This window comes from Tinamus guttatus, unplaced genomic scaffold, assembly GCF_059628265.1.
Source record: "Tinamus guttatus ecotype Peru unplaced genomic scaffold, ASM5962826v1 Tinamus_guttatus_pri_ptg000348l, whole genome shotgun sequence".
In the NCBI taxonomy this organism is placed as follows: Eukaryota; Metazoa; Chordata; class Aves; order Tinamiformes; family Tinamidae; genus Tinamus; species Tinamus guttatus.
This window is the reverse complement of record NW_028288882.1, coordinates 49,780-102,057: the sequence shown is the minus strand read 5'-3', so window position 1 is coordinate 102,057 and position 52,278 is coordinate 49,780. Positions and strand designations below refer to the sequence as shown.

At 44.6% G+C, this 52,278-nt stretch overlaps 2 protein-coding genes across 2 annotated transcripts in view; both read right to left on the bottom strand.

Annotated features, from left to right (window-relative positions):
• Positions 1–19,289: 19,289 nt before the first annotated feature.
• On the bottom strand, positions 19,290–35,773 carry LOC148593708 (uncharacterized). Its single transcript, XM_088529807.1, has 14 exons — positions 35,404–35,773; positions 34,369–34,626; positions 33,364–33,538; positions 32,524–32,733; positions 31,447–31,661; positions 30,119–30,432; positions 28,979–29,258; positions 27,943–28,031; positions 25,777–25,923; positions 24,879–25,054; positions 22,777–24,028; positions 21,175–21,272; positions 20,179–20,691; positions 19,290–19,605 (listed from the first exon to the last, which is right to left on the bottom strand). The coding sequence occupies exons 1-14, from the start codon at positions 35,771–35,773 to the stop codon at positions 19,290–19,292; spliced, it is 4,413 nt and encodes a 1,470-aa protein (XP_088385933.1).
• A 10,311-nt stretch (positions 35,774–46,084) lies between these two features.
• The window catches only part of LOC148593707 (uncharacterized), a 16,628-nt gene continuing 10,434 nt past the window's right edge, over positions 46,085–52,278 (bottom strand). Inside the window, 6 exon segments of the mRNA XM_088529811.1 lie at positions 46,085–46,400; positions 46,974–47,352; positions 47,355–47,485; positions 47,969–48,066; positions 49,569–50,820; positions 51,676–51,851. Of these exon segments, the coding sequence (XP_088385937.1) occupies positions 46,085–46,400; positions 46,974–47,352; positions 47,355–47,485; positions 47,969–48,066; positions 49,569–50,820; positions 51,676–51,851 (2,352 nt within the window).

Below are 52,278 nucleotides of genomic sequence, written 5' to 3'. Positions count from 1 at the left end.
CAACCTAGTCCAACACACATCTCTGGCTTTGTTTCCCTCCTTCTCCTCTCTTCAAAGCTTAGCAGCTGTGAAGAGGCAGTCACATGCTGTCTTCCACTCTACTTGTGGAACAGCCTTTTGCATTACAGCACATCATCATCCTCGGATCTTTACCACATCATTTCCTGATGTGGCAGAGCCACTGCCTGCAGTTGGCCTCTTGCTCTGCTGTCTTCCACCATGTTTTTGAAAGCTGTAATTCCCACCTTGATGGAACTGAACTCAGTTCATAACAATTGCATAGAGCAAGAGGAATGAGGATGACCCAGGGGCAAGGTAATGAGCCTTTCTTCTCTTGTTCACTGTTTTGGTCTAGCAATGACACCTGGGAAGAAACCCTCTGCAACAAGGGGGCAACACAGAATAAAAGAAATGCAGGTATCTAGTCCAAAGGAACTTGTGCACTTGTTACTGAAATCTCCTTTGAAAATTCCTTTATTTATTTACTTTTAAGTATTTACTCTTATAATTTTAGACTCCTTTACTGAAAGTTTGGGGAAGGCTGGTTGCCCAAGCTATCTGTGACTAGTTTAATGTCTGGCACTACCCCTACTACAAACCCATACAAGGCAATCTTCTAAAGACTCAGACTCCCTAGGTAGCAGTGTTGCTTCTGGAGGTGGCCAGTGCTTCAGAGAAGCGTGAAATACCTGCAGCCCATGGTTGAGGGAGGCTGCCTGACTGTAAGTAGAAAGCAGCTTTACCTGAGACACTAATTGTTGACCTTGTACTTTCTGAACCTAGCGCAGACTGGAAGAAAGGCAAGTTTTATCCAACTCCATGAGATGTAGTTCCACCAGAAACAGCAGAGCTCTTTATTTTATTAGCAGGTTTCTAGGTTGGTTCAGTGGGAACTCAGCCTCTCTACTTGCTTCAGTGTGTTTGCAAGGAGCCAATACCAGTTAGCATGGAAACGGCAGCACACGCTGGGCCATTTCTTCCAGGCTTCACAGGTGGGCTAGAGGAGACTCTGCACGTCATGGACTGCTCTCCAAGGGCAAGACAGGAAGCTCAGTCTGGAAACCTGTTAGGTGTTTCTTGCTCTCTTTTTCTTGGCAGGTAGGACACCTGCAAGACGGTACCCCGAGAAGGCAGGCACTGCTTTCCAGGCAGGAAGCCCAGAACAGCCTTCCTGCTGACACTAAAATTATGACTCGAAAATGGGGAAATTAAGTAAGAACAGAAATATTCTGGCTGCACCATTCTCTGTGCAAAAGAAAGACTGGAAAGGAAGATAAGAGGAGAGGCATTGACAAAGTTCTGGTCAGAACCATGCAAAATGGGTGCGTACATGAGCCTGGATGAAACCCCAGACAGTTCTGTCTCTCCTGGTCTCCAGGAAGTGTGGCCTGTGTCATCTAGGCTGGGCATCAAAGCAGAGTACTACCTAAGTGCTGAGCAGATACATCCCTAGTAACTACCCCCAAATACTCTATGCACTACAGCCTCAATATTTAACCTGGTTCTCTGTGTAAATTATGCACAAATTTGCTTTATGTTACCTGTTATTTTAAATTAAGTAGGACAAACACTCTGAAACACCCACAAGCCTGCCTGTGGGCATCAATGAAACATCACGTATTTGGACTTCAGCTTTGCCTAGGATGATTCCTGTGAGTGACTGTAATGCTTAAACATCTCTGTTTCTGTGAAAATGAATGGGAAATACTCCATACTTCTGGAAATTAATCAAATAGGAGAGGCTTTTTTTTAACAAATAAACAATACAAAAATACAGTGCAAATAAACAATACAAAAATACAGTGCAAATAAACAATACAAAAAAGGGGAAAAATAACATTTGTCCTTACATTTATATCGTTGCTTCTCGGAAATCTCTTCTCTATGGGTAGAAGGGCAAAGCCACTTAGTGAAGAATCACTGGAAGTCAATTCTTTTCCTCAAAGAAGAAAAGGCACATCTCAAGTCATGTACAACCTTCTTGTAAGACAGAATGAAGTGGCAACTCTTAACTGCCATTTCTTCCTTGCCATGACAACTCCCCAAGAGACTCCTGTCCCAGGCTGACATTTCTGAGCTGAATGGTTCAGCCTCCCCCTCTTGGCTTTATCAGATGCATTTGGTTTTCTTGGCATATGACCAGCAGCCATTTGCTGCAGCTTAATAGGAGAACTGAGGGAATTTTACCCAAGTCAAGTACAAAGCAGAGAGACATTAGATTTAGTTACTGATGAGTGAACAGGAGACACACAGTGCATATATTATGCTAAATGGTTGGACAATTTTAAGGCTACCATTGGTCTTGGAATGTGCCGTTGTGCAATGCACACCACTGTAACCAGGGAAGTTAGAGCTGCTCTTGAAGGAATTCTAGGTGGTGGACTTTTTTCAGCCTGTACAGATCAACTTCAGGGACTGTGTATCCATGTACCAACACAACATCATCTCTTAACGCTCTTCTTTCACCAGGTCTTCTCCTGGTGAAACCTCGTAAGACAGTGCTGTCGGCAAAAGCCACTAGGCAGAAAAGAGCATATATTTTGGGGATATATTTTTGCCTCACGATTGGCCGTGTCTGGGCCCCCAGCTGGCAGAAATGCATCTGACACCTTTAAAGGATTTTTAAAATAAAATTTAGAAGCTGCTGTCTAAGAGGAGCTCTTCTTAAATATTGGGATCTGTGAATCATTTCAGAAATGTCAACTTGATTGTACCTAAAGCCTACTACAGAACAATGCCCCCAAATATCACCCCCTGGATCAACAATATCATCTTGAGGCTGCTGCCACTGCTCTCCAAGTTCAGTATGGCTAAACGTGGCTCCTCATAGCTGATGACACCAGAGAGGAGGCTCATGAGGCTGCCAGAACTTACTTGGCTGCTCTACTTCCTGAGCGTCGTTAAGCTCAAGCCTCCACTGAGTTTGTGCTTCCATGGCCAACTCAATCAGTTGCTGCAGAGTCTGAACGTGAACCTTCTCGCCCTGAAACGAAATCTGTCCAGCCTGTTCAGAGCCTGAGTCGGCTTCATCAGCAGCTTTTTCTCCAGTCTCTGGAGAAGCAGGATAATGAGGACTGAGATCAGGCTGAAGTTGCTGAGATACTTCTGGTTGATCAGATCCCACTGATGGCAGAGAAGTCTCTGACTTACAAATCTGATCAAAGGAGAGAAAAAAAAAGACATCAATAAATTAATTTTGTATGTATTTGCAGAGCTCAGAGTACAGTCTCTGAATTGATCTCTAGTTCATACTTTCAAAATATCTTAATAAATATTAATAAAATACTTTGAGCGATCCCCAGATACATACTTGCTCTCCAAGAAGATAGTGCTATAAGGCGACAGACTAAAAGGTCCTGTCTGTTTCTGTAGGCAGCATTTATAAAACTACAGAAAAACGAGAGGCAAGACATCTGGATAATAACAGAGTGAGACCGCCCGGTTTAAAACTGGATCACAGTCCTGCATGCACCTTCAGGCAGTGGGATACATGGGGAAAGCCTGAAATGCAAACGCTTCACTTTACAACCCTAGGAGTGCCCACCCCCTCCTCAGTGTAACACACAAGCATCCATCTTCAGTGTGAACTTTCCACACTGTTCCTTGCTGCCTTGATACAAAACATGAGTAAAGAAAGAGAAAGGCTCTGATTATAATCAGTCAGAGAAAAGTATCAAGAAGGAACACAAGAGTCAGGCTACTGTAAAAATAGCTAAGCTAGTGGCAAAATGAAGAGGCTCAAGCCCTCTCACTCAGTGCTCTGCTCCCATTTGTTTTGTCTTCCAAAAGCCCAAAGAACAGCACGGTAACACAAGCCTCAGCCTCCTGTCCAAAAGGGAGAAGTGAAAGTTCAAGATCACAAAACCTACTTGTGTGAGACCAGGGGACAGTTGTGCAGGAGCAGAGAGCATGCAGAGCATGGGGTGACTCACTTAAATGGCAGAAAAGAGAAGGGCTACAGAGCAAGTAAACTGTGGCACACAAATACCAGAGGAAGGAGAAAAGAGCATCCCACCTGCACAGTTATGCAAGGTACGATTGGAGGGGTCAGTTCAGCAGTGTAGAATGATTCAGGGTCGCAGGGCCCTGTTAGAGCACTGCTGTTCCATAAAGGGCAGTCCTTGTTTCTGGGCGATGGCATGAGCCAGTCTGTTTTCTCAGATCCATCCTCCAAAATCCTACTGGTGGGAAGCCGAGGAGTGGGAGGGAATTCCATCTCTTGTGTAAGCACCATGGCGGCTCGCTCTTCAGTCCTTTTGCGGGCTGTCTCTGGATCCCGCAGCAGTAACGGTGGAGGAGTAGTTGGGCCTCTTTTACGTGTTCTTTTCTCTTTAAAAAGAAAAGCAAAAGAAACCCAAATAAATGAACAGCTGAACACATAAGCAGAGGAACTGAACCTGCCAGCTTTTTCAAGTGTTGCAGTTGGCAATGATCAAAATGCAACTACAGCAGAACACAAGATTTCTGCAATAAGTCCCAAGCCTCCCGTTACTTCTGCCAGAGAAACAAACCTTCAGGGAAGACTTATTCGTGCACACATGGTCCTGCTGGGCTGAGCTGTCAAATCAGATCACTATGAAAGCAACTGATACCTATGTGCAGGCTACCTTCCAGACCCTTTGAACAGTGAGCGTACAGTGCTTTTGGCGAGTTAGCAGCGCTTCACTCAAAAAAGAGAGAGAGAGAGAGAGAAGAAAAAAGACTCCAAAGCCATGAAGGACTGCTTTTGGTGCATCTTGATCACTGGTGATGGTCACTCATGTCAAACCACAGCACATATGAATCCTGCACAGCTATCATTTATCAGGTCTGTTTCTCAGGTCTGTTTCTTTACTGCCTTTGACTTACTAATTCCCAATATAATTGGCAGTGGTTATCAGCAGGAAGAGATTGAGGAGAGCCATGAAGAGCAAAGTGTCTCCTATGTGCAGAACTCAACCTTCCCCCAGGGCAACTGGCTTCTTTTCTGACCATTTTTGTGCATTTAAATAGCAAACCACAGGTTCAACGTGTGTAGTTGTATGCACATATACTTCAGAAAGAAAGCAGAGCAAGGAGAGAAGGATGAAAAAGTTGCATAATCAAGGGTACGGGACAGTGAATAAGAAAAATGCATTGCAAAAAAAATAACAATGGTCTTTTCATGTTTTCCCTTTGGGATTTATTAAAAAAAACAACTCATCTTAAAAACATTCTATAGTTTTGAAACAATCAACCAGTGAAATAAATATAAGACTCAGAATGGATTTCAGTGAAACATCCTGCAGCCTCCCTTGGCTATCTGTATGTGGATACTTTGCATTACTCCATCTCGGACAACTTAAATGAAACAGAAGTGTGCTTGTCATCCCCTATGCCCAACAGAAAAGTTGGTAGTGAAGAGCAGGCTGTTACATCACTCCTCCAATAGTATAGCCTGAGACACTCACGGTGACACATACCTGATCCAGGCTTCCATTTGATTGGCAAGGCAGCCACGGGTTTCATATTTGCAGCTACTGCTGCTTGTTCACGCTTTTCTTGCTCCAAGAGAGAGCGTGACATTGCCATAGCAACCTGCAGATCTTCATCCTGAGGTTCCATTTTGATCCTCTTTTTCATTTCCTTTGAGTCATCTCCGGAGAACTCTTTGCGCTTTGATATGTTTGGTTGATTGCTGAAACGTAAGAATGCAGCAGAAAGCCCAAGTTAACCTAACATAACTGGATCAGAGACAAGAAACCCTGAGCACTTCAGACCAGCTGCCCCACTTCCTCAGAGAGATTCCCATATCCAGAATAATAAGAAAGCATCAACAGTACTTTTTTCTGTGGAGGAAAGAAAAGGATTTCTTATCATGCGTGGAATTCACAGCAATTTGGAGAAAATCTTATTTTGGAAAGGTAAACATAAGACTGCAGCACTGACAAACTGCCTTTTTTTTTTTTTTTTTTTTTTTTTTTTGCAAGGGCAGGAATGGCCTTAACCATCTGCTATCTCAAACCTAAACTTTGTATCAAAGGGCAAAAATCAGGTTGAAGTCAAGAAGACCGTCACCAAAACCGTTCTGCCAATCTTACACTTCCACAGTAAACAAGCAATGGCCCTTCCTCAGCACAATAAGACTTAAAAGTCCTTTGGATACATTTCAGGCAGGCACCACTCGCTATACTCTGAACATGTTGCTCAAATCCCAAAGAGCAGATACATCTCTGCACCCAGCACAATTCAAAACATCCTGTATGTTTCCTCCTTGACTCTGTGGATAAGGCCCATGTATCCAGGACAGCAACGAGCCGAAAAGCTGAGGCCTTGGAAAAACAGATACTCCGAAGAGACTGTATGCTCATATAGCATGTTCTGCTTAATAAGCTCAACCACGCTATTCAGCTTTATTACATAATTACCTCTCAGAGCATAAATATTTCTGACAAATTAGTGTAAGATTATTTACTTCCCATTTTGCTCCTGTCTGCTGACTCATAGTCATCCACCACCTGATCACTTTTGAAGGAAAGCAAGATTTTCACCAAAATCTTACCTGGGATACTTAGGAGAGGCAACTCCAAACTGAGACACCTGCAGTGCCTGAAGCAGCATTTTAGGAGGAACATCCATCTTCACAGCACAGCGTTTCAAGTGAGTAGTTTGGCTCTCGGAAGTTTGGAAATGTTTGCCACAGACGAGACAATCAGGGATTGCTGGTTTGCTGGAGGAGGAGATCTCTGCTGCCTCCATCTCATCCAGACACCTGGAGGATGATGGAAATAAAACAAAACAAAATAAAATAAAATGCTCTTTTTGAACCTTGCCTCCTGAAATGCTGTAATTGAGCAACTCCAACTACTTAAGCAAGCTGTTTACAATACTTTCTTTACAGAGAAGCACAGACATTTCATTCATAAAGAGCTAGCTGTATGTACTATTTTAACAGTATTTGATATTTACCACTAAGGAAACTGTTATAGAGTGCTAGCATCAATTTAAGCCCACACCATTCTGACAAAAGAAAACACAAGGATCCTTCCCTTAGCCTTCCACTCTCATTACCTGTGGAAAGCAAAGGTCTATAGTGCATATATATAGTATTTACAAAGGTATATAGTGCATAGTTTTACAAAAGTATATAGTGCATAGTCTATGTGCATCTTGCAAAACAGTATCACATCTTTCCTTCAACGAATAGCTCAGATTTGCAAACAGCTGACATACCAAATGTTCTTAGGAAATCATTATTTAATTGAATAAATGGGTTGAAATGGGCAGATTTTGAAATGGACACTAATGGGTAGCTTTGCTACCTAGTCTGCAATTACATCTTCTCTAAGGCACTGCTGCTGAAAGCCACACTGGCCTTTCATGCTAGTGCTTCACCTATTAACGTGCTGCCCCCGTCGTGTTGTGTTCATGGCTGAAAGATCCTTCTGGCAGATCTGACAAAAAAACAAGCCCTTCTCCTCTAGGCTTTCCGGGACTTCCTCCTTGATCTTCTGCTGAAGGGCAAAAGCCAAAGCACCATCGTCCTTTGTGGATGGAAGATCGTGGGTAACTGGCACAGAAGGGAGAGATGATAGAGTTAAACATCTTGTAGTGAAAGGCATGAAACTGTTACATTTGTCATGATTATTTTATTAACTTAAAAAACCCCTGCAATCTTCCTGTTGCATCTTCACATCTCATTTCTCACAAGGGAATGCACAAACAGTACAGGAGAGCACTACCCCAGGAGTGGAAGGTGGCAATTGGTTCATCGCACATTATGTATCAGAACCAAAAGGAGAGTTATGTTTTAGATGAAGTTTCTGGGAGAACATGGGGTCTTAAACATTACATATTAAACACAGGAAATTCTCATGTCCATAGAGAACCAGCAGGGCCTTGACTTTTAAAGGGGCCTTGACTTTTAAAGCACCAAAACACCAAAAAAGTGCTATGAATTCAAATTGCTACGGATTCAATTCATCTGCATAGAACATCCTATTTTGTAAGTGCTCAGAGATTTACAGAAGACACGGAGTAACTAAGGTCATATTTATATGAGCTACACAATATTGCCCCCGAGAAGAACGACTGGATTTACTGATGCTCTTAGAATCTCAACCTGTTTCCAGAAAGTAAATTCTCTCTCCAGAACTTAACATAAAATCAAATTTCAGCCGCACAAAAGATCTAGGAGAAAAGTAGAGAGATCAACACACATTTATCAATAGAGAAAGCAAGTTCTCAGACATGTGGAGCGATTTATTCAGCATCACACAAGCCACCTGTCCAGCTGTGAACAAAGCCCAGGAATCCAGACTGCTGCTCATGCAATCACCCTAAGCAGCCCTCAGCACTCTCCATGCACACATAGGAGCTAAATAACAGCAGAAACGTACCTTTTTCCGGGTTCTCTTCCTCGCTTTCATCAGAGGAATTCCTGCTAGCTGCAGCCTTTGGCAAGCTATCGCCCAGGCTATGTTTTAGCTGCTCAGGTGCCACTCTCTTGAAGTGCTGTATTCCCTCCACCGCCAGCTTTGCTGCCCGCACCTTCGACCCAGGCAGCAGTGGTGTCTTCAAGGTGTCTGAAGAGCAGGTCTCTGGTTGTGAAGGACGGAAGGATAGTGTAGTCTGGGAACAGTCACTCGGAGCATTCACTGAAGGGGACAAAGCACAGTTTCCCAGTCAGAATTAAACAGGTAACTGAGCTGCCCAGGGAGCTCTTGGGAAGCTTCCCAAAACAGCAACCTGAGATAGTCAAAAAAAATGAACATGTTTCTACTCTGATCTTCAAGCCCTATCCATGCTTCGGACTTTCAGGCTCAGAACCAAGCAACAGGTGTTCCTAAGGAGGGGTGGTAACGAGCAGCAGGCTAACAGCTCAGTGTATCTCCGCTCTGCTTTGAGGCAACCTGTGAGATCAGACCAAAGATCTCACCAGCCCAGTTTCTGAGTGCAGTCACTAGTAGATAATTACAAAAGGGTATCAGGCAGAACAAGTACAAAATAATCCTTCTCCTGGTTGACCTTAGCTGTCAGTTTAAGGATTTCATGCACTGGTGACTGCCTTCTGGTCATCATATTTAGTCATCACTGAAAGACCAATCCTTCATGAATTAACCCAGAACCTTTCTTAATTTATTTTTTTGGCCTTGGTGACAGTCAATGGCAACATAATTCAACATTCAATACAATAACACACTGTGAAAAAACACTTTGATATAATCTAAACTTGCTTCTTGATGATTTGAGGGATGATTTACATTCTGAAGTCGCAAAAAAAAAGGTAATGACTCCCTCATATATCACTCAGCACTTAGGTTTCACCTTACTGAAGAACTGCATACCTCCTCCAGACTTCTAAAGAGCTCTACTGAACTGAGTCTTTTCAGTACTAGCCTATTTTCTGTCTGAAAGATTTCAGTGCACGCACCTGTCAGATTCCTCTTGGTAGAGTAACTGGTCACTGTGCGCAGCTGGCTGTCAGGGAAAGCGCTTCTCCTGTCTTCTTGTGACGTCCCACCACTACTGCAGGGCACAGCATCATCGTCTTCTTCACGCATCCCTGTCAGCACCTTAGAACCCAAATTTTGTGGCAAATCTTTCCCCTTCACTACTGGAAAGCACTGATCGATTTGGCTCCCAGGAACAGATCTGCCTGTTGTAGTGGTCTTTATCCATTTCTGAACCTTCTTTGTTGCCTCAGTATCCTCAGCTTTCTCCTCAGTATCCTCAGCTTTCTCCTCAGTATCCTCAGCTTTCTTCTTTGCCCTACCGACAATTTTTGCCCACACTACTTTAAATTCATTGTCCTCTTCATCCATGGTGCTGCAGGCTGCAGTAATGCTGCCTAGCAGCGCTACAGGGAAAGATCTCAGGAACAGTCAGGGCTGCGTCTTCTCTGGCTCGCCGCCTTCATTCTTCAGACGCCAGCACTTCTCCACTGTTCCAACGGTGGACTTTCCTCTGGGATTAATTCATCTGCGCAGAATATATTATAGCATTTAGTGCAGCACATTCTCCAAGGACCCTGCTTATTTTCACTCAGCACAGTGATGACTTTCTTGTTCAGAGGATTTTGGAATGGAAGTGAAGCATTTCAATCTGCCCAAAGCATGTGTAGGATCTTCATGGTACGCTAGAGGGCTTCAGAAAGATTTACTGAAGCCCTTTAATGGAAAAACCTCTAAAAGGTGGATATGTAAGATGGTATACGCAGATGCAGTGTGAAACAGGCCTCTGGTACCAATTTGAAAGAGGACATTCTTTGAAGACTCTTCTTTGAAGGAGAAGAGATTCTCATATAAAATATTGCAGCACATAAGTATAATAGCACATATAGACCCAAAACACTAATACTGTACTTTCCGCACAGACAGACACAGGCCACATTCAAAAGCATGCTGACCTCTCCTTTGAGGTCAGAATCCTGCCTGGAGCTCAGAATTTGAGATGTCCCACTTGTATATGCATCCATATCTACATTTACATAACACAGCAAAAATGAATGTATTCACTCCCATAAGGTGGGGAGGAAAGACTGTCACTCGGAGTGCAAAATTTCATTTTGTGACACAGCATATTTAAAGAAGAGAGCCTGTCCCCATGCTGAAAAGCAGCTCACAGAGTAAGGCTTAGCAGTGCTTGGCCTTGCAGAAGAGTTTCTCGGACAGATGAGAGAGCACATCTAACAAATGTGCCCACCCTTCTTTCACCTCTGTGTTCTTACCTCCTCCTTTGGCTACTCAGTAGACACTGACCATGTCTCATAAACTGTTGTCACATACACCAGATAAAAGTATTGTCTCTTTCTTAGCTGGTTTAAATTAGCTTCTTAAACTAATTTAAAAAAGAACTGATTTAACTAAGTTTCTTAAACTTTTTCTACAGTAAGAATAACAGTGCTAGCTAGTGATTTCTTGGAACAGCAATAGGTACAATAACATCCATATGGAAATGCCATCAATCCCTGAGCAACACTAGAACTAGATTTCTATTCTTAGACATTTTGATTGTCCTCTTCTTCCTAGCCATATGTTCACTACGGTTCTGGCTATTTTAATGGAGCTTTTATATTGACTCCCAAATCCATTTCTTTCAAAACTTAAACAGAGTGTTTCATTTGGAATGGCAGCAGCTGTGGTTCAGTTTCTCCAATAAAGCTCTGGGCACCAAAAGACTCAAAATGCAGGAAGAACACAAGCAGGATTGTTTTCTCAAATGGCTTGGCTGCAGCCATGCAAGGCTAAGGAATGCTGGTTACACATTTTCACAGGTCAGCCTTTCCTATAAGCAATTACAGATGTTAATGGATTTATCTATTTTAAATTCCACCTCCCAAACCTGCAGAGGACTTTGCTGTGAGTCTTAGATCATTTCCTGAGAGAGAAATTGACATTTTCTGTAACCAGTTCATAAATTTATTTTTTTCCGACAGAATCTTGGAGTAGTTATCACTACAAATTGACCTTTTTTTTTTTTTTCCTAAGTAGGAGGAGGCACACAGAGAATCTCACATCCTCCATGGCTTTAAATAACTCTCACAGACATATGCATACACATGTCATATTATTTACGGTGACTTCCTGATGTTAAACTTTTGTTTGCAATTAATACTGAATGCCCCAGGCAGATCACGTGAGATGCATAAGCAATGCAAACCTAAGGATTAATCTATCTTACTCCTCCATCTACAGACGTATAGTGAGGCGTAGGCACAGACCAGGATCCTCTAAATACATCTGATCATGCTGTTATTGATGTACCTTAAAGCCCCTTTGGCACCATCTTGTAGAGCTTGTCAAGTAACGGTTTTGCAAAATTATTTATTTCAATATAGAATTCGATTAATTTTGTAAGATTTTAGGACTCTACAAATCACACAAGCTGGTCAAATAAAATAAACAGCAGCACTTACCTATCCACTTAGATGTTCAGTCTATAGCCCAACTGAACCTTTTGATGTATATAATCAAAATAGCACAGAGCAGCAAGAACCTAGATGGTTCTTGAAGATGGAACCTAGAAATTGGGAGGAAAGGGTTAGATTTTAGTGTATTTTTACTAATTCCTCTTTTTGCTCAAGTTCCAAGCTTCAGAGGGTGGGAGAAGGTGACAGCACATGCTCTAATGGTGCTAAGTTTAGCCACTTCCACAAGTACCTGTGTACTTAAATATGTGTGTGAATTCAAATATTACTCAGGATCTGCTCAGCCCAGCACTGCTCCCAGCAGTGAACAGCACTGCTCCTGCAGAAAACAAACAAACAAACAAACAACAAACCCCCCCAACGCAGCTCTTTGGAGGTCAGAATAGATCAGGCTAGATAAAGTCCTGAATAACACAACCCAATTCGAGAGCTGACCCTATTTTGAGCAGAAAGTTGGGACTCATGATACCATGAATAGTCTGCCCTTTCTTTTTCCATCTTGTTTCCTAATAACTTGCTTGAACCCAGAACCACAACTCTATGGCACACTCTCTCCTACTGAGACATAATGCAAGAGCTGCACAGTGCAGGTTCTCTGGCTTTGTGGAAGTGCCAATATAATATATAATACTGAGGAGAGAGAACAGGAGTTACTCAGTGAGCAGAGCACAAATATAAGTGTAGAAGACAAATTCCAAATCAGGTACTAACCTTTCTGCTCTAGTCTCTGTCAGTCTTCCTATGCCAGACAAGGGTAACTGAAACAGATAGGGAAATACAAGCAATGACAAATTAACAAGCAAAAAATAACGGCTAAAAAAAAAAAAAAAAAAAAACAGATTTTAAGAAGCAACCTTAGCAATGACCAGCATCATTGTCTACCAGACACTACCCACTTATGTTCCCTCATAACCCATCAGTGCATCATGTTCATGTTTCCTTTAAAGCAACCCCCCTCACTAGTACCTCGTACATAAGGCAAAACATTTTATATCTAGTAAAATTTTTATCACGTTCCAGAAATGAATTTTAAATCGGTACTTACATGACAAAAACTGCCCCTGTTTTTTAAGTGTTATAGAAACTAACCTCCTATTTTACAGAGCATCTTATTGAAAACAGAAAAACTTCACATTATACCTCCTATGGAAGGATAAAGGGGAAGTAATCATAAAAATAAAAAGTAACGGTTGCTCAGTGCAAATTTTCATGGCTTGTATGCAAACACAGTAACATACAAATCAGGAATCTATGCAGCGGGTGTTTCAAAATGAAAAATACAACTGAGAATTAAGCACAGAGCCGCGGCCCGCGGAGGGGATCGGGGGGCGCCGGTGCCGCCGCTCCCGCCCGGTCCTCGCCGGCCCCGGCCCGCCGCTGACCTCTCCGCCGCAGCCGCGGCTCCCTCCGCTCCTCGCACCCCGCCACAACACCGGGAAGGACCGCAGCGAAGCGCATGCACCGCGCGCCAACGGCCCGCGCTTGCCGCTGCTCGGGCGGTGCGCGCAGGCGCGTCCGAGCCGAGCGACGCAGGCGCAACACAGACTTCCTGACGCCACAGCGGTTGCCGTGGTGACGGGCCCCGCCCTGCGAGCCGGGCCCAACGGCCGCCGCTCGCCAACGGCGCCCCCTGAGGGCCGCCCGCCCCGAGCGCGGGAAAATAAATTAAAAAAAACGCTCAAATATGGAGTAAAACCCTAAAACACCGATCCGCTGGGCACACCGCTCACCCGCTCTCGGGCAAAAACAGCGCCAAAGCACGAAAACTTACAGCAGGGAGGGGCGCTTCTATTAAGAATTAAGGTCTTTGAAACATCCAATGCTAGAAACACATACATGTTGAGGAGATAAAGACAGAGCCTCTGCTTGCGAGCATCAAATATTTGCTTTTTCAGCTCTGTGGTTAAAACCCGCAGTGGTCATTTGCGGGCCACAAAGCTGCTGCTAAAGTCCATTAAATCCTCCTGCTCCAGGGATTTAACAAGCCCCTTCCTGCTTGCAATGAAGCTGGAAGGTGGACAGCTCCATCGCTCAGGCTTTCACAGAGCCCATCGGTCAAGCGACAGAGCATTACCTTTCATTTGTGCTTTCTGCTACCTGGAGTTGACAAGGAAGACGGATGTTGCCTTTCCACAGCATTTAGTTTGGGCTCAGATCACACACTGCATTTTAATTTCAGACTGTGTTCAAAAGCAATTGAGTTAGTTGTGGCTAAAGGTCTAAAGGTTTGAAGCTTGCAAAAACTGACATGAAAAACTCCTTTGTTTTTGTGTCTTTCAACACTTCTGCTGGTTTATTCAACTTCTTTCTTAAGTTGCTACACTTCATGGGAATTAGAAATGCTCTTAAGAAAATCCTGCAAGAACTTGCAAGCAAATATTGCACAAATATACCGAAAATACTCCAGTTAGGAGGTACTGAGACATTGCATCGGTTCCACAATTACTACTAAGCCAAGTCACAGTAATATTTTGCTGCACAGTACTATAAATGCCATTCTTGAGCACCAAATACTTAAAATAAAAACCCAAACTAAATGTTAGAGACACAGGAAACATAGTATAGGGAGAGAGCTAAATTATTCCAAACAATCTTACTTTTGCCTTCATATTCTCATCTGTGTTTCCAAATAGACAAAGCAAGGCAGGGAGTAAGCAAGAGACAAAACCCTTATATACAGCCCTTAAAAACTAACACATAAGGTAAAACCTTAGCTTTCTAGAAATGTCAGATCACATTCCTCACCTTCCAGCATAGCACTTGCTAGTACTGAGCCCCAAAGGCCAAGTTCTCTGGGATAGATGTTACTGGGCTAGGTGGCGAATCGCACTGAATTGCCCAATGAAAAACACTGACACTTAAAAGCGGAGGATCCCTCAAAAATGTGAAATGCATTACACGCACAGGAATCTGTTTTTTCATCATCTGAATCATTTACAACTTGTGTCCAACTTCTATACGACAACCACCTTGAACCTTGCTGATCCATGTGAATACCTTGCAGCCTTTTTAAAATCTGCACTTAAAAACAACCAGCTGTATTGTAGTATTATTATATAAACAGACTCCAAAGCAAAGAGATTTAACAGTATCTGCTAGTATCTGTAGATGTTCATACTGGTAAACCTGTATCTATTTCACAGCACATTTCTATGCTTCTGACCATTGCTGCAATGCAACAAGGTCATCGTTGCTACAAAAGCCTCCATTTGCTATTTGCACCCAAGAGTATTTGGAAGACGCTGCCACAGTAACAGGCTTAGAGAGAGGAAGGAGCTTTCCCAAAATTATGCAGCTGATCAGAGGCAGGATATCAGATTCCCTGCAGAGGAGCTGATCTACAAGACTTTTGTTACTAAAACTCACTTTTTTGTCCCATTAGGGAAGTGGTCTGTGTCTGAGATGACCAGCCAGTCCCTGATCCATCATCTTTGCATTTGAAGAGCAGCTGCGACCGGTCCCAGCTATTGGAGTTTGCAGCCACTCACTTAGGGCCTGCGATGTCACCTTCTGGGCACAAGAAGCTCCAGTTCCCCAAGAGTGGCGGTGACGTGAGCGCAGGGGCAGCAGTGGAAGGCACACGTGGTTCCTGCTAACCGGGGAGTGCAGATTCCCCTGGCTCAATGCAGGCAGCTGGGAGATAACAGCTCCCTACTGAACTTCAGCCGAACAGTATAGCTAAAAATGGCTTGGAGCAATGACATGGGACTGAAATGACGTGCTATATTAATAGTACTGGAAAAGGTACAGAAAGGTAACATGGATGCCCAGGTTTGGAGCAGCCTCTGTATGAGAAATGATTTAACGGGGTGTTCCGCCCAAGAAAGGTTCATCTGATGGGAGATATCAGAGCTCTGTAAGAACACGCATGTCCTGCAGAGGGTGGGCAGCCATCTGCCCTGCGCTGTTTATTCCAAAACAAGAACCACGGGCATCCAGCGAACCAGTAGAAGGCAGCTTCAAAGCAGAGGATGTGGTTCCTCACAAAGCGCTGCAAGCTGCAGAATTCCTCAATGTAAGTTAGGCTGGATGCTAAAACACCCGCAGATGCAGACAGCAATAAAACACACAGCGGGTTATGAAATACCCCACACCGCGGCTGGCTCGGGAGTGCCCGAAGCCGCAGAAGACCCGGTTCGGACGGCGCGGGGGGCCCTTACCTGCACGGGCGCTGCTCAGGGGCGCCTGGAGCCGGCAGAGCCACCGCTCCTCGTCCTGCTCCATGTGGGAGATCAGGTTCCGCCGCTGCCCGGAGCTCCTGCCGGGGGAAGGGAAAGGGGAGAGCAGAGCCCGGCCGCCCGCCCCGCCGGGGCGCCTGCGCCGGGGTCCAGAGAGCAGCGACGCGCGGCCTCGAGGCAACAGCCGCGCTGCCCGGGCCCGCGGGGCCGGGTCCGACCGTGTAGCGGCCGCCGCGAGGCCGGGCCGAGCCGGGCCGAGCCCGGCCGGGCCGCTACCCGCTCCGGGCTCGCCCACAGCCCGGCGGCGGAGCCACGTGACGGCGGCGGCCAATGGCAGGCGGCGGTCGCGGCCGCGGCCTGCGAGGACGACGTGAAACGGCGGCGGCGGCGGCGCTGCTGCCGGTGCTCGGCGCTGTCCGGGCGCGTTACGAGGCGCTTCTCGCCGTTCAGGGCCCGTTGCTGCCGAGTATGAACGGCGGGCAAGCTCGTTACCTGCAGCACGCGGCTCCCCCGTGGGGGAAGCGCCGCTGTCACGCGGGGGAGCCGCTTCTGAGCCTCGTGCAGGAGCAGGAGGAAGGTTCTTGGCCCTCGAGGTCCCCAGCGAAAGCAGAGGGGCAAAGCAGGAGAGCGGAGACCTGCCCTGGGAGGCCGCCAGGAGGGCTGCCGGCACCGGGGCCCAGGCGTCAGGGACACACGTCAGCCACCACCGCGGCTGGGGCGAGATGAAAGGGAAGAGCAACCGCACGCAAGGCGGTCGGAACGCACCGTGAACGCGTTACCTGTGTCCCCAGGAACCTCCGTGGGACCTGCGTGGCCAGGCCTCCCCCCGTCCTTCGTACGGCCACCATGGAGCTGAAGCGCACAGGTCACTGACCAAAGCCCACGGAATCCACCAGCATGGAGCTACCAAAGGCTCCAGGAGGCCCTTGGATGAGCACAAGGCTGTTCTTGTATTTAGCACTTCGGTACCTAAACTTCATCATCACTTCGGTACCTAAACTAGTCATCACCCTACTGATTTTGTAGGTAGGAAATGTGATAATGCACAAAACAACAGGCAGTAGCTGCAAAAGTTGCTGCACTAGTATCCATAGGCACTCACACAGATCACTTCGTTGTCACACACATTTGGAAGCAGTTTTTTTCCAAAGCTCATTTGGAGCTCATTAGGTGTGTCGAGGTAGGCCAAAGGCTTTATACATTGCCAATAACATGGCTACTTTTTAGCGTAGGAAACAAAAAAACCTTTTCAACTAAGATTTGAATTGTTATAGAGACAATGGATTTTCCAAGAGAGATATGACCCTGTGTTAGGAACATACGAAAACAGAGAAAAGTATACAGATGAAACTGATTGATAACGTCATCACTGGCAGATGGGAACATCAATATTAGCTGGAAGAGACACCCTTGCGTACAGATTAACGGAGCAGGAGAATGAATAATGGCTTTCTGATAATTTGCAGCATGCAGGCTGCATTGTGAACTATCTGACATGCTGCAAGTCATTTTTCCTCTTTTGGGAGAATTGTTAGAATTAGGAAAACCATTTAATTTTGTCAACTGTAGCCACAAGAATACTGAGAGAAGCCTCTGCAAAATGTTATCTCCAATCCGAATGGCACAGTTGTTAAATTTTTGTTTTGTTTCATTAGGCAAAGTGTTTAGTTGAAAGGCTTAAGGATGACAGAGAAAAGAGGATATAGGCATTTTCAGTAACTGTTCTTTTTAAAATTTTTTTTTCTTAGCATGCTACCAAGTTTCTTATGGTGCAGTCCTATTAGTTGAACGATTGTAATTTATATGCCCAAAGTGTAACACTGTATTTGCTGAAGGTCAAGATATAAGAAAGAATGGATTGCAAAAGTTTTGATGATAAATGTCTTGACTAGGAATACAGCAGAGAAGATGGAAAGGGATCTTACTTATTTTCACATATTAAGACTGACAAGAGAGAAATATGTGATACATTATGGGAAACAGTATTTCCTAGAATGCCACTTAAGGCAAAACTTGGCCTTTTTCTGCAAGAAAGTCGGCCTTTTTCTGCAAGGAAGTCTTCCCCATCTCTCCTTCTGGCTGACCAAAACACCTTCCCCAGCCTTACCTGGAGTCTCTCCTACCTTGGTGCTCTCCATCTCAAACAAACCTGGTGATCTTCCTCTCTCCAGCCACTGCGCAGCAATCCCTTGTTCCAGCTCTCCTTGCTGCTGGGCCCCTGTGCCACGACTCACCTTGTCCTTCCGTCCTCTGCTGAGGACCCTTCCAGCCAGAGCGCTCACTGTGGAGCCACTACTGCTCCCAGCTAGACCCAGGACTGCTGCTTAGGCTGCCCCGGGCCTTCCTAAGGCATTACCTGTTACAGTTTATCATCAAGATCTTATTCTGTTTATTTATATAAATTAAATAAAAAGGCTATAATATATCAAAAATATAAATAATTTCCAGAATACATAAATACGTTACAAAAGTGGCTCCTTTTTTAAAAAAAATAACAATGTGTCCTTTTTGCCAAGACCTTTTCAGATCCAAAGCCCTCAAAACACATCAAAGTCAGAAGAGCTCACAAAATACATATAAAAGATGACCTTTTAGGGTCCAGGAGTTTGTGCAAGAGTTCCAGATGATGTTCACAACTTCTTTTACAATAGGTTTAAGAAGAGACTGTTCAAGGAAGAGATTTAATCACTATAATACCATCTCCTTAAAAAAACAAAAACAAAAAACCCCACCTCTGTCAAGGATGTGCTCTGATCGGACTACAAAGACAAGGTAACACAGCCCTCAGAAAATGGAGCAGATTATATCTTGGAGATCCCAGCACGCCAATACCTGCTACATGCTGGACACACACAGTGGAATGTTGGAATCCAGGCTTTCACACAATTGCTGGTGTTAGAGGACACTGCAAAGCCATGAGAAATAGTTTAGAAGAACAGCTGCACACAGATTGAGGAGTTTTACCAGAGACCACCAAATTAACCAAGGACAGCAAAGGCCTCTTATTTCCACAATGTCCCCTGCGTAGCAATCAGTAGGGCCGCTCAAATACTGAATAAATAACTACTTGGAGAGTCTGAAGATTCAGGAAAAAAGATCTTATTAGGGAACTAAAACTTATTAGGAAAAAATGGAAAGCAAAGATAAAGAGGAGAAGAAGCAGGGGAGTGCACCAACAGGAGGGATCTTTGCAGCTGCCGCTGGAAATGGGAGAGAGGCTCCATTCAGTAGCGTTTCCTCTGTCTTCCGTTCCCCTTGCCTTTGGCTTCCTTCTCCTTCCGCTCTGCAGCCGTGGTGAAGGTGATACAGTAAGCATCTAGAAAATCCATCAGCTTTGCCTTGGAAATCTTCATGCCGTTTGCTTTCAGCTCTCGGTGCAGTGCAGCCAGCTCAATTGGCTCGTAAAAGAGGACCTTGTGGTACAGGACTGAATTTGAAATGATGCAGTTTCCCACTGCGTCCAGTGTATCTGCTTCCTGGGCTGCTGTCTGAGAAGCTGGGAGCTCCTCTTCCTCATCTTCGGATATATTGCTACAAGAACTAAAAGTGAGAAAAAGTGCAAAAAACAATCAAGGAAACAACTGGTCATCAAGGGCACACTCAGAGATGCCCAAGTCCCTGGCTGCCAACCCTTGCAATGCCCTGTGTAGGATCTCCGACACCAGCAATTGCCAAAGGGAGGGAGGCAGAACACGCCACGTGTTCTGCAAACCTGCACATCAAGCTGTGCCGGTGCTGCCCGGCATTCCTTGCTCCTGCTGCACTACTGCTGACACACTTGCTCTGTGCAGCACCACACGCAGTGCTCACCGAGCAGCGCTCCCTGCTCCTCTTGCAGGCTCTCACTCAACCCTGCGAGGCTCCTTGCAGTGCCAGCTTTGAGCTCTGCCCATGTGCAGTTTCACCCGTGAGCATTTCTGTGCTCTCAGAATAGCTCACTAGCAATTAGACTGAAACGTACAACAGAAGAACTTACTTCAAGTGACAAAAGCTCAGGGAAGCTGGCTACAGTACAGATCCCCTGTATTCTGCATTGACACTTATATTTCCCATTTTCCCAGCTCATCTCTGTGCTGCACAGTAGACTCCTTCGTTAGTATTTTGTTCCCCTACCTCTGTATACCAGTAGAGACGTCACTGCCATCCAGCGAGGATGAAGATTCCTGAGAATATGAAGATTCCTGAGATGATGAGAGCATCAGCTCCTCCTTATCAGCTACCAGAGAGCCCCTCTCTGGAGATACAGTTGGTGTGTTCTGCTCCCTGGTTCCTCTGGGCTGATACATCCTTTCATTTCCTTTCTCAGCTGCTGCACAGCCTGTTGCAGGGGGTGTGACCAAACCCTCGCCCCCAGCACCCTGCCCAGCGAGTGCTGAAGAAGCCTTAACAACCTGCTGCTTTTTTCTCACGGTTTCTGAGATTTTGGCACGTTTCCCACCAGCATGCCCGTTAGTCTTCAGCTGCCTACGGCGCTTGGCTGGAGGCCTCTGTGGGGGAAGCTGGGAGGATGGGATATCATCCTCTGTGTCAATATCCACATCCGTATCCACGTCCTGGTGAGGATACTGGAATATGGCCTTCAACTTTAACACCATCTGGCGTTTTGGGAAAGGACGAACTCCAAATCTGAAAGAGAAAGGTAGGACTTAAGCCTAAGATAATGCTGCGCCTTCCACTGCTATAGCTCAGCAATGTGACCAGGCCAGGAAGCTCAGTGGCCAGCTGGAAGAGCATGACATTGGAAAACCATCAAGTTTTCCCCTTTAGCACAGTAGCTGCCTTTCACACCACCTACCAGCAGGTTTCTCACAGAATCACAGAATGGTTGGGGTTGGAAGGGACCTCTCGAAATCATCTAGTCCAACCCCCCTGCTCCAGCAGGGACACCTAGAACATGTGGCACAGGGTGACATCCAGGCGGGTTTGGAAGATCTCCAGGGGAGGAGACTCCACAACCTCTCTGGGCAGCCTGTTCCAGGGCTGTGACACCCAAACAGTAAAGAAGTTCTTCCTCATATGGAGATGGAACTTCCATGCATTTTTTCTGCTCATAAAGAGATGTACTTGTACTTTTTTTTTTCTAGATATACTTGTAGAAGCAGTGCTAACCTGCTCAACTCCCTCTTCAGTTCTGGGGTCTTCATAAGGGAGTAAGCTGGCATTGGTGTCATAGGAGTCTCAGGAGACTTGTCCTTCTCTTGACAGGCAGGTTCTGCAACAGAATGAAATTGTCATCAGAATTAGTACAGAAGGATATAGGAGGGATGATATCTTCCCCTCCTGGTGGCAGATATTTTAATGTTATATAGTAACTGTTTAAGAAGAACTACTTGTCTGCAAGCTGCTCTACTAAATACCTTTATACTGAACAGATCAACACTTTCGTCTTCCTTGGGTCTAGGATATTTGTTTTTTAGTGTCTTTAAATCAGAAAACAAATTGAGCCATATGTTAGGTCTGAATAAAAAAGCCCATTGGAGGCTTTGATAGAACTGCTGCAAGGTAATTAAAAATATATGTTTACTGAATTCTGTGAAGTGGTTCTTTCCCAAGGAAGAAAATTGCATAGGAGAGACTTGATGCAGAAGAAACCGAACAAGTCAAGGTTCTGGGGGCCTGAATTAGATACTGATTTAGTGATACTGATTTCCCGATACTGTGAAGCACAGTCAGTCTCAGGTCATGTTCTAAATCCTGCTTGTTAAACTAATTACTTACGATAGTATAATTAGTAATATATCTAATAAATATTAAGGGATAAATTACTGTTCTTAGAGCTTAGATGGAAGGAACTGTCCTAGTAAGCAGCTGACCCCAGAAGGGTATGACCCCAGAGGCTAGTGTTCTCTGTGTCATCAGACATTCAAGCAGACAAGGCCCAGCTCCTGACACCACTAAGTGCAATCTGGTGGCAAAGAGCAGCTTGGCCCTTAGTCTTGTGTGCGTCCTGAAACCGCTCACTGTGTCCTCCAGTTGGGACCAGTGCTGGACACACAAAAATCTGTTGGAAGAGCCTACAATCAGCAAACAGAAGGGCAGGGCAAGTCAAAGCAAAGGCAAATCAGAAGAGCTTTGCAGGAAAATATGCAGAGAGCCTACCCGTGGGCAGGAGAGGCACCTACTTCCAGCCAACCTCTATACTTCTACCACTGGAAGCAAAGCTTACCCGATGCCTTCGTGTAATTGTTAGCACATACATCAGTGATGAATGCATGAAAAACAAGACCCATTACTGCAAGGAATAATCATTCCCTAGCATGCAAAGTGAAGGCTGTTTGATTTTTTTTCCCCTCCCAGGTAATGTCTCATCATTTCTACAATGCATACGATCACTGTCAAAGCAGCAGCATGAATGGATCACAAATGGCTACGCTCCAACTATCCCACGTATTTAGTTGCACTCCCCCACATCAGAAGCTGACTGTACCTTCTTGTGCCTGGCCCTGACTGCTTTGGATGAGAAGGCCAAAACACCCTCTCAATATAGCAGGTGAACAACAAACAGGATGATCACCTAAAATGACAACAATTTAACCTACTTCAGTGAACCCTGTACAGATACAAGCTCTCACCGGGAGTCTTTGCAAGGTCTGTCGGACAGGCATCTGCTGAAGCTGACACCTTCTCAGTTAAAAAAAGCATCTGTGGGAATTCCTCCTCTTCACTATCCGAAACTTCCCAGAATCTGGGCTTCAGGAAACTTTCAGGAGAGCCAGACTCTGGTAACTTCCTCTCTTGTTCTAGCTCCATTTCATCATCAGCAGATGAAACAATAATATCAGCCTCTTTTCTGTTCTGGACTGCAACATCTGGAGTTTTTATGACAAAACTGAACAAAACTGAAGCATATTTATGCTTGTTGAAATCAGTGCAGGAAAGCTCTTCTGGAGAAATTGTGCTCTCTATGTTCCGATTTCCTGATGTAATGTCCTGCTCATTGGCTTTCTGGAAAGCTATTTTGGGAGACAGGAATGGTTTTTGATTTCTCTCTGGTGTTTTTGCTTCTCTGGGAAATTTCCTATCCGATTCTGAAGACATAAGTGAAGAACCAACAGCAGGATAAAAAGACATATAAGATTTGAGAGGAGGACTGCCAAAAAAACCATCCCTGTGTGGAGAGAGGTCTTTTTGTGACTTGGAGTAAGGAAGCAAATCATTAACATCAACATGTTTTTCGCTAACAGCCTTTTCTGACTCTTTGATAACTTCTTTCATTGGAGAAGGCTCACTGTATTCTATCTGATTTTTGGAAAATAAGCATTTATAATTTTCACGCCTATCAGTATCATTGTGCAGTGAACAGTTGGTGAATTGTTGTTCTTCCAAGCGGTCGTCTCCTCCCATATTATGTGAAGCCTGAGACAACTTGAAATCTTTCCCACTTTCCCATCTCCTAACCCACATCTGAGGTTCAAACTGACAAGACTCAAAATTGATGCTTGTGGCATTCACATTTTTGCATCCACTTGTATTCTGCATTTTGTCTTCTTCAGACAAGTCACATTTGGATGTTTCCACATCATTGTCTTCCCTCAGATGTTTGAAGTCATTGCTTATCAAGGCAGATACGGACCTTTTTGCCTCTTTTTTCTTAGTCTGCTGGTTCGCACCTTGGGCTACCTCAGTATCACTACAGATGTTGTAATCTGTGCCTTCACTCATCTCCAGTTTGTCTTGAACCATTTTTCTTTGAGTTGCAGCAAACTCATATATTTCCTCCGGCTCCTGTTCACCCACCCCGTTGTCGTCTTCCTTCTGGCATGCAGGGTTTAGCACAGCTTCTTCTTCCTCATCTTCACCCACCCACACTGAGTTCAGGAGCTCTTTGAAGTTCTCAGCTCTGTTATCATTATCTTCATCGTCTCTCGCAGAGAGGAGATCATCTTCTGGATCCACTCCAGAAGATGCCTGGCTCTCTTCAGCGCAGTCCTTACACTTGAGCACAAGTTCCCTTAAATCAAACCTGCAAGAATGTAACAGAAATGTTAATGTTTATCTCCCTCGAAATTCCAAAATGTTATAGTTGCCTGATCAATCTAGTGAGTCTTGTAAAGAAAGTTAAATTTAATTTGTGAAACTGTTGTGCCAAATTAGACATGCAGTTTCAACATTAATAAAGTCAATAACAATTTCAGGTTTTCACTCCGTGTCACCATAATCTTCTCAGGTTTCACACTTATTTCCTCCATTCCAAACAATGCATCGCTGCCACTACAGAGGATAATCAGTTCTCCTTGATTAGGTATGAGTTTAACTGACTATCAACATAAAAGAGCAGATTTTTTTTCCTGGTCTTTTTCAGAATTATTTTAAAAGGAGGACACCTACATTTCCAGAACTAAGTGATTTTGATCCGATAGAATGTGTTTCATCTGCTGCTGTTTCAAGTTCATTATCTAACACATGTCTAGGATCATGACTGACATAACAAATTAGCATTCCCTGCATCCACATTCTGCAAGTCTCATTCAGATTAAGTGTGTCACTAGGGCAATGCTTTGAGAATTACACTCATCACCATTGCCACCATCAGCTGTCATTAAAGATCATGAGACAAAACTTGGCAAAAGTGTTCTAGTCATAAACCAAAAATAGAAAATCTCAAGCAGATGTAACCTGAAGAAAGATTCATGAAAAAATGAGGATAAGATGCTCGTGTGTTCATATTTCACTTAAGATGGAAGCAGAGGTACTTGCATCTCAAGTGAAATGAGTTTTGTGAAAGCCACTGAAACCACAACAGAAGGTATCAGGTTAAAGTCCATGTGGCTGAAAGCATGAGGTGACCCAAAGCACACTCATATGATACAAACCTGGTAGCCAAAGCCCTCAGCTGGGGCACGATTCTAGCAGGGATGTCAGTATAAGCAGTGTAAAGATATCGCAGGAATGCGAGGACTGCCTCTTTTGTCACATCGCTCAGCAGCACCCGGCGCGTCTGCTCGTCGTCATCGTCCTTCACCTTCACATATATCCCTTCGTCGTAAACCTGTGCGGTAAAAGGAAAGCAAACAAGGTCCACTTCCTCATAAAGGAACAACACCAGCAGTATCTGCTCTCTATCAGGCCACTATTTTTTTTTTTTTTTTTTGTGTCAAAGTCTGTTCCTATGGCCAGGATTTGGTGCCTCAGAGGGAAGCTAAAATGACCAGAGATACCGTGAAGCTTTCAAGGACCCCTCATTAATGGTCCTAAGCACCTTGAGTTGAAACTGCTGTAATCATGCATGAGGACAAAACGAATTCTACTGATTACAGAAAGAATGACAAAACTTTGTCAAGAAGTTGGTATGGTTTGGTGGCAGCTCTGTCAGAAGGCAAGTTCCTGTCTTCAGCCCACTACCTTTCATTGCCTTTGCAGGAAATTGCACAGGAGCAGGCTGGAAACTGTATGAACCAAAATGCTTCTGGAAACACAGAAATTACTTCACTGGCCTTGCCAAAGGCACAGGTCAATGCAGCTACCTCCGTAGCACCTGTGGGAGTGACAGACCTCTGTCTGGGTTAGTTACAAGCACAGCTTGTAAATACTGTCTACTCCATAATCAGCAGGTCCAGAGTGACTTGCCACTGGATCTCCAAATACTCTGTGCTTACTGTACGGCATCACTAACTCATTTGTTGTGATCAGTCTGGAATAGACGGTCAAACTCCTGTTACTGCAAAGGGGCTTTACTCGAGGGGAAGAGAAGAGTCTAACAGCAGTACTTACCAGCTGAACAGCCCGTGGACAGCGTGCATACAGCACAAACATATGGGCATAAAGGATTTCTCCCGAGTCCACTTGAAACTGGATATCACTCAAGTAGGCGTTGTTGACCATGATATTGTAATCTTCTGCCAGCATCCTGAAAGAGGACTAGAACATAGAAGGGACACAAAGACAGAAGTTGTTACAGCTGTAAGGCATTTTCCTGGCAGATAAGGAGGCAACAGCCCAGTTTGTCAGCACTGCTGTACTCTGGGTCCCAGCGTGGGTATGGCTGCCTTTGCCTTCTCAGGACTAACAGAATCCTTATCAGTGCAAGGTCTTCCATAAGAGACGTAAGCAACCTAGTCCAACACACATCTCTGGCTTTGTTTCCCTCCTTCTCCTCTCTTCAAAGCTTAGCAGCTGTGAAGAGGCAGTCACATGCTGTCTTCCACTCTACTTGTGGAACAGCCTTTTGCATTACAGCACATCATCGTCCTCGGATCTTTACCACATCATTTCCTGATGTGGCAGAGCCACTGCCTGCAGTTGGCCTCCTGCTCTGCTGTCTTCCACCATGTTTTTGAAAGCTGTAATTCCCACCTTGATGGAACTGAACTCAGTTCATAACAATTGCATAGAGCAAGAGGAATGAGGATGACCCAGGGGCAAGGTAATGAGCTTTTCCTCTCTTGTTCACTGTTTTGGTCTAGCAATGACACCTGGGAAGAAACCCTCTGCAACAAGGGGGCAACACGGAATAAAAGAAATGCAGGTATCTAGTCCAAAGGAACTTGTGCACTTGTTACTGAAATCTCCTTTGAAAATTCCTTTATTTATTTACTTTTAAGTATTTACTCTTATAATTTTAGACTCCTTTACTGAAAGTTTGGGGAAGGCTGGTTGCCCAAGCTATCTGTGACTAGTTTAATGTCTGGCACTACCCCTACTACAAACCCATACAAGGCAATCTTCTAAAGACTCAGACTCCCTAGGTAGCAGTGTTGCTTCTGGAGGTGGCCAGTGCTTCAGAGAAGCGTGAAATACCTGCAGCCCATGGTTGAGGGAGGCTGCCTGACTGTAAGTAGAAAGCAGCTTTACCTGAGACACTAATTGTTGACCTTGTACTTTCTGAACCTAGCGCAGACTGGAAGAAAGGCAAGTTTTATCCAACTCCATGAGATGTAGTTCCACCAGAAACAGCAGAGCTCTTTATTTTATTAGCAGGTTTCTAGGTTGGTTCAGTGGGAACTCAGCCTCTCTACTTGCTTCAGTGTGTTTGCAAGGAGCCAATACCAGTTAGCATGGAAACGGCAGCACACGCTGGGCCATTTCTTCCAGGCTTCACAGGTGGGCTAGAGGAGACTCTGCACGTCATGGACTGCTCTCCAAGGGCAAGACAGGAAGCTCAGTCTGGAAACCTGTTAGGTGTTTCTTGCTCTCTTTTTCTTGGCAGGTAGGACACCTGCAAGACGGTACCCCGAGAAGGCAGGCACTGCTTTCCAGGCAGGAAGCCCAGAACAGCCTTCCTGCTGACACTAAAATTATGACTCGAAAATGGGGAAATTAAGTAAGAACAGAAATATTCTGGCTGCACCATTCTCTGTGCAAAAGAAAGACTGGAAAGGAAGATAAGAGGAGAGGCATTGACAAAGTTCTGGTCAGAACCATGCAAAATGGGTGCGTACATGAGCCTGGATGAAACCCCAGACAGTTCTGTCTCTCCTGGTCTCCAGGAAGTGTGGCCTGTGTCATCTAGGCTGGGCATCAAAGCAGAGTACTACCTAAGTGCTGAGCAGATACATCCCTAGTAACTACCCCCAAATACTCTATGCACTACAGCCTCAATATTTAACCTGGTTCTCTTTGTGTAAATTATGCACAAATTTGCTTTATGTTACCTGTTATTTTAAATTAAGTAGGACAAACACTCTGAAACACCCACAAGCCTGCCTGTGGGCATCAATGAAACATCACGTATTTGGACTTCAGCTTTGCCTAGGATGATTCCTGTGAGTGACTGTAATGCTTAAACATCTCTGTTTCTGTGAAAATGAATGGGAAATACTCCATACTTCTGGAAATTAATCAAATAGGAGAGGCTTTTTTTTTTTAACAAATAAACAATACAAAAATACAGTGCAAATAAACAATACAAAAAAGGGGAAAAATAACATTTGTCCTTACATTTATATCGTTGCTTCTCGGAAATCTCTTCTCTATGGGTAGAAGGGCAAAGCCACTTAGTGAAGAATCACTGGAAGTCAATTCTTTTCCTCAAAGAAGAAAAGGCACATCTCAAGTCAGGTACAAACTTCTTGTAAGACAGAATGAAGTGGCAACTCTTAACTGCCATTTCTTCCTTGCCATGACAACTCCCCAAGAGACTCCTGTCCCAGGCTGACATTTCTGAGCTGAACGGTTCAGCCTCCCCCTCTTGGCTTTATCAGATGCATTTGGTTTTCTTGGCATATGACCAGCAGCCATTTGCTGCAGCTTAATAGGAGAATTGAGGGAATTTTACCCAAGTCAAGTACAAAGCAGAGAGACATTAGATTTAGCAACCATAGTCTTCACTGATGAGTGAACAGGAGACACACAGTGCATATATTATGCTAAATGGTTGGACAATTTTAAGGCTACCATTGGTCTTGGAATGTGCCGTTGTGCAATGCACACCACTGTAACCAGGGAAGTTAGAGCTGCTCTTGAAGGAATTCTAGGTGGTGGACTTTTTTCAGCCTGTACAGATCAACTTCAGGGACTGTGTATCCATGTACCAACACAACATCATCTCTTAACGCTCTTCTTTCACCAGGTCTTCTCCTGGTGAAACCTCGTAAGACAGTGCTGTCGGCAAAAGCTACTAGGCAGAAAAGAGCATATATTTTGGGGATATATTTTTGCCTCACGATTGGCCGTGTCTGGGCCCCCAGCTGGCAGAAATGCATCTGACACCTTTAAAGGATTTTTAAAATAAAATTTAGAAGCTGCTGTCTAAGAGGAGCTCTTCTTAAATATTGGGATCTATGAATCATTTCAGAAATGTCAACTTGATTGTACCTAAAGCCTACTACAGAACAATGCCCCCAAATATCACCCCCTGGATCAACAATATCATCTTGAGGCTGCTGCCACTGCTCTCCAAGTTCAGTATGGCTAAACGTGGCTCCTCATAGCTGATGACACCAGAGAGGAGGCTCATGAGGCTGCCAGAACTTACTTGGCTGCTCTACTTCCTGAGCGTCGTTAAGCTCAAGCCTCCACTGAGTTTGTGCTTCCATGGCCAACTCAACCAGTTGCTGCAGAGTCTGAACATGAACCTTCTCGCCCTGAGACGAAATCTGTCCAGCCCGTTCAGAGCCCGAGTCGGCTTCATCAGCAGCTTTTTCCCCAGTCTCTGGAGAAGCAGGATAATGAGGACTGAGATCAGGCTGAAGTTGCTGAGATACTTCTGGTTGATCAGATCCCACTGATGGCAGAGAAGTCTCTGACTTATAATTCTGATCAAAGGAGAGAAAAAAAAGACATCAATAAAATAATTTTGTATGTATTTGCAGAGCTCAGAGTACAGTCTCTGAATTGATCTCTAGTTCATACTTTCAAAATATCTTAATAAATATTAATAAAATACTTTGAGCGATCCCCAGATACATACTTGCTCTCCAAGAAGATAGTGCTATAAGGCGACAGACTAAAAGGTCCTGTCTGTTTCTGTAGGCAGCATTTATAAAACTACAGAAAAACGAGAGGCAAGACATCTGGATAATAACAGAGTGAGACCGCCCGGTTTAAAACTGGATCACAGTCCTGCATGCAGCTTCAGGCAGTGGGATACATGGGGAAAGCCTGAAATGCAAACGCTTCAGTTTACAACCCTAGGAGTGCCCACCCCCTCCTCAGTGTAACACACAAGCATCCATCTTCAGTGTGAACTTTCCACACTGTTCCTTGCTGCCTTGATACAAAACATGAGTAAAGAAAGAGAAAGGCTCTGATTATAATCAGTCAGAGAAAAGTATCAAGAAGGAACACAAGAGTCAGGCTACTGTAAAAATAGCTAAGCTAGTGGCAAAATGAAGAGGCTCAAGCCCTCTCACTCAGTGCTCTGCTCCCATTTGTTTTGTCTTCCAAAAGCCCAAAGAACAGCACGGCAACACAAGCCTCAGCCTCCTGTCCAAAAGGGAGAAGCGAAAGTTCAAGATCACCAAACCTACTTGTGTGAGACCAGGGGACAGTTGTGCAGGAGCAGAGAGCATGCAGAGCATGGGGTGACTCACTTAAATGGCAGAAAAGAGAAGGGCTACAGAGCAAGTAAACTGTGGCACACAAATACCAGAGGAAGGAGAAAAGAGCATCCCACCTGCACAGTTATGCAAGGTACGATTGGAGGGGTCGGTTCAGCAGTGTAGAATGATTCAGGGTCGCAGGGCCCTGTTAGAGCATTGCTGTTCCATAAAGGGCAGTCCTTGTTTCTGGGCGATGGCATGAGCCAGTCTGTTTTCTCAGATCCATCCTCCAAAATCCTACTGGTGGGAAGCCGAGGAGTGGAAGGGAATTCCATCTCTTGTGTAAGCACCATGGCGGCTCGCTCTTCAGTCCTTTTGCGGGCTGTCTCTGGATCCCGCAGCAGTAACGGTGGAGGAGTAGTTGGGCCTCTTTTACGTGTTCTTTTCTCTTTAAAAAGAAAAGCAAAAGAAACCCAAATAAATGAACAGCTGAACACATAAGCAGAGGAACTGAACCTGCCAGCTTTTTCAAGTGTTGCAGTTGGCAATGATCAAAATGCAACTACAGCAGAACACAAGATTTCTGCAATAAGTCCCAAGTCTCCCGTTACTTCTGCCAGAGAAACAAACCTTCAGGGAAGACTTATTCATGCACACATGGTCCTGCTGGGCTGAGCTGTCAAATCAGATCACTATGAAAGCAACTGATACCTATGTGCAGGCTACCTTCCAGACCCTTTGAACAGTGAGCGTACAGTGCTTTTGGCGAGTTAGCAGCGCTTCACTCAAAAAAGAGAGAGAGAGAGAGAAGAAAAAAGACTCCAAAGCCATGAAGGACTGCTTTTGGTGCGTCTTGATCACTTGGTGATGGTCACTCATGTCAAACCACAGCACATATGAATCCTGCACAGCTATCATTTGTCAGGTCTGTTTCTCAGGTCTGTTTCTTTACTGCCTTTGACTTACTAATTCCCAATATAATTGGCAGTGGTTATCAGCAGGAAGAGATTGAGGAGAGCCATGAAGAGCAAAGTGTCTCCTATGTGCAGAACTCAACCTTCCCCCAGGGCAACTGGCTTCTTTTCTGACCATTTTTGTGCATTTAAATAGCAAACCACAGGTTCAACGTGTGTAGTTGTATGCACATATACCTCAGAAAGAAAGCAGAGCAAGGAGAGAAGGATGAAAAAGTTGCATAATCAAGGGTATGGGACAGTGAATAAGAAAAATGCACTGCAAAAAAAATAACAATGGTCTTTTCCCTGGATTTCAGCGAAACATCCTGCAGCCTCCCTTGGCTATCTGTATGTGGATACTTTGCATTACTCCATCTCGGACAATTTAAATGAAACAGAAGTGTGCTTGTCATCCCCTATGCCCAACAGAAAAGTTGGTAGTGAAGAGCAGGCTGTTACATCACTCCTCCAATAGTACAGCCTGAGACACACACGGTGACACATACCTGATCCAGGCTTCCATTTGATTGGCAAGGCAGCCACGGGTTTCATATTTGCAGCTACTGCTGCTTGTTCACGCTTTTCTTGCTCCAAGAGAGAGCGTGACATTGCCATAGCAACCTGCAGATCTTCATCCTGAGGTTCCATTTTGATCCTCTTTTTCATTTCCTTTGAGTCATCTCCGGAGAACTCTTTGCGCTTTGATATGTTTGGTTGATTGCTGAAACGTAAGAATGCAGCAGAAAGCCCAAGTTAACCTAACATAACTGGATCAGAGACAAGAAACCCTGAGCACTTCAGACCAGCTGCCCCACTTCCTCAGAGAGATTCCCATATCCAGAATAATAAGAAAGCATCAACAGTACTTTTTTCTGTGGAGGAAAGAAAAGGATTTCTTATCATGCGTGGAATTCACAGCAATTTGGAGAAAATCTTATGTTTACCTTTCCAAAATAAGACTGCAGCACTGACAAACTGCCTTTTTTTTTTTTTTTTTTTTTTTTTAGCAAGGGCAGGAATGGCCTTAACCATCTGCTACCTCAAACCTAAACTTTGTATCAAAGGGTAAAAATCAGGTTGAAGTCAAGAACACCATCACCAAAACCGTTCTGCCAATCTTACACTTCCACAGTAAACAAGCAATGGCCCTTCCTCAGCACAATAAGACTTAAAAGTCCTTTGGATACATTTCAGGCAGGCACCACTCGCTATACTCTGAACATGTTGCTCAAATCCCAAAGAGCAGATACATCTCTGCACCCAGCACAATTCAGAACATCCTGTATGTTTCCTCCTTGACTCTGTGGATAAGGCCCATGTATCCAGGACAGCAACGAGCCGAAAAGCTGAGGCCTTGGAAACACGGATACTCCGAAGAGACTGTATGCTCATATAGCATGTTCTGCTTAATAAGCTCAACCACGCTATTCAGCTTTATTACATAATTACCTCTCAGAGCATAAATATTTCTGACAAATTAGTGTAAGATTATTTACTTCCCATTTTGCTCCTGTCTCCTGACTCATAGTCATCCACCACCTGATCACTTTTGAAGGAAAGCAAGATTTTCACCAAAATCTTACCTGGGATACTTAGGAGAGGCAACTCCAAACTGAGACACCTGCAGTGCCTGAAGCAGCATTTTAGGAGGAACATCCATCTTCACAGCACAGCATTTCAAGTGAGTAGTTTGGCTCTCAGAAGTTTGGAAATGTTTGCCACAGACGAGACAATCAGGGATTGCTGGTTTGCTGGAGGAGGAGATCTCTGCTGCCTCCATCTCATCCAGACACCTGGAGGATGATGGAAATAAAACAAAACAAAATAAAATAAAATGCTCTTTTTGAACCTTGCCTCCTGAAATGCTGTAATTGAGCAACTCCAACTACTTAAGCAAGCTGTTTACAATACTTTCTTTACAGAGAAGCACAGACTTTTCATTTATAAAGAGCTAGCTGTATGTAATATTTTAACAGTATTTGATATTTACCACTAAGGAAACTGTTATAGAGTGCTGGCATCAATTTAAGCCCACACCATTCTGACAAAAGAAAACACAAGGATCCTTCCCTTAGCCTTCCACTCTCATTACCTGTGGAAAGCAAAGGTCTATAGTGCATATATATAGTATTTACAAAGGTATATAGTGCATAGTTTTACAAAAGTATATAGTGCATAGTCTATGTATTTATTCATCTTGCAAAACAGTATCACATCTTTCCTTCAGCGAATAGCTCAGATTTGCAAACAGCTGACATACCAAATGTTCTTAGGAAATCATTATTTAATTGAATAAATGGTGTTGAAATGGGCTGATTTTGAAATGGACACTAACGGGTAGCTTTGCTACCTAGTCTGCAATTACATCTTCTCTAAGGCACTGCTGCTGAAAGCCACACTGGCCTTTCATGCTAGTGCTTCACCTATTAACGTGCTGCCCCCATCGTGTTGTGTTCATGGCTGAAAGATCCTTCTGGCAGATCTGACAAAAAAACAAGCCCTTCTCCTCTAGGCTTTCCGGGACTTCCTCCTTGATCTTCTGCTGAAGGGCAAAAGCCAAAGCACCATCGTCCTTTGTGGATGGAAGATCGTGGGTAACTGGCACAGAAGGGAGAGATGATAGAGTTAAACATCTTGTAGTGAAAGGCATGAAACTGTTACATTTGTCATGATTATTTTATTAACTTAAAAAACCCCTGCAATCTTCCTGTTGCATCTTCACATCTCATTTCTCACAAGGGAATGCACAAACAGTACAGGAGAGCACTACCCCAGGAGTGGAAGGTGGCAATTGGTTCATCGCACATTATGTATCAGAACCAAAAGGAGAGTTATGTTTTAGATGAAGTTTCTGGGAGAACATGGGGTCTTAAACATTACATATTAAACACAGGAAATTCTCATGTCCATAGAGAACCAGCAGGGCCTTGACTTTTAAAGGGGCCTTGACTTTTAAAGCACCAAAACACCAAAAAAAGTGCTATGAATTCAAATTGCTACGGATTCAATTCATCTGCATAGAACATCCTATTTTGTAAGTGCTCAGAGATTTACAGAAGACACGGAGTAACTAAGGTCATATTTATATGAGCTACACAATATTGCCCCTGAGAAGAACGACTGGATTTACTGATGCTCTTAGAATCTCAACCTGTTTCCAGAAAGTAAATTCTCTCTCCAGAACTTAACATAAAATCAAATTTCAGCCTCACAAAAGATCTAGGAGAGAAGTATAGAGATCAATACACATTGATCAATAGAGAAAGCAAGTTCTCAGACATGTGGAGCGATTTATTCATCATTACACAAGCCACCTGTCCAGCTGTGAACAAAGCCCAGGAATCCAGACTGCTGCTCATGCAATCACCCTAAGCAGCCCTCAGCACTCTCCATGCACACATAGGAGCTAAATAACAGCAGAAACGTACCTTTTTCCGGGTTCTCTTCCTCGCTTTCATCAGAGGAATTCCTGCTAGCTGCAGCCTTTGGCAAGCTATCGCCCAGGCTATGTTTTAGCTGCTCAGGTGCCACTCTCTTGAAGTGCTGCATTCCCTCCACCGCCAGCTTTGCTGCCCGCACCTTCGACCCAGGCAGCAGTGGTGTCTTCAAGGTGTCTGAAGAGCAGGTCTCTGGTTGTGAAGGACGGAAGGATAGTGTAGTCTGGGAACAGTCACTCGGAGCATTCACTGAAGGGGACAAAGCACAGTTTCCCAGTCAGAATTAAACAGGTAACTGAGCTGCCCAGGGAGCTCTTGGGAAGCTTCCCAAAACAGCAACCTGAGATAGTCAAAAAAAATGAACATGTTTCTACTCTGATCTTCAAGCCCTATCCATGCTTCGGACTTTCAGGCTCAGAACCAAGCAACAGGTGTTCCTAAGGAGGGGTGGTAACGAGCAGCAGGCTAACAGCTCAGTGTATCTCCGCTCTGCTTTGAGGCAACCTGTGAGATCAGACCAAAGATCTCACCAGCTCAGTTTCTGAGTGCAGTCACTAGTAGATAATTACGAAAGGGTATCAGGCAGAACAAGTACAAAATAATCCTTCTCCTGGTTGACCTTAGCTGTCAGTTTAAGGATTTCATGCACTGGTGACTGCCTTCTGGTCATCATATTTAGTCATCACTGAAAGACCAATCCTTCATGAATTAACCCAGAACCTTTCTTAATTTATTTTTTTGGCCTTGGTGACAGTCAATGGCAACATAATTCAACATTCAATACAATAACACACTGTGAAAAAAACACTTTGATATAATCTAAACTTGCTTCTTGATGATTTGAGGGATGATTTACATTCTGAAGTCGCAAAAAAAAAGGTAATGACTCCCTCATATATCACTCAGCACTTAGGTTTCACCTTACTGAAGAACTGCATACCTCCTCCAGACTTCTAAAGAGCTCTACTGAACTGAGTCTTTTCAGTACTAGCCTATTTTCTGTCTGAAAGATTTCAGTGCACGCACCTGTCAGATTCCTCTTGGTAGAGTAACTGGTCACTGTGCGCAGCTGGCTGTCAGGGAAAGCGCTTCTCCTGTCTTCTTGTGACGTCCCACCACTACTGCAGGGCACAGCATCATCGTCTTCTTCACGCATCCCTGTCAGCACCTTAGAACCCAAATTTTGTGGCAAATCTTTCCCCTTCACTACTGGAAAGCACTGATCGATTTGGCTCCCAGGAACAGATCTGCCTGTTGTAGTGGTCTTTATCCATTTCTGAACCTTCTTTGTTGCCTCAGTATCCTCAGCTTTCTCCTCAGTATCCTCAGATTTCTTCTTTGCCCTACCGACAATTTTTGCCCACACTACTTTAAATTCATTGTCCTCTTCATCCATGGTGCTGCAGGCTGCAGTAATGCTGCCTAGCAGCGCTACAGGGAAAGATCTCAGGAACAGTCAGGGCTGCGTCTTCTCTGGCTCGCCGCCTTCATTCTTCAGACGCCAGCACTTCTCCACTGTTCCAATGGTGGACTTTCCTCTGTGATTAATTCATCTGCATAGAATATATTATAGCATTTAGTGCAGCACATTCTCCAAGGACCCTGCTTATTTTCACTCAGCACAGTGATGACTTTCTTGGTCAGAGGATTTTGGAATGGAAGTGAAGCATTTCAATCTGCCCAAAGCATGTGTAGGATCTTCATGGTACGCTAGAGGGCTTCAGAAAGATTTACTGAAGCCCTTTAATGGAAAAACCTCTAAAAGGTGGATATGTAAGATGGTATACGCAGATGCAGTGTGAAACAGGCCTCTGGTACCAATTTGAAAGAGGACATTCTTTGAAGACTCTTCTTTGAAGGAGAAGAGATTCTCATATAAAATATTGCAGCACATAAGTATAATAGCACATATTGACCCAAAACACTAATACTGTACTTTCCGCACAGACAGACACAGGCCACATTCAAAAGCATGCTGACTTCTCCTTTGAGGTCAGAATCCTGCCTGGAGCTCAGAATTTGAGATGTCCCACTTGTATATGCATCCATATCTACATTTATATAACACAGCAAAAATGAATGTATTCACTCCCACAAGGTGGGGAGGAAAGACTGTCACTCGGAGTGCAAAATTTCATTTTGTGACACAGCATATTTAAAGAAGAGAGCCTGTCCCCATGCTGAAAAGCAGCTAGCAGAGTAAGGCTTAGCAGTGCTTGGCCTTGCAGAAGAGTTTCTCGGACAGATGAGAGAGCACATCTAACAAATGTGCCCACCCTTCTTTCACCTCTGAGTTCTTACCTCCTCCTTTGGCTACTCAGTAGACACTGACCATGTTTCATAAACTGTTGTCAAATACACCAGATAAAAGTATTGTCTCTTTCTTAGCTGGTTTAAATTAGCTTCTTAAACTAACTTAAAAAAAACTGATTTAACTAAGTTTCTTAAACTTTCTCTACAGTAAGAATAACAGTGCTAGCTAGTGATTTCTTGGAACAGCAATAGGTACAATAACATCCATATGGAAATGCCATCAATCCCTGAGCAACACTAGAACTAGATTTCTATTCTTAGACATTTTGATTGTCCTCTTCTTCCTAGCCATATGTTCACTACGGTTCTGGCTATTTTAATGGAGCTTTTATATTGACTCCCAAATCCATTTCTTTCAAAACTTAAACAGAGTGTTTCATTTGGAATGGCAGCAGCTGTGGTTCAGTTTCTCCAATAAAGCTCTGGGCACCAAAAGACTCAAAATGCAGGAAGAACACAAGCAGGATTGTTTTCTCAAATGGCTTGGCTGCAGCCATGCAAGGCTAAGGAATGCTGGTTACACATTTTCACAGGTCAGCCTTTCCTATAAGCAATTACAGATGTTAATGGATTAATTTATTTTAAATTCAACCTCCCAAACCGGCAGAGGACTTTGCTGTGAGTCTTAGATCATTTCCTGAGAGAGAAATTGACATTTTCTGTAACCAGTTCATAAATTTATTTTCTTCCGACAGAATCTTGGAGTAGTTATCACTACAAATTGACCTTTTTTTTTTTTTTTTCCTAAGTAGGAGGAGGCACACAGAGAATCTCACATCCTCCATGGCTTTAAATAACTCTCACAGACATATGCATACACATGTCATATTATTTACGGTGACTTCCTGATGTTAAACTTTTGTTTGCAATTAATACTGAATGCCCCAGACAGATCACGTGAGATGCATAAGCAATGCAAACCTAAGGATTAATCTATCTTACTCCTCCATCTACAGACGTATAGTGAGGCGTAGGCACAGACCAGGATCCTCTACATACATCTGATCATGCTGTTATTGATGTACCTTAAAGCCCCTTTGGCACCATCTTGTAGAGCTTGTCAAGTAACGGTTTTGCAAAATTATTTATTTCAATATAGAATTCGATTAATTTTGTAAGATTTTAGGACTCTACAAATCACACAAGCTGGTCAAATAAAATAAACAGCAGCACTTACCTATCCACTTAGATGTTCAGTCTATAGCCCAACTGAACCTTTTGATGTATATAATCAAAATAGCACTGAGCAGCAAGAACCTAGATGGTTCTTGAAGATGGAACCTAGAAATTGGGAGGAAAGGGTTAGATTTTAGTGTATTTTTACTAATTCCTCTTTTTGCTCAAGTTCCAAGCTTCAGAGGGTGGGAGAAGGTGACAGCACATGCTCTAATGGTGCTAAGTTTAGCCACTTCCACAAGTACCTGTGTACTTATATATGTGTGTGAATTCAAATATTACTCAGGATCTGCTCAGCCCAGCACTGCTCCCAGCAGTGAACAGCACTGCTCCTGCAGAAAACAAACAAACAAGCAAACAACAAACCCCCCCAACGCAGCTCTTTGGAGGTCAGAATAGATCAGGCTAGATAAAGTCCTGAACAACACAACGCAATTCGAGAGCTGACCCTATTTTGAGCAGAAAGTTGGGACTCATGATACCATGAATAGTCTGCCCTTTCTTTTTCCATCTTGTTTCCTAATAACTTTCTTGAACCCAGAACCACAACTCTATGGCACACTCTCTCCTACTGAGACATAATGCAAGAGCTGCACAGTGCAGGTTCTCTGGCTTTGTGGAAGTGCCAATATAATATATAATACTGAGGAGAGAGAACAGGAGTTACTCAGTGAGCAGAGCACAAATATAAGTGTAGAAGACAAATTCCAAATCAGGTACTAACCTTTCTGCTCTAGTCTCTGTCAGTCTTCCTATGCCAGACAAGGGTAACTGAAACAGATAGGGAAATACAAGCAATGACAAATTAACAAGCAAAAAATAACGGCTAAAAAAAAAAAAAAAAAACAGATTTTAAGAAGCAACCTTAGCAATGACCAGCATCATTGTCTACCAGACACTACCCACTTATGTTCCCTCATAACCCATCAGTGCATCATGTTCATGTTTCCTTTAAAGCAACCCCCCTCACTAGTACCTCGTACATAAGGCAAAACATTTTATATCTAGTAAAATTTTTATCACGTTCCAGAAATGAATTTTAAATCGGTACTTACATGACAAAAACTGCCCCTGTTTTTTAAGTGTTATAGAAACTAACCTCCTATTTTACAGAGCATCTTATTGAAAACAGGAAAAACTTCACATTATACCTCCTATGGAAGGATAAAGAGGAAGTAATCATAAAAATAAAAAGTAACGGTTGCTCAGTGCAAATTTTCATGGCTTGTATGCAAACACAGTAACATACAAATCAGGAATCTATGCAGCGGGTGTTTCAAAATGAAAAATACAACTGAGAATTAAGCACTGTTTAAAAACATTTCAACTGAGGCCCAAAATTCTACCATTCCACAACTAACGAACAGGACACCAGTTGTTAAATGCTAATCTGATTTTCAGAGGAGAAATATTCAGAGTAGGAATAAAAACAAATATGCAAAATAGCAACGTGATGATGAAATGGTACAGTGCAAAACATAAAAAAAGGAACTGCATTAAAATGAGAATGTAGTAAAATTACACAAGATTTATTAGAGAATGTTCAAAAGGAGCTTTTGGTGTACATAAAACCCACAAAAAACTAACAACGCTATTAGATCATTATTAAAAACTACTAACTCAGAAATCAATGGTCTAATGGCATCTATCCCATAATGATGATGACATTAGTGCACTACAAGAGAAGCCCAAACACTATTAAAAACCACAGCTCCTGCAGGTCCCGATTTCTAGCAACGAGCTGCAATGCAACAGATGCTACGGGCGAACAGGCCGACCGCTCTCTGGCCCGGCAGAGCCCCCGATCTCTCAGAATCCCCGTCCCCAGCGGCGACCTTTGAGCAGGACCGTTGGGGAAGCAAGAATCTTGCAGACCGAAACGGACGGCAACGCGAAATAAATGACTGATGCGGGACTCGATGGATAACGAATTAACACGAATCCAAACAATTTTGTGAAGAACGGGGTCTCCCGGGCTAAGTCGGTATCTTTTTAGCGAGATTTTTTTTTTTAAGTCACTTTAGAGGCGTGAACCACCGCGCAAGTGGCGCCGCCGTGACATCACGCCGCCGGCCCCCGCCCTCCGCACAGAGCCGCGGCCCGCGGAGGGGATCGGGGGGCGCCGGTGCCGCCGCTCCCGCCCGGTCCTCGCCGGCCCGCCGCTGACCTCTCCGCCGCAGCCGCGGCTCCCTCCGCTCCTCGCACCCCGCCACAACACCGGGAAGGACCGCAGCGAAGCGCATGCACCGCGCGCCAACGGCCCGCGCTTGCCGCTGCTCAGGCGGTGCGCGCAGGCGCGTCCGAGCCGAGCGACGCAGGCGCAACACAGACTTCCTGACGCCACAGCGGTTGCCGTGGTGACGGGCCCCGCCCTGCGAGCCGGGCCCAACGGCCGCCGCTCGCCAACGGCGCCCCCTGAGGGCCGCCCGCCCCGAGCGCGGGAAAATAAATTAAAAAAAACGCTCAAATATGGAGTAAAACCCTAAAACACCGATCCGCTGGGCACACCGCTCACCCGCTCTCGGGCAAAAACAGCGCCAAAGCACGAAAACTTACAGCAGGGAGGGGCGCTTCTATTAAGAATTAAGGTCTTTGAAACATCCAATGCTAGAAACACATACATGTTGAGGAGATAAAGACAGAGCCTCTGCTTGCGAGCATCAAATATTTGCTTTTTCAGCTCTGTGGTTAAAACCCGCAGTGGTCATTTGCGGGCCACAAAGCTGCTGCTAAAGTCCATTAAATCCTCCTGCTCCAGGGATTTAACAAGCCCCTTCCTGCTTGCAATGAAGCTGGAAGGTGGACAGCTCCATCGCTCAGGCTTTCACAGAGCCCATCGGGCAAGCGACAGAGCATTACCTTTCATTTGTGCTTTCTGCTACCTGGAGTTGACAAGGAAGACGGATGTTGCCTTTCCACAGCATTTAGTTTGGGCTCAGATCACACACTGCATTTTAATTTCAGACTGTGTTCAAAAGCAATTGAGTTAGTTGTGGCTAAAGGTCTAAAGGTTTGAAGCTTGCAAAAACTGACATGAAAAACTCCTTTGTTTTTGTGTCTTTCAACACTTCTGCTGATTTATTCAACTTCTTTCTTAAGTTGCTACACTTCATGGGAATTAGAAATGCTCTTAAGAAAATCCTGCAAGAACTTGCAAGCAAATATTGCACAAATATACCGAAAATACTCCAGTTAGGAGGTACTGAGACATTGCATCGGTTCCACAATTACTACTAAGCCAAGTCACAGTAATATTTTGCTGCACAGTACTATAAATGCCATTCTTGAGCACCAAATACTTAAAATAAAAACCCAAACTAAATGTTAGAGACACAGGAAACATAGTATAGGGAGAGAGCTAAATTATTCCAAACAATCTTACTTTTGCCTTCATATTCTCATCTGTGTTTCCAAATAGACAAAGCAAGGCAGGGAGTAAGCAAGAGACAAAACCCTTATATACAGCCCTTAAAAACTAACACATAAGGTAAAACCTTAGCTTTCTAGAAATGTCAGATCACCTTCCAGCATAGCACTTGCTAGTACTGAGCCCCAAAGGCCAAGTTCTCTGGGATAGATGTTACTGGGTTAGGTGGCGAATCGCACTGAATTGCCCAATGAAAAACACTGACACTTAAAAGAGGAGGATCCCTCAAAAATGTGAAATGCATTACACGCACAGGAATCTGTTTTTTCATCATCTGAATCATTTACAACTTGTGTTCAACTTCTATACGACAACCACCTTGAACCTTGCTGATCCATGTGAATACCTTGCAGCCTTTTTAAAATCTGCACTTAAAAACAACCAGCTGTATTGTAGTATTATTATATAAACAGACTCCAAAGCAAAGAGATTTAACAGTATCTGCTAGTATCTGTAGATGTTCATACTGGTAAACCTGTATCTATTTCACAGCACATTTCTATGCTTCTGACCATTGCTGCAATGCAACAAGGTCATCGTTGCTACAAAAGCCTCCATTTGCTATTTGCACCCAAGAGTATTTGGAAGACGCTGCCACAGTAACAGGCTTAGAGAGAGGAAGGAGCTTTCCCAAAATTATGCAGCTGATCAGAGGCAGGATATCAGATTCCCTGCGTAGGAGCTGATCTACAAGACTTTTGTTACTAAAACTCACTTTTTTCTCCCATTAGGGAAGTGGTCTGTGTCTGAGATGACCAGCCAGTCCCTGATCCATCATCTTTGCATTTGAAGAGCAGCTGCGACCGGTCCCAGCTATTGGAGTTTGCAGCCACTCACTTAGGGCCTGCGATGTCACCTTCTGGGCACAAGAAGCTCCAGTTCCCCAAGAGTGGCGGTGACGTGAGCTCAGGGGCAGCAGTGGAAGGCACACGTGGTTCCTGCTAACCGGGGAGTGCAGATTCCCCTGGCTCAATGCAGGCAGCTGGGAGATAACAGCTCCCTACTGAACTTCAGCCGAACAGTATAGCTAAAAATGGCTTGGAGCAATGACATGGGACTGAAATGATGTGCTGGAATAATTAATAGTACTGGAAAAGGTACAGAAAGGTAACATGGATGCCCAGGTTTGGAGCAGCCTCTGTATGAGAAATGATTTAACGGGGTGTTCCGCCCAAGAAAGGTTCATCTGATGGGAGATATCAGAGCTCTGTAAGAACACGCATGTCCTGCAGAGGGTGGGCAGCCATCTGCCCTGCGCTGTTTATTCCAAAACAAGAACCACGGGCATCCAGCGAACCAGTAGAAGGCAGCTTCAAAGCAGAGGATGTGGTTCCTCACAAAGCGCTGCAAGCTGCAGAATTCCTCAATGTAAGTTAGGCTGGATGCTAAAACACCCGCAGATGCAGACAGCAATAAAACACACAGCGGGTTATGAAATACCCCACACCGCGGCTGGCTCGGGAGTGCCCGAAGCCGCAGAAGACCCGGTTCGGACGGCGCGGGGGGCCCTTACCTGCACGGGCGCTGCTCAGGGGCGCCTGGAGCCGGCAGAGCCACCGCTCCTCGTCCTGCTCCATGTGGGAGGTCAGGTTCCGCCGCTGCCCGGAGCTCCTGCCGGGGGAAGGGAAAGGGGAGAGCAGAGCCCGGCCGCCCGCCCCGCCGGGGCGCCTGCGCCGGGGTCCAGAGAGCAGCGACGCGCGGCCTCGAGGCGACAGCCGCGCTGCCCGGGCCCGCGGGGCCGGGTCCGACCGTGTAGCGGCCGCCGCGAGGCCGGGCCGAGCCGGGCCGAGCCCGGCCGGGCCGCTACCCGCTCCGGGCTCGCCCACAGCCCGGCGGCGGAGCCACGTGACGGCGGCGGCCAATGGCAGGCGGCGGTCGCGGCCGCGGCCTGCGAGGACGACGTGAAACGGCGGCGGCGGCGGCGCTGCTGCCGGTGCTCGGCGCTGTCCGGGCGCGTTACGAGGCGCTTCTCGCCGTTCAGGGCCCGTTGCTGCCGAGTATGAACGGCGGGCAAGCTCGTTACCTGCAGCACGCGGCTCCCCCGTGGGGGAAGCGCCGCTGTCACGCGGGGGAGCCGCTTCTGAGCCTCGTGCAGGAGCAGGAGGAAGGTTCTTGGCCCTCGAGGTCCCCAGCGAAAGCAGAGGGGCAAAGCAGGAGAGCGGAGACCTGCCCTGGGAGGCCGCCAGGAGGGCTGCCGGCACCGGGGCCCAGGCGTCAGGGACACACGTCAGCCACCACCGCGGCTGGGGCGAGATGAAAGGGAAGAGCAACCGCACGCAAGGAGGTCGGAACGCACCGTGAACGCGTTACCTGTGTCCCCAGGAACCTCTGTGGGACCTGCGTGGCCAGGCCTCCCCCCGTCCTTCGTATGGCCACCATGGAGCTGAAGCGCACAGGTCACTGACCAAAGCCCACGGAATCCACCAGCATGGAGCTACCAAAGGCTCCAGGAGGCCCTTGGATGAGCACAAGGCTGTTCTTGTATTTAGCACTTCGGTACCTAAACTTTAGCACCGTAAACACAATAGTTGGGAGTTATTGGTCGGGTAGAAAGGGAGGGCACAACAGTCATCACCCTACCGATTTTGTAGGTAGGAAATGTGATAATGCACAAAACAACAGGCAGTAGCTGCAAAAGTTGCTCTACTAGTATCCATAGGCACTCACACAGATCACTTCGTTGTCACACACATTTGGAAGTGTTTTTTTTCAAAGCTCATTTGGAGCTCATCAGGTGTGTTGGGGTAGGCCAAAGGCTTTATACATTGCCAATAACATATTGGCTACTTTTTAACATAGTAAACAATTCAAATCTTTGTTGAAAAGGTTTTTTTCTTATAGAGACAATGGATTTTCCAAGAGAGATATGACCCTGTGTTAGGAACATACAAAAACAGAGAAAAGTATACAAATGAAACTGATTGATAACGTCATCACTGGCAGATGGAAACATTAATATTAGCTGGAAGAGACACCCTTGCGTACAGATTAACAGAGCAGGAGAATGAATAATGGCTTTCTGATAATTTGCAGCATGCAGGCTGCATTGTGACCTATCTGACATGCTGCAAGTCATTTTTCCTCTTTTGGGAGAATTGTTAGAATTAGGAAAACCATTTAATTTTGTCAACTGTAGCCACAAGAATACTGAGACAAGCCTCTGCAAAATGTTATCTCCAATCCGAATGGCACAGTTGTTAAATTTTTGTTTTGTTTCATTAGGCAAAGTGTTTAGTTGAAAGGCTTAAGGATGACAGAGAAAAGAGGATATAGGCATTTTCAGTAACTGTTCTTTTTTAAATTTTTTTTTCTTAGCATGCTACCAAGTTTCTTATGGTGCAGTCCTATTAGTTGAACGATTGTAATTTATATGCCCAAAGTGTAACACTGTATTTGCTGAAGGTCAAGATATAAGAAAGAATGGATTGCAAAAGTTTTGATGATAAATGTCTTGACTAGGAATACAGCAGAGAAGATGGAAAGGGATCTTACTTATTTTCACATATTAAGACTGACAAGAGAGAAATATGTGATACATTATGGGAAACAGTATTTCCTAGAATGCCACTTAAGGCAAAACTTGGCCTTTTTCTGCAAGAAAGTCGGCCTTTTTCTGCAAGGAAGTCTTCCCCATCTCTCCTTCTGGCTGACCAAAACACCTTCCCCAGCCTTACCTGGAGTCTCTCCTACCTTGGTGCTCTCCATCTCAAACAAACCTGGTGATCTTCCTCTCTCCAGCCACTGCGCAGCAATCCCTTGTTCCAGCTCTCCTTGCTGCTGGGCCCCTGTGCCACGACTCACCTTGTCCTTCCGTCCTCTGCTGAGGACCCTTCCAGCCAGAGCGCTCACTGTGGAGCCACTACTGCTCCCAGCTAGACCCAGGACTGCTGCTTAGGCTGCCCCGGGCCTTCCTAAGGCATTACCTGTTACAGTTTATCATCAAGATCTTATTCTGTTTATTTATATAAATTAAATAAAAAGGCTATAATATATCAAAAATATAAATAATTTCCAGAATACATAAATACGTTACAAAAGTGGCTCCTTTTTTAAAAAAAATAACAATGTGTCCTTTTTGCCAAGACCTTTTCAGATTCAAAGCTCTCAAAACACATGAAAGTCAGAAGAGCTCACAAAATACATATAAAAGATGACCTTTTAGGGTCCAGGAGTTTGTCCAAGAGTTCCAGATGATGTTCACAACTTCTTTTACAATAGGTTTAAGAAGAGACTGTTCAAGGAAGAGATTTAATCACTATAATACCATCTCCTTAAAAAAACAAAAACAAAAAACCCCACCTCTGTCAAGGATGTGCTCTGATCGGACTACAAAGACAAGGTAACACAGCCCTCAGAAAATGGAGCAGATTATATCTTGGAGATCCCAGCACGCCAATACCTGCTACATGTTGGACACACACAGCGGAATGTTAGAATCCAGGCTTTCACACAATTGCTGGTGTTAGAGGACACTGCAAAGCCATGAGAAATAGTTTAGAAGAACAGCTGCACACAGATAGAGGAGTGTTACCAGAGACCACCAGATTAACCAAGGACAGCAAAGGCCTCTTATTTCCACAATGTCCCCTGCGTAGCAATCAGTAGGGCCGCTCAAATACTGAATAAATAACTACTTGGAGAGTCTGAGGATTCAGGAAAAAAGATCTTATTAGGGAACTAAAACTTATTAGGAAAAAATGGAAAGCAAAGATAAAGAGGAGAAGCAGCAGGGGAGTGCACCAACAGGAGGGATCTTTGCAGCTGCCGCTGGAAATGGGAGAGAGGCTCCATTCAGTAGCGTTTCCTCTGTCTTCCGTTCCCCTTGCCTTTGGCTTCCTTCTCCTTCCGCTCTGCAGCCGTGGTGAAGGTGATACAGTAAGCATCTAGAAAATCCATCAGCTTTGCCTTGGAAATCTTCATGCCGTTTGCTTTCAGCTCTCGGTGCAGTGCAGCCAGCTCAATTGGCTCGTAAAAGAGGACCTTGTGGTACAGGACTGAATTTGAAATGATGCAGTTTCCCACTGCGTCCAGTGTATCTGCTTCCTGGGCTGCTGTCTGAGAAGCTGGGAGCTCCTCTTCCTCATCTTCGGATATATTGCTACAAGAACTAAAAGTGAGAAAAAGTGCAAAAAACAATCAAGGAAACAACTGGTCATCAAGGGCACACTCAGAGATGCCCAAGTCCCTGGCTGCCAACCCTTGCAATGCCCTGTGTAGGATCTCCGACACCAGCAATTGCCAAAGGGAGGGAGGCAGAACACGCCACGTGTTCTGCAAACCTGCACATCAAGCTGTGCCGGTGCTGCCCGGCATTCCTTGCTCCTGCTGCACTACTGCTGACACACTTGCTCTGTGCAGCACCACACGCAGTGCTCACCGAGCAGCGCTCCCTGCTCCTCTTACAGGCTCTCACTCCACCCTGCGAGGCTCCTTGCAGTGCCAGCTTTGAGCTCTGCCCATGTGCAGTTTCACCCGTGAGCATTTCTGTGCTCTCAGAATAGCTCACTAGCAATTAGACTGAAACGTACAACAGAAGAACTTACTTCAAGTGACAAAAGCTCAGGGAAGCTGGCTACAGTACAGATCCCCTGTATTCTGCATTGACACTTATATTTCCCATTTTCCCAGCTCATCTCTGTGCTGCACAGTAGACTCCTTCGTTAGTATTTTGTTCCCCTACCTCTGTATACCAGTAGAGACGTCACTGCCATCCAGCGAGGATGAAGATTCCTGAGAATATGAAGATTCCTGAGATGATGAGAGCATCAGCTCCTCCTTATCAGCTACCAGAGAGCCCCTCTCTGGAGATACAGTTGGTGTGTTCTGCTCCCTGGTTCCTCTGGGCTGATACATCCTTTCATTTCCTTTCTCAGCTGCTGCACAGCCTGTTGCAGGGGGTGTGACCAAACCCTCGCCCCCAGCACCCTGCCCAGCGAGTGCTGAAGAAGCCTTAACAACCTGCTGCTTTTTTCTCACGGTTTCTGAGATTTTGGCACGTTTCCCACCAGCATGCCCGTTAGTCTTCAGCTGCCTACGGCGCTTGGCTGGAGGCCTCTGTGGGGAAGCTGGGAGGATGGGATATCATCCTCTGTGTCAGTATCCACATCCGTATCCACGTCCTGGTGAGGATACTGGAATATGGCCTTCAACTTTAACACCATCTGGCGTTTTGGGAAAGGATGAACTCCAAATCTGAAAGAGAAAGGTAGGACTTAAGCCTAAGATAATGCTGCGCCTTCCACTGCTATAGCTCAGCAATGTGACCAGGCCAGGAAGCTCAGTGGCCAGCTGGAAGAGCATGACATTGGAAAACCATCAAGTTTTCCCCTTTAGCACAGTAGCTGCCTTTCACACCACCTACCAGCAGGTTTCTCACAGAATCACAGAATGGTTGGGGTTGGAAGGGACCTCTCGAAATCATCTAGTCCAACCCCCCTGCTCCAGCAGGGACACCTAGAACATGTGGCACAGGGTGACATCCAGGCGGGTTTGGAAGATCTCCAGGGGAGGAGACTCCACAACCTCTCTGGGCAGCCTGTTCCAGGGCTGTGACACCCAAACAGTAAAGAAGTTCTTCCTCACATGGAGATGGAACTTCCATGCATTTTTTCTGCTCATAAAGAGATGTACTTGTACTTTTTTTTTTCTAGATATACTTGTAGAAGCAGTGCTAACCTGCTCAACTCCCTCTTCAGTTCTGGGGTCTTCATAAGGGAGTAAGCTGGCATTGGTGTCATAGGAGTCTCAGGAGACTTGTCCTTCTCTTGACAGGCAGGTTCTGCAACAGAATGAAATTGTCATCAGAATTAGTACAGAAGGATATAGGAGGGATGATATCTTCCCCTCCTGGTGGCAGATATTTTAATGTTATATAGTAACTGTTTAAGAAGAACTACTTGTCTGCAAGCTGCTCTACTAAATACCTTTATACTGAACAGATCAACACTTTCGTCTTCCTTGGGTCTAGGATATTTGCTTTTTAGTGTCTTTAAATCAGAAAACAAATTGAGCCATATGTTAGGTCTGAATAAAAAAGCCCACTGGAGGCTTTGATAGAACTGCTGCAAGGTAATTAAAAATATATGTTTACTGAATTCTGTGAAGTGGTTCTTTCCCAAGGAAGAAAATTGCATAGGAGAGACTTGATGTAGAAGAAACTGAACAAGTCAAGGTTCTGGGGGCCTGAATTAGATACTGATTTAGTGATACTGATTTCCTGATACTGTGAAGCACAGTCAGTCTCAGGTCATGTTCTAAATCCTGCTTGTTAAACTAATTACTTACGATAGTATAATTAGTAATATATCTAATAAATATTAAGGGATAAATTGCTGTTCTTAGAGCTTAGATGGAAGGAACTGTCCTAGTAAGCAGCTGACCCCAGAAGGGTATGACCCCAGAGGCTAGTGTTCTCTGTGTCATCAGACATTCAAGCAGACAAGGCCCAGCTCCTGACACCACTAAGTGCAATCTGGTGGCAAAGAGCAGCTTGGCCCTTAGTCTTGTGTGCGTCCTGAAACCGCTCACTGTGTCCTCCAGTTGGGACCAGTGCCGGACACACAAAAATCTGTTGGAAGAGCCTACAATCAGCAAACACAAGGGCAGGGCAAGTCAAAGCAAAGGCAAATCAGAAGAGCTTTGCAGGAAAATATGCAGAGAGCCTACCCGTGGGCAGGAGAGGCACCTACTTCCAGCCAACCTCTATCTTCTACCACTGGAAGCAAAGCTTACCCGATGTCTTCGTGTAATTGTTAGCACATACATCAGTGATGAATGCATGAAAAACAAGACCCATTACTGCAAGGAATAATCATTCCCTAGCATGCAAAGTGAAGGCTGTTTGATTTTTTTCCCCTCCCAGGTAATGTCTCATCATTTCTACAATGCATACGATCACTGTCAAAGCAGCAGCATGAATGGATCACAAATGGCTATGCTTCAACTATCCCACGTATTTAGTTGCACTCCCCCACATCAGAAGCTGACTGTACCTTCTTGTGCCTGGCCCTGACTGCTTTGGATTAGAAGGCCAAAACACCCTCTCAATATAGCAGGTGAACAACAAACAGGATGATCACCTAAAATGACAACAATTTAACCTACTTCAGTGAACTCTGTACAGATACAAGCTCTCACCGGGAGTCTTTGCAAGGTCTGTCGGACAGGCATCTGCCGAAGCTGACACCTTCTCAGTTAAAAAAAGCATCTGTGGGAATTCCTCCTCTTCACTATCCGAAACTTCCCAGAATCTGGGCTTCAGGAAACTTTCAGGAGAGCCAGACTCTGGTAACTTCCTCTCTTGTTCTAGCTCCATTTCATCATCAGAAGATGAAAAAATAATATCAGCCTCTTTTCTGTTCTGGACTGCAACATCCGGAGTTTTTATGACTGGTGTTGACAAAACTGAAACATATTTATGCTTGTTTAAATCAGTGCAGAAAAGCTCTTTTGGAGAAATTGTGCTCTCTATGTTCCGATTTCCTGATGTAATGTCCTGCTCATTGGCTTTCTGGAAAGCTATTTTGGGAGACAGGAATGGTTTTTGATTTCTCTCTGGTGTTTTTGCTTCTCTGGGAAATTTCCTATCCGATTCTGAAGACATAAGTGAAGAACCAACAGCACGATAAAAAGACATAGAAGATTTGAGAGGAGGACTGCCACAAAAACCATCCCTGTGTGGAGAGAGGTCTTTTTGTGACTTGGAGTAAGGAAGCAAATCATTAACATCAGCATGTTTTTCGCTAACAGCCTTTCCTGACTCTTTGACAACTTCTTTCATTGGAGAAGGCTCACAGTATTCTATCTGATTTTTGGAAAATAAGCATTTATAATTTTCACGCCTATCAGTATCATTGTGCAGTGAACAGTTGGTGAATTGTTGTTCTTCCAAGCGGTCTCCTTCTCCCATATTATGTGAAGCCTCAGACAACTTGAAATCTTTCCCACTTTCCCATCTCCTAACCCACTTCTGAGGCTCAAACTGACAAGACTCAAAATTGATGCTTGTGGCATTCACATTTTTGCATCCACTTGTATTCTGCATTTTCTCTTCTTCAGACAAGTCACATTTGGATGTTTCCACATCATTGTCTTCCCTCAGATGTTTGAAGTCATTGCTTATCAAGGCAGATACGGACCTTTTTGCCTCTTTTTTCTTAGTCTGCTGGTTCGCACCTTGGGCTACCTCAGTATCCCTACAGATGTTGTAATCTGTGCCTTCACTCATCTCCAGTTTGTCTTGAACCATTTTTCTTTGAGTTGCAGCAAACTCATATATTTCCTCCGACTCCTGTTCACCCGCCCTGTTGTCGTCTTCCTTCTGGCATGCAGGGTTTAGCACAGCTTCTTCTTCCTCATCTTCACCCACCCACACTGAGTTCAGGAGCTCTTTGAAGTTCTCAGCTCTGTTATCATTATCTTCATCATCTCTCGCAGAGAGGAGATCATCTTCTGGATCCACTCCAGAAGATGCCTGGCTCTCTTCAGCGCAGTCCTTACACTTGAGCACAAGTTCCCTTAAATCAAACCTGCAAGAATGTAACAGAAATGTTAATCTCCCTCAAAATTCATTCAAAATTCCAAAATGTTATAGTTGCCTCATCAATCTAGTGAGTCTTGTAAAGAAAGTTAAATTTAATTTGTGAAACTGTTGTGCCAAATTAGACATGCAGTTTCAACATTAATAAAGTCAATAACAATTTCAGGTTTTCACTCCGTGTCACCATAATCTTCTCAGGTTTCACACTTATTTCCCCCATTCCAAACAATGCATCGCTGCCACTACAGAGGATAATCAGTTCTCCTTGATTAGGTATGAGTTTAACTGACTATCAACATAAAAGAGCAGATTTTTTTTCCTGGTCTTTTTCAGAATTACTTTAAAAGGAGGACACCTACATTTCCAGAACTAAGTGATTTTGATCCGATAGAATGTGTTTCATCTGCTGCTGTTTCAAGTTCATTATCTAACACATGTCTAGGATCATGACTGACATAACAAATTAGCATTCCCTGCATCCACATTCTGCAAGTCTCATTCAGATTAAGTGTGTCACTAGGGCAATGCTTTGAGAATTACACTCATCACCATTGCCACCATCAGCTGTCATTAAAGATCATGAGACAAAACTTGGCAAAAGTATTCTAGTCATAAACCAAAAATAGAAAATCTCAAGCAGATGTAACCTGAAGAAAGATTCATGAAAAAATGAGGATAAGATGCTCGTGTGTTCATATTTCACTTAAGATGGAAGCAGAGGTACTTGCATCTCAAGTGAAATGAGTTTTGTGAAATCCACTGAAACCACAACAGAAGGTATCAGGTTAAAGTCCATGTGGCTGAAAGCATGAGGTGACCCAAAGCACACTCATATGATACAAACCTGGTAGCCAAAGCCCTCAGCTGGGGCACGATTCTAGCAGGGACGTCAGTATAAGCAGTGTAAAGATATCGCAGGAATGCGAGGACTGCCTCTTTTGTCACATCACTCAGCAGCACCCGGCGCGTCTGCTCGTCGTCATCGTCCTTCACCTTCACATATATCCCTTCGTCGTAAACCTGTGCGGTAAAAGGAAAGCAAACAAGGTCCACTTCCTCATAAAGGAACAACACCAGCAGTATCTGCTCTCTATCAGGCCACTATTTTTTTTTTTTTTTTTTTGTGTCAAAGTCTGTTCCTATGGCTAGGATTTGATGCCTCAGAGGGAAGCTAAAATGACCAGAGATACAGAGCTCCCTGGGGAATAGGGAGCTCCATACAGCTGTTAACTTGTACCCTGAAGCTTTCAAGGACCCCTCATAAATGGTCCTAAGCACCTTGAGTTGAAACTGCTGTAATCATGCATGAGGACAAAACGAATTCTACTGATTCCAGAAAGAATGACAAAACTTTGTCAAGAAGTTGGTATGGTCTGGTGGCAGCTCTGTCAGAGGGCAAGTTCCTGTCTTCAGCCCACTGCCTTTCATTGCCTTTGCAGGAAATTGC

Excerpts from the sequence above, each read along its gene's own strand:
- LOC148593708 (XM_088529807.1), bottom strand. The coding sequence starts at position 35,773 with ATGGATGAAGAGGACAATGAATTTAAAGTAGTGTGGGCAAAAATTGTC. Across the intron at positions 30,433-31,446 it reads CAAATGGAAGCCTGGATCAG|AGAAAAGAACACGTAAAAGA; the intron begins GTATGTGTCACC and ends TTCTTTTTAAAG. Across the intron at positions 20,692-21,174 it reads CTGAAGAGGGAGTTGAGCAG|ATTTGGAGTTCGTCCTTTCC; the intron begins GTTAGCACTGCT and ends TTTCTCTTTCAG.